General features: G+C 44.9%; 1 protein-coding gene across 1 annotated transcript; it reads left to right on the top strand.

The window, feature by feature from the left end:
* Positions 1 to 23,585: 23,585 nt before the first annotated feature.
* On the top strand, positions 23,586 to 52,668 carry Crebl2 (cAMP responsive element binding protein like 2). Its single transcript, XM_057787058.1, has 5 exons — positions 23,586 to 23,847; positions 42,439 to 42,636; positions 46,604 to 46,748; positions 47,744 to 47,780; positions 52,317 to 52,668. The coding sequence occupies exons 1-4, from the start codon at positions 23,833 to 23,835 to the stop codon at positions 47,755 to 47,757; spliced, it is 372 nt and encodes a 123-aa protein (XP_057643041.1). The 5' UTR covers positions 23,586 to 23,832; the 3' UTR covers positions 47,758 to 47,780; positions 52,317 to 52,668.
* Positions 52,669 to 60,948: the final 8,280 nt, after the last annotated feature.

The raw sequence follows: 60,948 nt of genomic DNA, 5'->3' as shown, positions 1-60,948 counted from the left end.
GCCATCTCTCCAGCCCTGGGAGGTTTATGTATGTATATCTCTTGATATATAAGTTAATAGTGCATTTTCCAATAGTCATAAAACCTGGAGAAGCCAAGAATTTCAGAAGTAGGAAGGAAGGGATTTCCTAATCTCTATACCACAAGGAAATCTGCTACGCACAAAAGGACAATTAAAATTTAAAATATTTATGATTATTTTATATAATGCAAGCAGCCTAACACTTAATTCTGAGTCCTGTTTCTTCATTCTTCATATCTAGTAAGAATGGCTAACATTTATCAAGGTCTTAAGATGCTGTGAAGACACTTTATAAACTTTAATCCTCACAACTGTCTTGATTTTAAAAGGAATTAAACACAAGGTCCCATTCATGCTAGGGACCAAATATTCAAATATTCTACCCTCAACTATTCCTTCAGCCCAAGAGTGACTGGTTTCTTGTTTGTTTGTTGTTTGTTTGAGACAAGTTCTCATGTGTCTCCAGGCTAGCCTATGGAGCCAAGGATGCCTTTTAACTTCTGATCCTCCTGCTTCTACCTCCCAAATGCTGAAATTATAGTCATGCACCGCCATCCCTAGTTTATGTAGTGCTGAGGATCGAAGCCTGAGTGCTTCTACCAACTGAGTAAACTCTACCAACCGAGCCATGTCACTAGCCTGAGTACTATATTACACGTCAAATTTCTTGCTTGATTTAGCTCCCATACCTAAGGTAGATTGAGTTTGTTTCTCACCAAGTTATTGTGACTCTAGAAGCCAAAAGTTCACTCACTCTTATGTCTTAGTCTAGGTCCCCTAGGAGAACCATGGGGCCATGATGTAGATGCAGAACTTATGAGTCATGGAGAGAAGGGAGGGAAGAAAGGCGAGTGGGAGGGAGGGAGAGTCTAGGATTGTCCTGCTGTGGTGAGAGCTCTTTCACACTAGTGGAAGATCCTACAGCTAACGTGTTCCTCATCCTCAGACACAGACTGGCCCTGCTGGCCCTGCAGACTCAGAGTAAAGCGGGCTTTAAGAATCATTCATAGGGGACTGGAGAATTGGCTCTGTGGTTAAGAGCACTTGTTCCGCTTCCAGAGGACCCAAGCACAGCTCCCAGCACCCACCTCCAGCACTCACAATTGCCTGTGTCCCTCCAGCTCCAAAGATTGAACACCTTCCCTGTCTTCCTGAGACACTTGCACACTTGTGGTATACAGACACACACATACACATAAATAATAACAATAAGTCTTAAGAAAACAAGAAAAGGCCAAGGAGATAGTTCTTCAGTTAAGAGCACTCAATATTCTTTTTTAATTAGTTTATTAATTCTGTGTCTTTCCAAATCATCTATCTTGATTGCACCCGTTTCCTGTTCCTTTACATCTGCCTTCTGCCCCTGCACCCCCTCCCCCAAATAAAGCAATATTCAAGAGAAAAAATAAAGGAAATAAAATGAGAAAAAAAATTTAAAAGGAAGGAATTAAAAATCTTGTCCTGGCTGGGTGGTGATGGTGCACGCCTTTAATCCCAGCACTCAGGAGGCAGAGGCAGGCAGATCTCTGTGAGTTTGAGGCCAGTCTGGTCTATAAGAGCTAGTTCCAAGACAGGCTCCAAAGCTACATACAGAGAAATCCTGTTCAAAAAACCAAAAAAAAAAATCTTGTCATGGAAGCAGCAGAAGAGAACTTAATACTCTTACAAAACACTGGGGTTCAATTCCCAGCACCCTTGTGTTGGCCCACGATCATTCATAACTCCATTTCCATGGTATCCAGAGCCATCTTTTGGCCTCCAAGGGCCCAGGCACAAATGCAGAACACTTACATACGTGTAGGCAAAACACCTATACACATAAAATAATAAATATTTTTTAAAGAAAAAAAATCATGGCCTTAGCAGGAAGCCATGACAAGTTTCAGAACATGCTAGGGGAGTACCCGCTCACTTGGGCTCCTCTCTAGACCGCATGTTTTCATTGCTGGCCCTTCAAGCAAACATGCGGAGATTGTCTTCAATAACAGCTGCCCTGCTAACCTAGTTCAAGATGCTCTAATCGCTGACCTGGACAATGGCATTCATTTACTGTCTCCTTACTGCCAGCCTCTGTTCCCTTAAAATGATCCCCTGACATGCTCCTGGGACCATCCCTTGTGATACAAAGCCCCAACTGTATGGGAACCAATTTCAGCACTGGATGGAGGCAGCTTCTTGTCACTCTAGTGATAGGTATGCTGATCCTCTAGTGGTCTACAGAGGATAAGAATCTTACAGTTTTCATGAACTAGATTAGTTTCAAGTTTGCTTTATGTTCCCTTGGGTAGGGCCACCATTACAAAATGTATATGTGGGCCCCGCTGGTTCCCACCCGTCATCCATCAGCTTAAAATGCTGTCAAGTATTTTTAGGCTAGACCCCAAGTATTTGATCCTGGTAACCAGAACCCCTAGGACCCAGCCACTCCCTACTTCTTCAGCATTACCTCTGACACCTACTCCTTGGCAGGTAACGATGAAAAACTACAGCACCGTTTCTGCAAGCCCGCGCTCATGCCCCTCCCTTTCCCTGAAATGCCATGGCGTCTTCTCCCTTTCCTCCGCCTTTGTGCCTATGTCAGTCTTGTTTTAGATTCAGCACGGCTGCCACCAACTTTCCAGAGTTCATACAGACCCCAGTCCACAGAAGGCTTAGTGCATTCCCTTGCCCGGTCCAGGCATGCAGCCAGGGAAGCCGTCATTTCTGAACAAGACCACAGCTCGCAGTCATACAAGTCCATCATAACCACTTAAAAACATCTTTTAAAGAATTGTTTCTGATATACAGACCCACCTGGAAATTGGAATCAGACAAAAATTTGAGAGCAGGGGGGTGGGAGGTAGAGGGGGGCTAAAGGGGGGTGGAGGAGAACTCGAGGGAATAGGATTGTTGAAATGGAGGAAGGACAGATATGAGAGCAAGGAAAGAGACATCTTGATTGAGGGAGCCATTATGGAGTTAGCAAAAAATATGGCTTTAGAAAAATGCCCAAGAACCCACAGGGATGAACCCAGCTGAGACCCTAAGCAATAGAGGAGAGGCTGTCTGAACTGACCTTACCCACCAGTCAGACTGATGATCATCTTAAATGTCACCATAGAACCTTCGTCCAACAACAGATGGGGAACAGAGGCAATGACCTACATCGAAGCACTGGACTGAACTCCCCAGATCCAGTTTAAGAGTGGAGGGAGTGAGAGTATGACCACGAAGGGGTCATCCACGGAGACAGTTTGCTTGAGCTAATGGGAGCTCACCAACTCCAACTGGACTGGGAGTGAATGAGCATGGGATCAACCAAGCCCCCTGAAGGGGGCTGACAGCTGGGGCAGACTGAGGGGCACTGATGGTGACACTGGGCTGTGTCTCTGCTGCATGCACCAGCTTCATGGGATCCTATTCTCTTTGGATGTAAACCTTGCTCAACCCAGAGGCAGTAGGGAGAGCCTTGGACTTTCCACAGGGCGGGGTGCATGGCACTCCCTTAGGGTTGGAGGGGGTGGGGGAAGGGTCTGTGGAGGGAGAGGGAAGGGACTGACTGGGAGGAGGGGAGGGAGTGGGAATTTGGATTTTAAGTAATAAAAAAAAGGAAAAAATTAAAATAAATAAATAAAAATACAAATCTTAAAAAAAAAGAAGAATTGTTTCTGGGTGTTTTGCCTGCTTGTGTGTCTGAGCACTGCTTGCATGCCTGGTGCCTGTAGAGGTCAGAAGGCATCAGATCCCCTGAAACTGTAATTACAAAACAATTGTGAGTTACACCTAAATCCCGGGACTCAAACCTGTGCCTTCTGGGGAAATGGCCTCCTCTTAACTGCTGAACCTTATCTCCGGTACATAACTATTTCTTTGGGGCAGTTTTTCCCTGTGTAGCCTGGATGATCAGGAACTTGGTATGTGCCGGGTAGTGGTGGCGGTGCACAATTTTAATCCCAGCGCTTGGGAGGCAGAGGCAGGCAGATCTCTGTGAGTTAGTGGCTGGCCTGGTCTACAGAGAGAAGTCTAGCACAGCCAGGGCTACACAGAGAAACCGTATCTTGACAAAAAACCATAAGGGGAGGGGGGCAATGGACTTGGTAAGTAAACAGGCTGAACTCAAAACCATAGCAACCTTCCTAGCTCTTCCACATGCTAGACGTAAAGGGCTGTGGCACCACGCCTGGCTCTGGACTTCTTGCTGTGTCTCATCATGAATCTAGCAGCTCCTCTTCCTCCACCTTTCCAGTGGTTAGCAGTTAAAATAAATAGCACTCACCTGGAGTAAGCTAAAAGAACTAAAGACAAGCGCATTTGCCTTAAGCCCGGAGATGGAGAGTTAGGAATCCGAAGCCCACGGGAAGCGTTCTCTCGGCAAGTTCCACCCAGAAGACTGAACCTTTAGCCTGATGTCTGGAGCGGTCCGCGGTGGGATGGATGAGGATGAGGAAGGACAGAGCTTGGCAACTAGCTCCTGGTCATTTCCTTCTGCTTTTAATCACTGTGAATTTTCTGTCTTTTCATCGCTGAGTTCACACGTTTCAGGAGGCTTCCAGAATGCCTGTGGACTTCAGTGAAGAGGCCAAGGCAGATGGTGGGTTCAGTCCATGACAAACCACACAAGGATTAGAATTTAGCCAAAGTGTCTACAGTTAATAAGGTTCTAAGTGTTTTCATTGGTACCTTTTGGCAAACCTCCCTTTCTCGCGAGGCTGAAAAATTACATCTTTGAATCACGTACACAGATGGGAGATAGTATAGAGTTTGAGAGAAACAGTGAACCAAGGTGGCCCGCGGAGCCCCGCAGCTGCTGGGGTTATGGAACGAGGACAACAAATGTCAGTCTTCACATCCGTATTAAACAGGCATCCTGCTGCCTGCTCTCGGGACCTTAGAGGACGCCCGGTGGTGGACAAGTCAACCCGAGAACATTGTCCAGTGGTTTGCAGCCGGTCATTTACTTTGAGGAAGCACAAGGACTTCTAATAACTGTGAACAAATCGGAAAAACAGGAATGGCTAAAAGACTCATTGGGAATGTTTACTCTGCAATATCGGGAATGGAAACAACAACCAAAATGGCGCGGGCCATTCTGAGTCATGAAATTGTCCTACTGGCCATTGTAACCCTGATCAAACAAGCATACAATTAAATTTTATATCAGCGCTTGAATATAGACCATCTGGAAATATAAACAAGAGGAGAATGATGAAAGGAAATCACTCCCATCAGATTTCAAAATATCTCCTAAAACCACACTAATTAAGACAGCTTTACAAGCAAAAGCAGACAGGGCATATCAATGGAAAGAAAGAGACAGTCCACAAATGAACCCACATACCAATAAAATGAGTTTATAATCAAAGGAACATTCCAGGGCTGCTGAGCAACTCAGCAGCACGACACTTGCCTAGTATGCACAGAGCACCAGGTTCAGTTCCCTGACTCTGCAATGAAACATTCCAGGTCAGTAGGAAAAATATTCACTGGTGTTGTTATGATAAAATTTTAAAATCAAAAGAATAACGAATCTATATTTTTCTCTTTGATAAAAAAATCAATCCCGGGGCAGGGCATGATGGGATATAGCCGTGATTCCACACTCAGAAGACTTGGCAAGAGGATTGCTACAACTTCAAGGCAACCTACGCTACATCAGGAGTTCAAGGCCAGCCTAAGATAAATAGGAAAACCATATCTCAAAAGAAATAAATAAATAGATAAATAAATAAATGCGGTGAAAAGACTTGAATATAAAAGTGAAATTATAATGTTATTGAAATAAAACAATGACTTTGTATATAGTCTTTGTGTATATATCTTGTCACAGAGAAAGATTTTTCTAATTACAACATAATAGTCAATAATCACAGAGGAATTGCTAATAAATATGATTTAAAAATAGAAATTTCTGAGTTGAAGATGTAGCTGAGTGGTAGAGTTGGCATGCTAGCCTAGTGTGCACAAAGGCCTGGGCTCCATCCTCAGTATCACAGAAAGCAGGCATGGTGGTGCAGGCACAGTGGCACAGGCATGGTGGCACAGTGGCTCAGGCCTGCAATGTAGCACACTTGGGAGGTATAGGCAAAAATACCACAAGCCAACTTCGGCTACATAGTGAGTTCAAAGCCAACCTGAGCTACTCAAGACCCCATCACAAAAAAAGAGTACCCCTCCACAACACATTGATAAGCGTGTGAGCACATGTACAAATTTTGGTGAGAGAATACCTATTTGTGATACATTCAGAGGAAAACAGCAGGCTACAGAGATGGCTCAGTTATTAAAAACCTTTGAGGGTTTTTTTTTTTTTTTTCTGAGACAAAGTCTCACTACGTAGCTCTGGCTGTTCTGTAACTCATTATGTAGACCAGGCTGGCCTCAAACTCAGAGATCCAGCTGCCTCTACCTCCCAAGTATTAGGATAAAAGGCATACACCACGATGCCTGGCTTACACTTAATGCTCTTGTTGAGGACCCAGGTACAATTCCCAGCACCTACATGGGAGCTGACAGTCCTCTGTAACTCCAGTCTAAGGGGAACTGATGCCCTCCTCTGACCACCGAGAGCACCAGGTACCACGGGGTATACTTTCATGCAAGCAAAACACTTACACACATACAATAATAAACTTAAATAAAGGAAAACAGCAAAGTTGCAGCATTGAGGTGTCTCTCTGTCTCTCTCTGTCTCTCTCTCTGTCTTTCTGTGTGTGTGTGTGTGTGTGTGCATGTGTGTGTGTGTGTGTGTGTGTGTAAGAGAGAGAGATCTTAAAAGTTCTTCCACTAGGACTCTATCTTACAAATTCACACAGGAACAGAGAGCTGTGTCATTAAAGTTCTCCATGTCTGTATTAATAAAACATAAGGTAAAACAAGAATTCTGAAAGCAAAAAGGGAAGATATGGTGTCCTACCCAACAGATACAGAATAGCATCTAATATATATTATTGACTAATAAAAAGTTAGAAGCAGCACATAGTGGGGTGTGCCGTTGCCTGTAACCCTAGTCTTTGGCAAGCAGATTTGGGGTATCAAAATCCCAAGGTCAGTCTGCCACATATGAATTTAAGGGCATCCTGGATATCCTGCTTTCACCGCCCCCCAGAAAATGAATTGAACATAGCTCAGTGATAGTGTGCTTTTGTCCAGCATGCACAAGGCCCTAGAGTTTACTTCCATCATAAAGACACAAACACACAGTTATTGTCACTTGTCAGGGACATTAAGGTAGTGTGGATTATAATTGGGGATAAAGGGAGAGCTAAGCAAGCATCTGAAAACAAGCTGGGCACTGTCGTGTAGCTATACTGGTCATCTGGGAAGATGTTTCAGTGGTTGCTTTGTTCCTCATTGCTCCAGTGTGACAGAAAGCGCCTGGCAGGGAAGTAAGTCACTGATCATAGGTGAGAGACTTAACATCAGAGTTCCTGCACAGGCATGGGTTATTGTAGCACTAATTCAAATTGGTCTTAATAATAAAAACTTGGAGTCAGCTATCGGGGGTCAAAGCTGAAGGATCAGAGAAGCAGAGCGGCCAGCCACTAGAGTTCTTACCTCTAGCAGTGCTCAGACCAAAGGAGCCATCCTATCCTCAGACCGTATCCTCAGACTGACTGCAAAGAGCTCCTGTTTCCTCCCGCCTTATATTCGTCTCTCTGCCCAGCCATATCCCTTCCTGTCTCCACCTCCTTAGTGCTAGGGTTTAAGGCATGTGACTCCCAAATACTGGGATTAAAGGTGTGAGCCACCACCGCTTGGCTCTGTTTCTCTTTTAGACTGTATCAATTTCATGTAGCCCAGAGATCCATCTGCCTCTGTCTCCCAAGGGCTGGGATTAAAGGTGTGTGCCACCACTGCCTGGCCTCTGTGACTAACTCCTCTAGTGTGGCTATCTCAACACTCTGGTCTTCAGGCAGGCTTTATTTGTTAGGTCATGAACAAAATGTCACCACAGGTTATAGAGCAGTTAATATACACCAGGCCCTTGCCCTGTAGTGTTTGTTTCTGTATGCTCTACCATCATATAAATGGTCTAACACAATAAAATTGCCTAAGTAAAACAAGGAACTGATTCCACCGTCACTCTCGTGTTCAAATCCTCAGTGGTCCCCAGCTGCCTTCAGATCAAGTCCAGTCTCCTAAGCGTGCAATTTAAAGTGCTCCATCACCTGTCACGTGTCTCCTGTCACGTGTCTCCTTGTTCACTCTTAGCTCTTGACTGTTCTTACCTCCCAGATACCCATGCTGCACCCAAACCCACCTGTCTGCACGCTCACCCTCGACTTCACGCCATTGTGCTTTGCCTGCTGAAAAAGCATGTGCTCCTTTTATAAGATCTGGCTTTCAAGAGACTTGCTGTGATTCCTCTCTATTTCATTTATACCTGTGTTATCCAACTTACCACGCTACCCTGCAGTTACTCATTAAATACTCATTTATAATATATAAGCAAACCTGTAAATCTTCACTACAGCTCCTTGAGGGTAGAGACCCGGTTTGGTGTTTAGCTTTCCTGGGGTGGGTGTATATGTGTATGTATGCTCCCTTCCTTCTTCTCTCCTCTCTTTTTAAATGTGATGTGTGTGTGTGTGTGTGTTGTGTCCAGTGCACATATGGAAAACGGCAAACAATTTGCGGGAGTCCGTTCTTTCCCTCTTGGAGGTCAGAGAGAGCCAACTTGGGTCACCAGGCTTGGCAGCAAGCACCTCTACTCCCTGAGCCATCTTGCCTGACCTGGAAGGATGTTTTTATAGTGTTGATGTTTCTGGATGCAGCGACACACTGGGCACAACCTGCACCTCTTGAATTCCTAGGCCCTGTAGAAGGGCCTCACTCTCCATGGCTTTGGCATTGAGATTCCTGTAGAGACTTGTTCCGTGTGGACTACACAGCTGGCACCAGCTTGCACAGGGGAGGGTTTACTTTCAGACACACCAGAGCACTGGCTATCTATCCATCATTCCAGTCTTGACAGGGAGCTCTTAGGCAAATGCCTGAACTTTCTTACTTCACATAGCAAGCATCTCTCCAAACAAGCTTGGATGGCAACTTGTTTTCTTTGGCAAAATGATTAATGGGGACAATTACTCATATGCCTGGTTGCATGACATCTCCAATAACATTGTCATTTTGTTTATGGAGTGCTGGGTAAAAATACCTGGGAATTTGCTACCAGTGGAGGGGCCACCTGTCTGCTAGAGACACTGCAAAGGAGAAGCTGGGGAGACAGCTCCCTTGAAAGGCACCCAGGAAAGTCTAATTCTGTCATCAGCCTCCCCCTAACTCCCCACAAATGACCTCTGAGCTTAGCAATAGCACCTGTGGAAACAAGAGAGCTGTCCTGGGCTGGCTGGTGACCCAGATACCCTGCAGGTATCCAGTGAAACTTCTCTCACGCCTGAGCATAAGGGAGTAGAGGAGCTGGGTGGGCAGGAGAGCCATAGTCCAAATTGAGGAATAGAAACAAGGGAAGTTGGTGGGGCAGAAACACGGGACATGACTGGAGAAGTAAACCAAGGGTAGCTAGTCCACACTTCCATCTTGTGTGGGACGGACCCACAGTGTGGCACAGACTAGGGCAAGGAGGTATGAGAAAGGGAGGTACCATCTGTCCTCTGGAAGCCATAACTGGGCAGGGAGGTGAGAAGCAGGCTGTTGGACCTCACCTGCGTGTGTAAGAACAGAGATCAACAAACTCCACACTTAAACGTTCTTATGCTAAGCTCGGTGCTGTGTTAGCGGACTTGCTGTCCCAATACTTAGGAGGTAGAAACAAAGAACCAGGAGTCTGAAGTCATCCTCAGATACATAACAGGTTCAAGGCCAGCTGGGACTTACATGAAACTCTGTTCCAAAAAGAAAAAAAAAATCCCATGTAGCATTATGAAATGAGTTCTATAACAGAACTAATTATACCAACCCTCAGTTCTGATAATACTACTAAACATGGGGATTATCTGAGCAACTAAAGAGCAAAAAGGAATAAAGCTTAGTGGCTATAGAAAGTACATGCTGTCCACAAGGTAGAGCACAGTGGTCACTTGTCCAAAAAGTTCTAGCAGAAAGTTCTGCTCTAGGAAAATACCAGGTCAGGCAGAAAGGTGGCTCAGCCAGTAAAACACTTGCCACAGAAAACTGACAACCTGAGTGTGACCCCCAGAACCCACATTAAGGTGGAAGAGATTCAACCCTATAACATTGCTGCCCTCCAATCTCCACATGCACACTGCGGCATCATGCGCACACACGCACTAATAACAAAATGATGATGATGATGATGGCCGTGATGATGTCAGGTCAGGTGTAAAACAGAGACTGGTGGGCCATGGTGGTGTGTGCCTTTAATCCCAGAACACAGGAGGCAGAAGCAGGTGGATCTCTGTGAGTTCAAGGCCAGCCTGGTCTACAGAGAGAGTTCCAGGACAGCCAGGGCTACACAGTCTCAAAAAAATGAAACAAAACAAAAACGAGAGAGAGAAATTATTCATCCCACTCAGATTAGAACAGAAGTAAAAAGAGGCGGAGGATGTAGCTCTGTTGGAAAGGCTTGCCTCGCGTGTGCAAGGCTCTTCTTAGCCCCCAGCATTACAAAAACAAAACAGACAAGCAAAACTGTGACTCGTCCGTCACACAAAGAGATGCAGCAGAGTGAGTTCGAGGCCAGCCTGGTCTACGAGAGCAAATTCCAGGACCGGCTCCAAAGCTACCGAGAAACAAAACCCTCCTCACCACTCCCCCTGGGTTCCCCTCATATTTTCTCCTCCTACCTTCATGCCCTGCTCTTTTTAGAGCCCACTGAACCAGCTAGTGCTGCCTGCACGCACATGATTGTGGAGCCATCCACTGGAGCATGGGTGACCTAACAATACACACACTCCTACAGAAACGTGACCACCCCGCCCCCCATCGACTGCACCCATCCATTGTCAGCAGTTCCTCAGCTATGGGAGAGCAGAACGAACTCCTCTCCCCTCCATGCTGGAATGCTGACTGACTTGATCTCACGCGAGGCTTGGCCTGTAAGCACAGCTGGTTTGAGTTCATGAGTACCATAGCCGCTGGGCGCTGCCCACTGCAAAAAAGTGGGCTGCACAGTACTGTAAAAACCGGTCAGTGGGGAGCAGGTTTTCAGGTCAGATCCAGATTAATTTCTCCATCTCCTGCAACCAAAGTGTGTTATATCTTCAGCACTAAGACCTTCCCACTAGAAAGACCTTTGCAAAACAATACCAGTCACCTTGGACAGGGAAGACTGAGTCTGGAAAAGCTGTCCACAGTGAGGAGAGAATTTAACATGGGCTGGATTACAAAGTAAGCATGAAAGGGTGCCATTTGAAACCGGTTTGAGATAATCTTGGAATGCATAGTTTGTAAAGGGCTGTTTCACATAGCAAGCAAAAGTAGTCGTTAGTGATTTGGATGACTTTCTTAACGACAGAAGCAAACCTGACACCTGAACAAGTTATACCGACACTTAGAGATGGTGCTAGCTAAAACACGATGCTCTCTAACAGAAGACTATTCATGGTGACAGACATTATGGGCTAAGCCAGAGGGGATGACTCACACTTACAATCAGACTCGGGAGTTTTACGTCAGTCTAGCCTGCACAGTGAGAACTTGCTCAAACAAACAAATAAATAAAAGTTGTGTATTAGAAAAGTGAGGTCCCAGGTAGCAATACAATTCCAAAGAGACAATACTAACGCAACAATTTTGGGGAATACTTGGAAGCCATGCTGCGCAGGTATCATTGAATCAACCAGAGAAGATAGATAGTAAATACCTTCAAATTTACGCAAGTATTTGGGGATATTCCTATAAATCAGAAGAATTTGAAGAATATATGCTATTTGAAGATATATACTAGCGTGGAAATATTTTTCAAATAGGGTCTCATGAAGTCAAGGCTGGCCAAGGCTAACCTTAAGCTCACCCTTCTGGCCGGTGCAGTTGTGGTAACATATCTGGTGATTTGTTTTTGCCATTATAGCCTTGAAATGGTTGCAGTCTTCCTGCTTGGGCTCCTGTGTGCTGGGCTTACAGGTCCATGCCCCCATACCCATCCCTAGCATGGAAATTTAATATAGACAAGAGAAACCTTTCTTTTAAGTTAAAGAAATGAAAAATATGCCTAAAGAAGAAATCTGTGGCTGAGGATCTAACCCAGGGGCAAATCACATGCTTGGTCAATTCAAGCCCTTGGTTGTGCCCACAAGAGAAAAACAAAACATGTAAGTACTGATGTGTGAATAATGCGTGGTCTCCAAGAGAAAAACCCAAATATTTGCACTGTTATGAAACGCTGCTAGAATCTGAGCTGGGATATATTATTGGAACGCAAATTCTTCTAAACGCTGCCTGTGGCCCTGTGAAATCATATTTATGGTCATAACTGTGTCTACAGGATCTCAGTAGTAAATTTTTTAAAGATTTTTTTAAAATTTAAATTCAGGTGTGTGTTTTTATGAACATATGTTATGTGTGCAATGCCTTCAGAGGCCAGCAGAGGGCATCAGGACCCCCCAGCTCTAGAGTCACAGGAGATTGTGAGCCCCTTGACCAGGGTGTTGGGGTGTTTTGTTGGGGTGTTTTGTTCGAGACGGTCTCCCTGTTAATCTCGGGTCTCACTCGGAGTCTCTGGTAGATCAGAATGTACTATTTGAACCAAGCTGGGCTGGTACTCACAGAGATCCCCCTGCCTCTGCCTCCTGAGTGTTAGGATTAAAGGTGTGCACCACCTCAATCAACTTTCATTGTTTTTGTTTGCTTGTTTGTTTTTGAGACACTGTCTCAGACCATAGCATCAACTAACTTCAAACTCTGGGTGATCCTCCTGCCTCAGACTTCCAAGTGCTGGAAGTCCAGGTGTGAGCTACCATACCAGACTCCAGAAGTACATTTTAATTTACATTTTTCCTCTCAAAAATGGAGGAGCTGAGCAGCGGCACGGCCCAATTAGTAAAGTGTTTGCCTAGCATTCATGAAGGCCGGGGTCAGTGTCCCTAGCACAACACAGCAGCCATGGTGGCACACACCTGTTATCCCATCACACAGGATGTTGAGGCAGGAGAATCACAAGTTCAAGCTCATCTTCAGCTACATAACGCATTCCAGGATAGCCTGGGGCTACATGAAACCCTGTCTCAAGAAAAGAAGGGAGGAGGGAGAAAGATCAAAGGCTGGAAGAGTTGGGGCTACCTCTTAAAAAAAAAGCCCTATGGGGGGATATGAAGAAATGGATCATCAATTAAGAACAAATACTGCTTTTCCCCTGAGTTCAGTTCCCTGAACCCATGCGCCAGAAAATTTTGAGTTGCTCAGATGATCTAGCACCTTCTTCTGGCCTCTGTGCACACAAACACAAGTAAAAGTTAAAAACAAGAACTAATTTAGGTTAGCATCTTCATCATCAACACACGTGACTACTTTCCCACCATTCCTCTCCCTCATTGGCTCCTCCATCTGGCTCCTCCCCTTGGGCTGTTCCCTTGTTCCCCATCTGCTTCCTGTGCTTCCTGTCCCACGTATCCAGGTGTTCTCTCATTTCTCCCTCACTAAAGATCTTTTTCTCACCTTTCATGATCCCCTTTCTAGTTGTTTCTTTTTTAATAAATCTTAAATTTTTAATTTTATTTTCATGTGTATGGGCATTTGCCTGCAATTGTGTCTGTCCACCACATACGCACAGGGCCTACAGAGGCCAGAAAAAGCCAGAAGGCGGCATTGGATCCCCTGGAACTGGACTCACAGACAGTTGTGAGCCACCACATGGGTAGTGGGAATTGAACCTGGGTCCTATGGAAGAGCCACTGGTGACTGTAATCTCTGAGCCATCTCTCCAGCACTCCCCTTTCCAGTTTTGTGATGTACTCAATTATAAACACACTCACACACACGCACGTGCACACACACACACAAATTTGCTTTCTACATATGAGGAAAAAAAGTGGTATTTTGTACCAGACTTCTTTTGGGCCACCAACCAGCTCCCAAATCATGGCACAGAGACCTATTAGTTACGAACGCTCAGGCTTCTCTTGTGCTTGTCCCACCAGCTCTTGTAACTTAACCTGTTATTCTTCACCTGTGTTTTGCCTCTGGGCCTTTTGCCTTCCTTTCCTTCTGTGTATCTTACTTTCACTGTGTCTGGCTGGTTGGTGGCAGCCTGTTTTCTGGCCCTGGGCGTGTCCCTCTCTTCTCCCTTATTCTCTCCCTTCTCTCTTGAGCCTAGATTTCTCCTCCTGCTTATTCTCTCTGCCCACCAGCCCTGCCTATCCCTCTACTGCCTAGCTATTGGCCATTCAGCCTTTTATTAGACCAATCAGGGGCCTTGTGCAGGCAAGGTGAACCAGATGCAACACATCTTTACATAATTAAACAAATGCAATGCAAACAAGTGAAACACATCTTTATATCATTAACAAAGGCAGCAGAAACAAATGTAACACACCTTCACATAGTTAAAGTCATAGTCACAGCATAAACAAAGGTAGCACATCTTTGCTCAGTTAAAATAATATTCAACAACAGTATTTGTTTGGCTCATTTAGCTTAACGTCATTTCCACTTGCATACGGTTTCCTGCAGATGCCATGGTTTCATTTAAACTCGTGGTTACATAAAATCCCATTGTGTGTATGTATCACATTTTCTTTACCCACCTGTCTGCTGGCAGGACTCTAGGCTGTTCCCACTTTCTTGGCTGTTGTAAGGAGTATGTCTATAAACATGGCTGCATGAGTATCTCTGTGGTACGGTGGCAGAGCCCCAACACATAAGCAACGTAGTAGCTCCTTTTTCAGTGTTTCAAGAAACTTCCGTACTGATTTCCACAGCGGTTGCCCACGTTAAAACTCCCACCACAGCGAATGGTGTTCTTCCACCAGCACTCCCTGGACAGCATGTGTGGTCATTGTTTTCTTGATGATGGACATTCTAACTGGGGGAGGCGGGCCTCTTCTAAAGTGAGAAGTGGCTTCTCTATCGCTCTCCCGAATCTTCCAGGAAGGAAGCACACTTCATTCTGAATTGCCAGGAGTCCTATTCCTTCACTTTTTAAATTCTGAGATCCAGAGCTGGAGAAATGGCTCAGAGGTTAAGAGCACTTGCTGCTCTTGCGGAGGACCCAGGTTCGTTCAGTTCTCAGCACCAACATGGTGACTCGGGTTCCAGGGAATCTAATGCCCTCTTCTGTCCTCCATGAGTACTGGGCATGCGTGTGATACACATACAAACGTGCAGAATAAATGCCCCTACACATAAAATAAATATTTTTTAAAGGTATAAGATCTGGCTGTCCCTTGTCGGATACCCCTTTACACTCGGTTATCCTCAGCAGCAGTGTGGCGGACAGCAGCTGCATTCTGGTTATCCTCAGCAGCGGTGTGGCGGACAGCAGCTGCATTCTGAAACAGCTGTGAACTGCGAACGAGGCTGCACTAGGCTTACACAGCTTCAGGTGTGAGTCCATGAGATAGAATGTGCCCCTTCTCCACACTCTGTGTCAGGCCCTCAGAGAATTGTGTCAGAAGGTACCTGATCACTTGTTCCTATTTCAGCAGTCTGCTATCCCCATCGTCATCCCAACAGGTATCCAGTTTCTGCTCACTGACTTCAAACCACTCTGACTCCATTGGAACTCTCAGATCCAACCCCTCTTCCAAACCATGTGTTCATCCTTTCTCTCTCACGTAAGCCTGTATTAAGGCAGGGAGATGATAAGGCGGGGAAAACACACTCGTGTTGTAGTGCACATGAGTAACAATGGTGACTGGTGAGCCTTCTCTTACAGAGTAGAAAGTTTTGAACAGTTGCTTGTTACCTAAATGTGTGGTCTGTTTCTTCAAATAAGGGCATGCTTTATTTTTTTTTTCTACTGGGTGGGGGATAATGGCTAATAAAAAACAGCAGTATTTCAAGTAGAAAGGGGGTAATCATAATCAGATGTTTCTCTCCCACCCGCCAGTTCCTGAATAAGCACTCAGAGACTTAATAGTACTTATAGATGTCCTGCCAATAGCTCAGACTTGTTACTCTCTAACTCTTACATTTTAAATCCTTTTTTTTTTTATTTTGGGGGAAGGGGGATACACATGTGCATTACTCTTGGCTTTTAAGTAGAGGGGGCTTGAACTCAGGGCCTCCAGCATGCTAGGCAAGCACTCTACCAATTGAGCTACACTCCCCCACTCTTACATTTTAAATCAATCCCTATTCCTTATTTACACTTTGCTATGCGGTGGTACCTTTATTAGCATAGCACGTTCATCTCCTGCTCCCTCTGCATCTGGCTGGCAACTCTTAACTCCACCCTTCTCCTTCCCAGCATCCTTAGTCTGGTCACCTCACCTATACTTCCTGCCTGGCTACTGGCCAATCAGTGTTTTATTAAACCAATTCGAGTGACGAATCTTTACAGTGTACATGAGGATTATTCCACAGCAGGTTGTATTGAAAATAGAGGTCATAAGTCGGGTACAGTGGCTCACTGAGGAGGCTGGCTCAAGAGCAATTGCCATGAACCAGTTTAAGGCAGAGAGGGCTAACAGCAAGACCTTCAATCTGAGGCAAAGCTTTAGCACAACGCTGAAAAGGAAGAGGTGAAAGAAGGTTTGGGTGGGGGAGGTTTTAGTTTTTTGAGCTTTGTTTTCTCTTCCTTGTTTCTATGCTGGTGGTTGGCTCTCAGTTTCCCTTTAGGTCAGCAGATTGTTTTAAATCTTCTGGGCTTTATTTTTTAGGGTTTTTAAAAACACATAGTATATTTATTTCTTGTTGGGGGGATAGATACGTGTGGAGGTCAGAGGTCAACGTCAGTTGTCTTCCTCACTGTACTAGGAGCATACCATTTTGGTTAGGCTGGTGACCCAGTGGGCCTCTGGATTCTGCCATTCCCTGCCTAACCACCTATACTGGCTAGTTTTATGTCAACTTGACATAAGTTAGAGTCACCAGGGAAAAGGGAGCCCCAAATGAGAAAAAGCCTCCATGAGATCAGCTGTAAGGCATTCTCTTTATTAGTGATCAACGGGGGAGGGTCCAACCCACTGTGGACAGTGCCAACCCTAGACTGGTGGTTCTGAGTTCTATAAGAAATCAGGCCAAGCTGGGCGTGGTGGTGCACTAGCCAGGCAGAAGCAACTGGATCTCTGTGAGTTCAAGGCCAGCCTGGTCTACAAACTGAGTTCCCAGAAGGAAAAACAAACAAAACGCCAAGCTGAGAAATCCATGAGGAACAAGCCAGTAAGCAGGACCTCCACGGCCTCTGAATCAGCCCTGCCTCCAGGTTCCTGTCCTGTGTGCCTCCTGTCCTCACTGTCTGTGGTGATGAGCTGTCAGATGGAACTGTGAGTGAAGCAATCCCTTTCCCCCATTTGCTTTGGCCACGGTGTTTCCGCACAGCAATAGTGACCCCAGCACACCAGCACTGGGGTAACAGACCCGCCCAGCTGTACCCGGCTTTTATATGGGTGCTGGGATCCAAACTCGGGCCCTATCGTGCTCGGCAAGCACTTTACCCACTGAGCCACCTCTCCAGCTGCTGTTTTGTTTTTTGAGCCACTCCTTTGTAGCCTTGACTGGCCTGGAACTAGCTCCGTAGACAATACTGGCCTGACCTCTGGGGCCAACCATGTGCTGGGATTATAAGTACATACTATTTTCTGTACCTTGCTTTTGTCACAGAATTTCAATATGTATTAACTCTCAAATGGGCCTTAAATTCATTATGTAGCCCAGGCTGACCTCAAATTTGTGGCAAACCTGCCTTAGCTTCCGGAGTGCTGGGATCACAGCGCAGAGGTGATAATACTCCCTGTTCTTGTCAGCCTCCCTGTCTCCCTCCCTCTCTCCCCCATCTCTTGCTTTCTCTCTTTCCTCCTATCCTTTTTGTTCTTTCTGAAAGCTAGAGGCCAAACTAGTTGCTCACTCTGAACGTGGTCCAGATCATGTAGTCAAGGCAGAGTTAAGTAGGTATGTATGTATGGAAATGTAGGCATATTTGTTCGAGTAGGCCAAAACGGGGCAAGGCATGTTGCCAAGCGTCTTTAGAACAGCAGCAAACCTTTGAGATGGAATATTTTAAAGCATTGTTGAAAATAAGCTAAACTTTTAGGAAACAGCAAACGCAGAGGAATACTTCTCTGTCAAGTAAATTGGGCGGGGAACCGCACACCAAACGAAACGTGACTAATACTTCAGCAGTGATTTCACCTCAAGCATTTCATGAATGTCACATGACCCACCCACTTCTCCTCCCGCACCTCCGAAGATTACCCTATCAGCAGCAATAACACCCTGTTGTTAGAGGGCCAGACTTGTATCTCAATAGCCACAGCATTCCCAAGTGGAGAATACTGCACTGTTCTCTTGTTCATGGTTTCTCTGATAAGGTTAATTTTTGTTCCCTTCGCCTCCTCGCTTAATCTCATTCCACCCCCTTCCTCTCCTCAATCAGAATTTTTTTTTCATTTTCCTTCTTTCCTTTCTCCTCTCTGTCATGGCTTGAACAATGTACAAATTCATTATGTAAACCACGAACATTTTAACATCTTAGCACACAGTACAGACTGTCCACTCTGTAAAGACAGGCCAGAGAAAGAGAAACCATGAACAGCCTTTCTGGATGGACCCTGGACACCCAAATCCATGATGCTCAGTAACACGGTTCCAAAGGTAGAACAGCGAAGGGCTCACTAGTAGAGCACAAACCTTGCTCCCCAAAGCCACGGGCCTGATGCCCAGCAACATAGGAAAAACACATCATGGAGTCAAGCAGGGGACACGTGCCTGAAATCCCAAACTCAGGAGACTGAGAAAACAAGCTGAGTACCAGCTCAGACTACATAGTGAGGTAGCCTGTCTAGAAAACAAACAACAAAACAAATTAAAAGCCTACTTACGGAATCTCACATTACGCAGACATTAACACAATGGATTTCATGGCCATATTTCTCTCTTTTGTGTTTTGGTTTATATTGTTTTGTTTTCTTTGACACAAGGTCTCTTATAGCCAGGGGCCTCAAATTCCATAGGTAGCTATAGCTGCCCTTGAACTCTTGATTCTCTTGCCTCTGCCTCCTGAATACTGGAATTATAGGCCTAGACCACCACCTGAGTTTATGCAGTGCTGGACTTGTGAAAATTGAACTCAGGGTTTTGTGCATGTAAAGCAAGCACTCTATCAGCTGAGATACACACACACACACACATCACAACGAGAGAGAGAGAGAGAGAGAGAGAGAGAGAGAGAGAATACACACACACAGTTCTTTGGTAGACCTCTTTAAAAAGAGTGATATTTCTAGATTGTATTCATACCAAATTTGCATTAATTTTTTTAAATCTTCAATGAAAGTTAGGAAACAGCTGAGTTATTTTTAATTTTTCAGTTAATGGAAAGAGTCTTTTTTGAGGCAAGGTCTCATGTAGCCCAGGCTAGCCTCAAACTGGCTATATCACTAAAGATGACTTTGAAATCCTGATTCTCCAGCCTGCACCTCTCAAGTGCTGGGATTAAAGGCATGCACAACCACACCCACACCCACAACCATTGTAGGGAGCCTCCTTTCCCTCACCTCACGGTAACAGCTGCTTCAGCAGATAGCTGAGCCTCAGAGAGAAGTATCATCCTGGCTGTGTTTAGACACCTGTGCTCTTTTAACCCAGCTGTACGAGAACCACCAAAGGCCAGGGGTAGACAGAAGGAAGGAGAGGGAAGGGAACGGAGAGCAGGCAGATGGAGGAAGGTGAGCACCTTTCTGTGCAACGCATCTCTGGAAAAGGTTCTGCAGCTGCAGCCAGACTCCAGGCATCCAGGCCCACAGTGCCTCTCTGTAGGGGTCCAGCAGGAGGTGAGGAAGGAAGGAAGGGGGAATGCGTGCTTTTCTTCCCCCAAAGGAATTGCATGTGTTCCATCTGAAGAGACACTGTAGGAAAACATTAACCTGGACTTGGTGGCATCTGCCTGTATCGCGAACTTGGGTGGTAGCAGCGGAAGGGCCTGATGGGAGCCATTCCTCCACCGAGGTTCCCTCTTCTTGACACAGACTGACAGCACATCCGTGTTTCCTCTCGTCTGTCAGTTTGGGTTCTGCTCAGCGAGTAGTTATCTGAGGCTGCGCCACAAGATTTCAGAATACTCCTTCATCAGACTTCCTTCCCTTCTCTTTTCCCTCTTCTTTCTTGTGGTGACGGAGGCAGAAGGCCTCTCAAATGCTGAGCTACATACTCATACATACATACATACCCTGTCACTGAGCTACATACGCAGCCCCAGATTTAGTTTATAAATTTTATTTTTCTTAAGCTTAAATATTTCCACACACACCCTTTGGTGCTGGGGATTGATCCCAGGACCTACCCAGACTAAGAACTGAGCTCTGCCTCCAGCCCCATGCCTGTAAAAAGTTAGCAGGTTTGAACCGAGGCAAGATTATCGCCACAAACTTTAGGCCACCCTAAACCACACAGTACTGACCCTGTCTTAACAAGTGGAAAGTTGAGTTTTAAATAAAATGAAAATTCACCTTTAATCCCAGCACTCGGGAGGCAGAGGCAGGCAGATCTCTGGGAGTTCGAGGCCAGCCTGGTCTACAGAGCTAGTTCCAGGACAGGCTCCAAAGCTACAGAGAAACCCTGTCTCGAAAAACCAAACCAAACCAAAAAAAAAAAAAAAAAAAAAGTGGAAAGTTGAGTTTTAAATAAAATAAAAATTCACCTTTAATCCCAGCACTCAGGCAGCAGAGGCAGGCAGATCGCTGTAAATTCAAGACTAGCCTGGTTTCTGCATATAGTGAGTTCCAGGACAGCCAGGCTATGTAATGAGACCCTGTCTCAAAACAAAACAAAATCCACATGAAATTTCTGTTCTGTACACTTCCCACAGCGCCATGCTAGAAGAGCTAGCACATCTGAGCAAGTCCGGCAGTTTGTGTGCCTGCTTTCCTGTCCAAGAACTTATACAGGAAATTTGTCCGTGGACTTGGGGACCTCCACACTTGATTCAGAAACCAGAGCTAGGCATGGTGGCACATCCCTGAAACCCCAGCACTTGGGAGGTAGAGTTGAGGGCCATCCTCGGCTATACGTGGAGGTCAAGGCTAGTCAGAGCCACAAGAGACCCTGTCTCACTCTTCCTTGCCTCCCTCAAAAGAAAAAAAAAAAAAAAGAAGGTAGGTGAAAGCTTATTTTAGTTTTAGTTTTTTTGTTTTTAACAAAAGCAGAGATGGAAATCCACCCTACACAAGGGGTGTGTTCGTGTGTGTGTGTGTGTGTGTGTGTGTATGTATAAATCAGAGGATAATTTGCAGAAATCAGTTCTCTCCTTCCATCATGTGAGTTTCCAGGGATCAAGCTCAGATCATCAGCCTTGGCAACAAGTGCCTTTACCCACTGAGCCACCTCTCTGGTCCCTACCCAGGGTCTTGCTCCCCTAATCATTAGAAAGGACAACACTAGCTGTCCCTTTCGTCACTAGGAGTGCCAGCTGGGGTGGACTGGCTGGGCCTGACCGCAATAGGGACAACCTGACAGACCTGTCTCTAATCTCAGGATCTTGGTATGAGGAACCACCATGGGAAAAATGGATCCTCTCTAGTTCTCCTAAATCTTCATACAGCTCTGACAAAGTCCATTCAGTCTTCTTGTTTTAACCCTAGTTTAGAGTTGCCAGCTGAAAGAGAGGCTGTCCACTTACATTCTATTTTACTGAAAATCAAGGAATTTTAAAAAAATTAAAAATTAAAAAATAAAAGTGTATCTTATGGAGGACTGGAGAGATGTCTCACCAGTTAAGAGCACTGGTCGCTCTTCCAGAAGACCCTTGGGTTCAATTCCCAGGCCCTACACAGTGGCCCACAAGCATCTGTAACTCCAGTTCCAAGTGTTCTGGCGCCCTCTTCTGACCTCTGTGGGCACTGCATGCAGAGACAGAAATGCATGTAAAACATCCATACACAGAAAATAAAATCTTAAAACCAACCGCCCCCCAATAAAACAACAAAAAAAATCAATATGTCTTATTATTCCAGGAATATTGGGAAATACCTTTTACACCAGCATTTGGGAGGCAAAGGCCGGAGAAATGCCACAAGTGTGAGGCCAGCCTATTCTACATATTAAGTTCTAGTCTCAGGGGAGGGAGGTTGCACAATCAGTAGAACATAAGTTCAGATCTCCAGAACCATGTAAAAAGCTGCCTCCCACACCTGTAACGCAGTGCCAGGAGGCAGAGATAAAGAGGATCGCTTCAGAGATCTCACTAGCCAGAGAGCCCTGTGACTCTGCGTCAAAACGTGGGTCAGGATGGAGGGCATCTGAGGTTAATCTCCGGCTTCTACACAAATGCACATACACATGCATGTGCACACACATGTGCATATGACACACACACAAATGTCTACATACAACACACACACAAGTAAAATACAATTGTAACTATACATCCTACATATTTACTACTAACTCCCGGCACGCCACCTCCGTTGAATTTCGGAAAGGGTGCTTTAGAGGCGATTGTAAAGAATGGGCTCAAGGCTTTTCGGAAGTATCAGATAAAAGTCACACTCTTTGGCCAGTTCTCAAGGCCCAGGAGAGGATGACAACTAACGAAGTGGCTCATTGAATCAAGAGATACGCTGGTGCTGTCTGCAAAACTTGACTGAAATGCTCAGAAACCACTGTAGCTTATTCACAGGTCCCTGCAGACGTCACCTAAATCAGTTCAGAATGTTTTCATCACTGCGAAAAGAAACCAGAATTCCTCTCCTTCCCTGGCATTCCTCAGTACCCAGCACTTGGCAGCTAATGGTTTCTGGACATTTCCTTATAAACTGAATCACACAACACGTGGCCTTTGGTGTCTGGCTTAATTCAAAGCTTAGCTTGTTCAAATAGTGAAGCGTCCCTATTTCTCTCTCCTTTAGGACAGGGGCTCACTACGTTTCCCTGGATGTCTTGGAACTCGCTGTCTCTGCCTCCTGAGTGCTGGGATGAAAAGCCGTTTGCCACCACGCCGCGCTGTTCTCGCTTTTTGAGTATTGAATCTTGCGAATGTGGGAACATCTGCGCACACGCTTTGGTGTGGTTGTGTGGCTTCGTTTCTTTGACTGTAAACCTAGAAGTGGTTAGACGGTAACTAACTACCCACTTGTTTCCCAAAGCAGCTGCTCCACGTTACCGTGGGCCAGCGCGAGAAGAGACAGCGTTTGCCCTAGCTTCCCAAAAGAGGGCCTGTTTCCAGTTCGGCCTCCGCAGGGCCACGAACGCTCTCCCTTCTCTGCAACGTCCCACCCGACTGCAACCAAAACATAGTTAAGACTAAAGCGTTGTAGGAAATAATTCCGTCTTGGTCCAGGCCCACCTCCAGAGCGCCCCTAGGCCGCAGCAAAACAGCTAAACTAGCAGAGGTTATCTGGACGTCGTAGTTCCCTTTCCAGTCGGGCCGCTCAGAGACTATGAGAAGAAAAACTACAACTCCCAGAATGCCGATGTGCTATGGCGGCCGAAGGGGCCAATTGGCCTGCAGAGCCCGCCCTCCCTCGGGTTGGGCGCCCAGCCAGCACGTCTGTAAACACGCCGGGGGCCTGTCATGGGGCGGGTAAAGGAGGCGGTGGCCGAGCGGGGAGGCGCCTGGGGCAGCCTCCTGGGTCCGCTGTGCCATTCCTGAACTGGTCCGGGTCCGCGTGACCGGGGCTTCAGGGAAGCGAACTGTTAGGCGAAGGAGGAGGCAGTCAGAGCCATATCCCCTTCATCCCCGGGGCGGGGGCCGGGCCTGGCCGGCTAAGGCGGGGGAGGGCCGGGAGGGCGCCGGGCCGGGCCGGCCTGACTGCCGAGATGGATGACAGCAAGGTAAGTCCTGGGCTGGCCGCCGCCGCCGCCGCCGCCTGCTTGTCGCCGCCCGTAGTCCCGCCGCCCAGCCTCAGTTCAGAAGTCCACGCGAGCAGTCACGAAACACCTGCCATAGATACCAGTGTGCCTCGGGCCCCTGGCACCCCGCCAGGACACCGGGGAGCACCGGGCTGCAGTTTTCTAGCAAGGGCCCTCGCCCTTGCAAAATTTTCACTCCCGGGGTAACCGTGTTTGCTAGGGGTTCCAAGGAGCGCAAGCTCTGACCTGCAGGTCAAAATAAGTGAAGAAACTACCGTGCTTTTTTTTCTTTTTGCCCTGTCTTGCCCCCTCCCAGCGTTTTCCAGTTGGGAGAGATTAATTAGTGCATCCTGAACTCGACATAATCACCCTTGATGGTTTTCCCTCCTTCCCTCAGCCTCGCTTACTCAATGCCCCATTCATATAATCAGTTCACCCTCCCACCCCGCAACCCGAGCTATTTTCCTGCCGTTGGTTGGAACAGTGCTAGCTCCTCTTGCTTTCTGGCCAGAGCCTGTAATCTAATCTCTAGAAATCGTCTCTAAGAAAAACAGTATTTTTTCCCCTTTTTAATTCAGCGTAGTGTCCCATCTCTAGCTATGTTTTAGTCTCTAGCGCACTTTTATGACTATAAACTAGCGCGCATTGTGGGTGAACTAGTAGATTTATGGCTCTACCGTCTCATATTACTCTTGCTTCACATTTTGTGAAGATAGGAGTGGTCAGAGCGTCCCTTATTAATGTTTTACGATGTCTGGGAGTTGGGACTTTTAAGAAATCAAACTTTTAAATATGTCTCTCTTTGTGGAGCCAGGTCTTGTGGAGCCCAGGCTAGCCCAAAACTCTCAGTAGCTGAGGATGATCTTCAGCTGGTCCCCCTGCCTCTTCCAAGGGCAGGGACGTCCAGTTGGAACCTCATGCCTGGCATACATTTTGTCAATATTTAAAGCTTTCTTCCTTATGCTTTTGGAAGTATAATTTTTCTATTCCTTGGGAGAGTGTAGTACTAATAATAAAAACCCAAAGGCAGATATTGAGGTTCATCCTGAAGATCAGAAAAGCAAAACAGCCAGCCACTGGCTCTTACCTCTACCTCAGACCAGAATGGTGATCCTGCCTCCACGAATCCTCAGACTGAGACTGAGCCTGGGACCTGCCTCCTCTCGTCTTATATCCTCTCTAGTGCTGGGATTAAAGGTATGCACCACTACCACCCAGCTTCTATGGACAACTAGTGTGGCTACTGGGATTAAAAGTATGTGCCACCCCTGCCTTATCTGTAAGGCTGACCAGTGTGGCTGTTTTACTGTCTGGTCTTCAGGCAAGCTTTATTTATTAAAATAAAAATGAAATATCACTACAAGAGAGTTTTCCCTCTAGGTCCCTTTATATATTTGATATATAATATCATATATATCAACAAAATTCTATTAAATTTTTTGTTTCGCATACCCTCAGATAGGTGGGGGAAGTCCAGTTATCTTGACTGATTGTTCTTCATTGATGCTTCCCTGTTATGTGGAAGGCTCTGAGAAGAGTGATAGACCGGAGAGCCCAGCACTGTAATCTGCCTGCTGGACACACTTAGGAGAACCAATGGCTTATGAAATAGCAAACCCCTCCTCCGACAGGAAGTGGTATTTTCAAAATAGAAAGGGGGAGTTCTGAAAGTTTTCCAGAAAACATGTTCCAGTCTTTGCTATCTTGATCTTTCAGTGTTGGTTCTGAAATGGAGTCTGTAGACTATATCCATTATCTTTCCCAGAAAATAATCTCAAGGTGCTGAAAGAGTGTAATATTCATCTTTCTCAGCTGGAGTCTTTCACAGGATGTAATTTCCAGTTATTTTTTTTCCAGACCTTTGAAATATTTAACAGCTTTCTTAAGGTCTCCAATAATTTCAAAAGTACATATGGATTTTTACTTACTTTACAAAAACAATCACATACAGTTTTTTTGTTTGTTTATTTTTAAAAAGAGTGTTTGCTTTTAAAAAGAGTCTTCTTGTAGCCCCGGTAGCCCACGTTGACCTCCCAATTTTCTGTGAAGTCAAGGACAACCTTGAACTTCTGATCCTCCTCTGTCGGCCTCTCATGCACTGGGACTGCAGGCTTGTGCTCCCATACCTGTGTGTGTGGTGGGGGTTGAACCCATGACTTTGTGCGTGCTAGGCAAGTGCTCTACCAACTAAGTTACATCCCCAACTCCGTAGAGGTTATTTCTGAAACTAGTACATGACAGTGGGGTTAGGGGTAATTTTATTTAAACATAAAATTTTATTTAGAACTGTAACTTAAATTGCTAGGTAATAGTGATTGTTTGAAACAGTAACACTGAGATTACCTGATGTACTCAGGTTTCAGGTTTCGTTAACTATTGTGCCCCAGGTATGTTCACCAGCCCGTGCAGACATACTGTTGCAGCTGGAGGGAAAAGATCATAAGCTAGAATCTGTCTGCAAGATTGAGCACCTAAGAAGGAGGGCTTGGGAAAGCGCTGAGCAATATAATTAAGTATTGATTTCCTAGAGTCCTGTTGGGTTAGTTAGGAAGGAAAAACTAGCTAGGTTGCTGGAGCTCTCTGAACTTCCCTAGTCTTTTAAATGAGACCAGACCCTGTCTTGGAGGCTTGGTCAGGCAGGGTTGAGATGGTGCACTGAGTGGCTAGTACTAGCCAGGCTCCAAAGCTACAGAGAAACCCTGTCTCGAAAAACCAAAAAAAAAAAAAAAAAAAAAAAAAAAAAAAAAAAAAAAAGATAGTACTGATTCTCACACACAGTCAGTACCAGCAAACACGAACTTAACATGTTACCAAGCAGAGACATCTGTGGGTTCTGACTCCCTGGTCTAGTGATTGCTAAGAGACATTTGTAGCCATGTTCCTACTTATGCTAGATAGTGCCCCTAACTATACCGCAGACAGGACAAGAGCGGCATGATGGGACACACAATGAACTTGAACTCTGTCCTTACATTGGGTGATAAAGGTCACTCTCTCCAAGGCTTCCTGTGCATCTTCCACAAGGAAGAAGTATTTTCTTGAAAGTCTTTTTCTGATCTACAGTCTTGAAAGAAAATAGAGATACCTTATTTTAAATCACAGAAGGGTCTTTTGTGTTTTAATGTTTACTGAATGAATAAGTGGAAATCTTCTAAATCAGATGTGTTCTTGCCAGTCTGAAGGCCTCTACAGAGTGTTGCCCAGTCCAATAGCATAGGACATCTTTGTTGAAGGAGTAGGTCAGCTACTGGCCACAATGTTAATATGGGCCACTGTTTTCCTTCCTTCTGTCTGCCCTGTGCTACACACTGTTTTATAGAGACATGAAGTTTCTCACTTTCTAACCTTTTGTACATATCAAGGGCCTCATTGATAGTAATTCTAAATAGGTGGCGGTAAGGAGATTTAACTTCAAAACAAAACCCTGGCATTCAAATCCTGAAATTCTCTCCGTTGCCCCTTAGTCATCCTCTGCCACATTGGAGCCATCTTCCTTGGAGTGTCCCATAAGCCAGCAATCTGTTCCTCTTCCCAGCCCCCTCCAGCAACACTTCCCACAGCACCATGCTAGAAGAGCTAACATATCTGAACAAGTCCGGCAGTTTGTGTGCCTGCTTTCCTGTCCAAGAACTTATACAGGAAATTTGTCCGTGGACTTGGGGACCTCCACACTTGATTCAGAAACCAGAGCTAGGCATGGTGGCACATCCCTGAAACCCCAGCACTTGGGAGGTAGAGTTGAGGGCCATCCTCGGCTATATCTGGAGGCCAAGGCTAGTCAGAGCCACAAGAGACCCTGTCTCACTCTTCCTTGCCTCCCTCAAAAGAAAAAACAGAAGGTAGGTGAAAGCTTATTTAAGATGTTTTACTCTTTAAGGGCTTCAGAAACAGTTTGCTTATTTGTTCATTAATTTATCAAGTACTCGTCCACCTAATATGTACCTGTTGTAGGCAGTAGAGACAGAGATTAGTAAGCCCTTGTGCTGTTCTAAAGAAGCTTTCACTGCTGTGGGTGATGCCAACAGCTAGAAAAGTAACTACAGCCATGAGATGAAGATGAGGTGACGGTCGGCATGGTGCTGCACACCTGTGATCTCCTCACCCAGGCAAGCAGAGGTGCAAGACTGCTGGCTGTCCAGGCACGGTAGCACAGCCGTCGAGCTCAGGCAGAGGCAGGAGGATCTACGTGGCAAGTTCCAGGCCAGCTATGGCTATGTAATGACACCCTTTCTCAAATAAAGAAGTTCAAGGTTATTGTCAGTTTGAGGCTGGGCCTGGGAACACATGAAACCCTGCCTCAACGAAAGAAAAAATATATACACCCACAAGCTGTTTCAGCGGAGTGATGATAGGGCAGACTAACAATGTCCACAGTGGAAGAAACAGATGGCAGAGAAGCACACACACTAAGTATAGACCATTGTATGCAGTCAGGCATTGCTAAGGGCCACACAGTGTTTGCACAGTTCTGCTTAGCTCCAGGGACAAGCAGAAAAGTTGTGTGCGGCCCCAGGGTAGACCTGAGGTGCAAAGGGGGGTGTGGGAGTTAACTCTTGGTTTAGAGATGCCTTTGTTTCCTTCTTTCTCCTGATAGAAGCTGGCAGAAAAGTTAGCAACAGGAAGACATGGTTACACTCTGCTTTCTGAAACCCTTGTTTAAAAAAAAAATTCTAAGCCACACATAGGGAAGTCCCTCAGAGCCCCAGAGAGAGACTCTTCTGTCATTTCTTGAAGATGGAGAAGGACAGTGGCTAGGACACAGCTGTCTCCTTTAACCCCAGGCAGCACCGCTGTGCTGTGTTTCCAAGGGAACGGTGAAGCAAGGTCCTTTCTCTCTTGATTGAGGCTGTGACACCACTTCTTTTAACAACAAGTTGCCTTAAAAATGAGCATTATAGTCAGAAATGCAATTCTAGCACTTGGTAAGCTGAGGCAGAAGGACTGTTGTGAATTCAATTCAAGGCTCTTCTGAGCTACAGACTGAATTTAGATCAGCCTGGGCAATCTCAAAATACAAACAACCAAAGCCACTAGAGAATCTGAATATAAGTAAATGCATAAAAGATGGCAAAATAGAGTCTTACATTTGGTCAAAGTGGATATTGAGCATAGGAATACATTTCTGCCACTTTCTGCAAGCCACCTGAGGTGACCTATGAAATAGTTTATTGTTCTCTTGACCCCGAAATCTTACAAAATCATGCAGACCGACAGGCTCAAATCTAGAGGCTGGAGAGATGGCTCAAGTGGTTAAGAGCACTGGTTGCTCATCCAGAGCACCTGGCTTCAATTTCTAACTCCCAAAGGCTGAATCATACCCATCTGTAACTCCAGTTCCAGGATCCAGTGCCTCTCCTGGCTTCCAAGGGCATCAGGCACTCATGTGATACACAGACTTATATGTAGGCAAAATATCCATACTCATAAAAAATAATTAAAACAAAAATTTTTAAAGGTTCAGGTCTTCACATTTACTGTAAGATCACCTGTGAAACTACTCAGGCTGTCAAAGATTTGCATATCTGAAAAGCCACCAAGTAGCTGAAAGATGTCACTCTACAGAAGCAGTGTGTGCACTTTGGTAGTTGTGCCCAGGCTACACACTAAGACTGGACACAGGGTCAGTGTCCTAAGAAGAGTGCTGAATTTTTATTGTACATGGTTAAAGAACAGAGAGCAATGCTGAACTTTAGGGTTTAGATATAGAGTCTCTGGTCACTGAACACAAAGCACCCAAGATGTGTCATTAACCCACGAAAGAGGTCCTCCTGCCCCGCCGCACTGAGGTGATCCTCACTGAAAATGAACAAGTTGTTCCAAAGCCAGAAGAGAAGACATTTTTGAAGAAACCAAAGAAAGAAAAACTTTTGGCATGGGAACAAATTCAGCATAAAAATATGCAAGTAAAAGTTCTTTTTAAAGGATTGGATTTCCCCTCTGTAACTGAAAAAGACAAGGATAGAGGTGTTCGTGTGAAGGGCGCAGGGAGCTCCTCACTCAAGGCTGAGTTGACAGTGCTTTCTCATGAACCCCTGGTTTAACTAAGAAAAGAAAACACATTTGTCCTCTTTTTTTCCAAAAGACGGGACATAAAATACTGTAAGAGTCTTTGGAATCAGATAAGGGTTTCTTATTTTGAGAAGCCCCAGAAGTTCCTATAGAACACACGACTAAATCACGTTCTGGCTTCTGCAGACGTTAGAACTGTCCCCTGATATCCATAATAACCTCGGGCTTTGCAGACTGCTTTCTTTCTGTCTCTCTTGGCTGAATCTTAATTCTTGACTCATTTACTTATTTATTTATTCATTTATTTATGTATTCTTGAGACAAGGTTTCTCTATGTAACAGCCCTGGCTGTCCTGGAACTCTCTTTGTAGACCAAGCAGGCCTTGAAACTCACAGAGATCCGCCTGCCTCTGCCTCCCGAGTGCTGGGATTAAAGGCGTGGGTCACCACTGCCCGGCTGTTGCTTTGCTTTAATCAGAGCTTTATTGGAAGATAGTTCATGGATCATAAAATCACATACAAATTGCCGGGTGGTGGTGGCGCACACCTTTAATCCCAGTACTCGGGAGGCAGAGGCAGGCGGATCTCTGTGAGTTCAAGACCAGCCTGGTCTACAAGAGCTAGTTCCAGGACAGGCTCCAAAACCACAGAGAAACCCTGTCTCGAAAAAACCAAAAAAAAAAAAAAAAATCACATACAAATTCTATGATTTGCTTTCTAGTACATTCACAGTGGTTGAATGACAACCACTACTAATTCCATTATATTTCTATCTTATGAGCAAACCAAAGCACCCATATAAGGCAGTGTCATTCAGTAACAAAGAGAAACATGAAGCTATGAAAGGTTCCATGGAGTTAACACTCCCAGAGCCTTAAACATGAATTACTAAGCAAGAGAAGCAATTTGAAAAGTCTGCATTCTGAGTACTCTAACTGTGTGACAGTCTGGAAAAGGCAGAACCGTGGAGAAAGGAGATCAGTGGTCCCAGGGCTTGAGAGAGAAGAGGAGATGGGTCAGAGGATATTACGGGGAGGACACTGCTCTGTGTGACACTGCATTGCCAGGCAGCGGTCCTGTGCTTTTGTCAAAACAGACATGCACAAAAGCTTGAACTCAAACATGGACTCCGGTCCGTAGGCCAGCATTAGCTCACCCGTGTTAGCTGGTGTCCCATCCTATTGCAAGATGCTACGAGTGCCGTCCCATCCTTTTCATTGGGCACTGTGCTGTTGTCTCACCTCGATATCGTCTTTAAAGCACAAACTTTTTGATTTGATGAAATTCAGCGAGTAATGTTTTTGGCTGCTTTGTGTTTGTGATATCACAACTAAGAAACTATCACCCAGTGAAAAGTCATGGAGAGTTTGATAACTTTCGTTTTTTTTGTTTGGTTAGTTTTTTTGTTTTTGGTTTTTTTGAGACAAGGTTTCTCTATAGCTTTGGAACCTGTCCTGGAACTAGCTCTTGTAGACCAGGCTGGCCTCGAACTCACAGAGATCCGCCTGCCTCTGCCTCCCGAGTGCTGGGATTAAAGGTGTGTACCACCACTGCCCGGCTAGTTATTATGATTAGCCCTTTGTTTTTTAATTAAATTTTATTACGTTGTTTATTTGTGTGCGTGTTTCTGGCTGTCTGTGTGCTCATGCACAAAAATTAATTGTAAGGGTCAGCAAGATGGTTTAGAAGGCCAACACAATTCTTTTTCCTGTGGCTACCCAGGCTGTCCTAGAACTCTATTAGTATGGCTGTTCTTTCTCCTTTACCTGTTTTGGTGTCAGCTGGGTATGGTGGTGCATGGGTTTAGTCCCGAGGCTTAGGAGGCAGAGGCAGAGGGATCTTTGAGTTTGAGGACAGTCAGATCTCCATATCAGGTTCCAGACCAGCAAGCATTATATAATGAGAATCTTTGTCTCAAAACAACAACAATGATGATGATAATAATAAATTATTTTGGTATCTTTGGAAGTTAGAAATTAAACTCAGGGCCTTACATTTTCTAAAATGTACCTGTGCTAAAGTCTGAGCTGCACCCACCAGTAAACAGAGACTACTCGTTCATTTCCCATCTCCCAGACCCAAATAATCACACAGAAACTGTATTAATTACAACACTGGCCAATAGCTTAGTCATATTTCTAGCTAGCTCTTACATATTAAATTAACCCATTGCTATTATTTTATGTTTTACCACCAAACTTGTGGTAACCTCTTTTTTTTTTTTTTTGAGATAGGGTTTCTCTGTGGCTTTGGAGCCTGTCCTGGAACTAGCTCTGTAGACCAGGCTGGTCTCGAACTCACAGATATCTGCCTACCTCTGCCTTCCGAGTGCTGGGAGTAAAGGCGTGCGCCACCATCGCCCAACTTGTGGTTACCTCTTGCTTCTTGGGCAGTTACATGGTGTTGCCTTGCCTTGACTCCGCCTACTTTCTCTCTATAGCTCAGTTTGAATTTCCCACCTGGCTTCACTCTGCTAAGCCATTGCCCGAAACAGCTTTATTCATTACCCAATAAAAGCAACACATATACAGAAGGACAGCCCACATCACCTACCTGTGCTTTCTGGAAATTAGCTGACCATGAATGTGAGTATTTATTTCCAGATTCCTAGTTGTTTTTCATTGATAAAGTTGGATTTTCTTTTTATTTATTTTATTTTTAAAACAAGTTGTAGGCTGATGAGATGGCCCAGTGGGTAAAAACACTTGCCACCACACCGACTAAGACCAATTTCTAGAACTCTCATGGTAGAAAGAAAGAACCAGGTCCTACAAGTTGTCCTCGAACTTTCACATATGTGCTGCAGTGCATGCACATCCGCACACATAAACAAACAGATAATACACGTAAAGAGAAAGAAACCAGCCACAGCAGCCATTTTCCCATAGCTCACCAAAATAACAAATGTAAAGGGACAGGAGGGGCAATCGCTGTCTGCTCAGTGCCCTTTTAGGAAATGTGGAGGTGTTTCATTGGCCATATCCATGCCAGTCTACAGGAAGGGTGGTATTGTAGACATCAAGGGGAAAAGGAAAGTCCTCATAAGTAAAAAAGGCAACACCGGAAGAGTCTATGACGTCACCCAGCATGCCGTGGGCATCATTTGTAAACAAGCAAGTTATAAGGGCAAGACTCTCACCAAGAGAATTAATGTGCAGACTGAGCACACCAAGCACTCTGAGAGCAGAGACAGCATCCTGAAGCGGGTGAAGGGAAATGATCAGAAGGAAAGGGAAGTCAAAGAGATGGGCACCTGGGTTCAGCTGAAGCACCAACCTGCTCCTCCCAGAGAAGCACACTTTGTAAGGACTAACAGGAGGGAGCCTGAGCTGCTGGAGCTCACTCCATATGAATTCAGGGCCTAATGTACATTTTTTTAAAAAAGTAGAAGACTGGACTGTTTAAAAAAGAAAAAAAGAAACAGATTGCTGCTTTAGCACACTGGAGAGAGCAGTGGATATGGCAGTAATGGAGTTGGTTGCCCATCAATTTGCTTGCTTGCCTTTTTTTTTTAGATTTACTTATTTTATGTGTATGGGTGTTGTTTGCCTGCATGTGCGTCTGTACACCATGTGCATGCAGTGTCTGAGGAGACCAGAGAGGAGATTGTATCTCCTGGAACTAGAGTGGCTCACATGCTATGAGCTGTTACGTAGGTTTAGGAATCAAACCTGGGTCCTCTGGAAGAAGCACAGTGCTCATACCCACTGTGCTCTATCTGCAGCCCTAGAATTGCTTATTTTCATTTTCAGATTTTCCTTGATAGTGAATAGAGTAGCAATACAATGGCTCTTTGTATGTAGAGCTTGTGACCGGTGGCCTTGCTATACTCTTCCCTTTACGCTTGATAGTGTTTGTGTGGATCCTTTGGGATTTTCAGCATTTAAGATCATGTTTCTACAGACAGTCAATTTGACTTTTCCATTCTCTATCTGAATTGCCTTCTGTTTTGTTTTCTTTCCTGTTGACTAAGAGTGATGCGAGAAGACACGATCCTTGTCTCGCTTCTGATCTTTGGCAGAAAGCAGTTGGTCTTTCCTCAGCAACTCTGATGCTGTGGGTGTTTTGTGGATGATCTTTATCAGGTTGAGAAAGTTCCTCCTCTATTTGCTATATAGTTTTATCAAATAAAGGCTTCGGACTTTTTTGAGTTACACATTAGTGTCTGAGAGGAGCATAAGGAGGTAGCAGCTGCTGGAGGATGCTGTCCTTTGGCCCAATTGCTATCAATTAGGGATCTCTTCTGAGGCTTGAGTGAGATGAGGGAGTTCAGATAAGTGACACCATGTGGCTGCTTTGAACGCCTCTAAAGGAGCTAATGAATTTGTCAAGAATGAAAAGAAGAGCTGTCAAGGAGTCAAGAGAAATAAAAAAAGGCCCAGCACTAGGGCTCCTACCAAACCCAAGGACTGCTCCAGCCCTGCAGCTGGAGGGGCCATTAAGGCATCAAGCAAAGAGGACTGACGGGGATAAGACTGAAGACGTGCAAGCAACAGCACAGGGTCTTCGTCCAACTCAGCATCTGGCTGTGGCTAGGGCCTGCGCAGGGGCTCAGGAGTCCCCAGTGTGACCCACAGCTACTCTGTCTGGCTTCTAGACCTTCTTAGTTCCCACACATGACAGGCACTTCTCCCCTGAATCCAAACCACCTGAAAGAGGACACGGCAGAGCCCTCCCTAAACCCACCAGAGTGTACACTGGGAGACTCAGCAGGAATGTGACCAAGGCTCACACTGTGGAGATGTATTCCTCCAGTGGGAAAATCAAAATGATTGCTGTGCCTATAGAAAGTGTTTATCCTTATCTTTCCTGAGGCTACACATATGTAGAATTGGAGAATCCAGGTGAAGCTGGAGAGATGTTGGAACACACGGGTGGAGGACAGACTGGTGGCCAGGGCATCACGGCTACTGCTGTTTGCCTCCTTGATCTTAGCCACCCCCTTGGCAATTCAGCCCTACAGGAGAAAGGCTGCCACTGCCTCGCGTGTGTAGCTCATCCCAGGGACAACGAGAAGGCTCTGCTCCTCTAGGCTCAGATGCCCTTTGTGCCACGTATTGATCTCCCAGTCACCAGCATCACAGCAGCGGGAGGTGAGCAGGGCTGCTGAAGTGCCCTGGTGCTACTTCACTTCTCTGACCAAAGAATTGGTGTGGAAGGGTCCCTCTGCTGAGAGGGCTCCTCTGTCTGCAGAGGTACTTTGAGTGTGTGGTTGTATCGCATAGTCAACTAGAAAACATTGTGTAACTTTCCATCATTTTGGATAAGGCTGTGTTTGTACTTTATATGAAGGAAGTGAATAAGTATAATTAGAATGAAAATTGAATCATGAAAAAAGAACTTGAATATCTATGTAGGAATTTTGGTTGGGGGTTGTTTATTTGACATTGTGTCTTCATGTAGCCCAGGATACCCTGATTGTCTCTCTCTCTCTCTCTCTCTCTCTCAATATAATGTTTTATAAAAGATTTCCAGATGTTAAACTGATCTTCATTCTTAGGGTAAATCCCTCTTGGTCAAGGGATAGAGTCGTCCTTTTATGTTACTGAATTTAGTCTTATGGGTTTGGTTTTCTGTTTTGTTGTTTGTTTGGGACTCATTGTGTTTGTCAGTGTGCATGTGTATGTGCATATGTGTGTCAGTGTGTGTGTGCATGTCTATGTGTGTACATGTGTGTGCAGCTGCATATGTCAGTATCCTCTTCTGTGAGTCTCCATCTTTCCTTGAGGCAGGGTCTCTATGAATCAGGGTTAGGGTTCTCTCTGAGCCTGGGATTTGTATTTCCTTGACCAGGTTTTCAACTGGCCAGCACCAGTGATTTTCCTTTCTGCCTGCCTTAGAACTAGGGTTTATTGGCCTATACTAAATGCCTTGCTTGGGACATGGGTGCCGGGATTTAAACTTTGACCCTAGTGATTATGCAGCAAGCACCCTTAACCTTTGAGTTATTTTTCCAGCTCCCCCTTACTTTTTGTGAGATTGAGGCTCATGTAGCCCAGGCTGACCTAATACTCAATATATAGATAAGGATGATCTTGAATTTCTAATCCTCCTGCCTATACCTCCCAAATGCTGGGATTGTAAGGCATGTGCTCGCATGTCCAGTTTATGTGGCGCTGGGAGTTGAACCCAGTTTTTATGCTAGATAAGTACTCTGCCAGCTGAACATTCTCAGCCCCTTGTTCTTGTTTTGGAGCCTGGCCTTGAACATGTGATCCTTCTGCCTGAGCTTCCTGAATCCTAGGATTACCATCCCTGGTTCCTTCTAGTGTCAGCCTCATTGGAATTGGAAACTGTTTTTTCCTCTTAGATTTCTTGAGAGGGTTTACGAAGGGTTAGTGTTAATTCTTTGGTTTTGTGTTTGAGGCAGGGTCTCATGTAGCCCAGAAAGGCTTTGAACTCTGACTCTGAACAATACCTTCTAAGTGCTCAGGATATAAACATGGGCCAGGCCCAGCCTAAATGTTAATTATTTAAATGTTGGTATAATTTACTAGTGAAGTCACCTGAAACTGGCTTTTCCCTGATTTTTTATAACTAATTCAGACTACTTGCTAGAGATCTACCGTCCACACTCTGGTCTTGAGCCTGCTTTGCTGCCTTGCTAAGGGTTCCCCCTGCATGTTTGTTGGCTCTAATTTTCTGCTTTCTAGCTTCTGAAGACGGAAAGTTGGGTTATTGATTTTAAAACTTGATTTAATGTTGGGGTAGGATGTCCTCTGAGCAGCTCATCAGTCACGTGACATAGATCTGGTTTCTGTTTTTCATTTCGTTCCTCTTAAAGTTTTTAAATTTCCTTATAATCACAATATAGTCTGTTTTCTCAAAATAGTTTTCTAATTTCTCAGTCTTCTTTGATTATTAATAAATATTTTTATCACATTAAATATTTATTACTGTGTACTCAGAATTATGGTATTATACCATTTAGTTTCTAAAAGTTATGACATTTTAATTTTAGTCTAACTTTAAAGAGGAAAAAAATGTTTTGTTTTGTTTTGTTTTTTGAGACAGGATTTCTCTGTGTAGCCCTGTCTTAAAACTCACTCTGTAGACCAGGCTGGCTTTGAACACAGAGTTCTGCCTGCTTCTGTCTCCCAAGTTCTGGGATTAAAGGCGTGCACCACCATACTCGGCTAAGGAGATGTTATTAACAGGTAGTTAACAGACATAGGTCTGGAAATCCCAGCACGCAGGAAGCAAAGGCAGGAGGATCACTTAGGATGTGAGGCTAGTCTGGACTATATAGCTGTCCTAATTAGCCAAAAAGAGAAAGAAACCAAGTCAATACTCTTTAAAAAATATTATTTTTAAGATTTTGTGCGTGTGTACCCATGTGTGTGCAGAGGCCCACAGAGGCCAGAGGCTTGGAACCCCTGGAGCTGCAGTAGCAGTAGCTGTGAGATGCCTGGAGTGGGTTCTGTGCTAGAGCAGTGCATGCTGCTAACCACTGAGCCATCCCCCATCAACACCTGAATGGCTTGTGACATACATAGTTCAGGTGTCAGGCAACTGATGGTGTCAAATATTTATATGTCACTCTGGTTTTGTAAACTGCTATGGTATGTGATACTTTACAAAGCTTGAGATTACTTACAACAGTCCTCAGATACTAACAACTCACTAGTTCACTGGTGCACTTCAGTACCAGACTGTGCTTGCTACAGAAAGCAAAAACTAAGCTGGAGAAGTGGTGGTTATATGCCCTTAAGTCTAATTGTATTGATAACATAAAGCACAGAACCTCCCAGTTAATTTACTCTGCCTGTCAGCTTTAAGAAAGGAGCACCTGGGGTTGGAAAGATGACTTAGAAGTTAAGAGCACTGGCTGCTCTTCCAGAGGACTCAGGTTTGATTCTCAGCATTCACAACTGCTTCTAACTCCAATTCCAAAGGGACCCAATACCCTCTTCTAGTCTTCACAGGCATCAGGCACATAAGTGCTGCACAGATATACATGCAAGCAAGATGCCCATACATACAAAAATAAACGGAATACAGTAGCTGCATATTTTGCTATGAAAGTGAAATAGATACTTATGATTGGCGTGATGGATTTGCTGGATTTATTCAGAACTCAAAGAGGACTGCTGTGCACTCTGTTCTCGTTCTGCCAGAGATGGCTGGTCTCAAAGGCAGCCATCCCTGAATGAACTAGAGCATCACTGTGATTGCTGACTCACCTGCATGGTACCATAGAATAGACTGCCTTTTTTTTTTTTAAAGAATTATTATTGTAGTGGATATGAGAAAAGAGAGACCAAGAGTGCACACATGTGATATGACATGCATGTGGAGGCCAGAAATCAACTTTTTAGGAGTTGATTTTCTCCTTCTATCCCACCATGGCATCCAGGAATTAAACTTAGGTTGTCAAGTTTATGCAACTAGCCCCTTTACTCTGTGTCATCTAGTTCATTCATTTGGAGATAGGGTCTCACTATGAAGGAAGCCCAGGCTGCCCTCAAATTCCTGAGCTTCTTGCTTAGTTACCTGCGCACTGAGATTATAGACACATGCTATGTCCCTCCTCTCCGTGTATATGTCTACGTCTGTGTCTGTCTGTGTCTATCTTTTCAGACAGGGTCACATTCTGTAGCTAAGGTTGATCGTGAACTCAAAGCAGTCCTCCTGCCTCAGCCTCCTGAATACAGCATGTTCCACCATGTATGACATGCATTATGTATTGCCTGTGCATGTTGGACAAGTCTGTACCTCTGTGCTTCATCAGACCTGGCCCTTTATATTGCTTTCTAAGAACTACAGCAATCCACAAATTTAATGCAGGATGGTTTTAAAATATTATGAAATATAAACATATAAAATTTCATAAGGCTTAGGTCACTGAGGCCATTCTGCAATTACTAACAAATATTTGGCCCTGGAAAGCGTTCTGGTTGTACTGGAATATAAACATCATGGTACAGACCAGAAAAACTTTCAAAGACCAATTTTGGAGAAGTTGAAAGTTACCAGAGAAAAGTAACTGGCTTTTAGTTGTTTTTATTTTTATTTATTTATTTATTAGTTTTTTGAGATAGGGTTTCTCTGTGGCTTTGAAGCCTGTCCTGGAACTATCTCTGTAGACCAGGCTGGTCTTGAACTCACAGAGATCTGCCTGCCTCTGCCTCCCAAGTGCTGGGATTAAAGGCGTGTGCCACCATCGCCCAGCTTTAGTTTTTTTTTTAATATTTGTGTTTTGCATACAAGTGTGTATGTGTATCAAGTGCATACAGTGCCCACATCAGCCATAAGAGGGCATTGGATCACCAGGGACTAGAGTTACAGGTGGCTATAAGCCCCCATGTGTGTGCTGGGAATTGAACCCTGATCCTAGAAGGATAACCAGTGCTCTTAACTGCTGAACCATTACTCCAGTCCATGGTAGCTTTAATATGGTAGTGGAAATGGCACTATTTTCCCACAGCTATGAAGTAGCCTGTCTCCTTTCAAAGCTATCCTGTGAGATACTAGAGGCATAGAAGTGGAATTTGATAAAGGTATAAAACTGGCCTATTTGTTTTTAAAGTATGGAGGGTGTTTGTTTTGTTTTTAGGGCTAATGCTCTGGGTTGAAACTCCAGAGCCAATAAGGGTTTGTTTGTTTTTGTCTGTGTTTTGTTTTGTTGTCTGTTTGGTTTTTGTTTTGTTTTGATTCAAGATCACCATGCAGCTTGGCATAGTTCACAGAAGTTCACCTACCTCTCCCTAGAGTAACCTGGGATTAAAGGTGTGTGCTGGAACACTGGCCTTAGTTTGTTACAAATGTAAACATCATATTTAGTGGTCCGATTTTTCCAGTGTGCTTGGCATTGTTTGTCTGTGATACTGTTAATAGTCTCAGATAAGCGAGTATTGCCCTTTAGTTTTCTTGCCTTGCAGGTTTTACATTTATGGCAGTGATTAACTGCTGGTGTTACATTTCACACCTTCTCTTTTAGAACTGCCTTAAAAGCATTCAGGACATAAACGTGCGTTCTTGAGAGAACTGTGTGGGTGGAGGTGAGGATGGAACCCAGGGCTTTATACAAGGTTGGATTCTACCGTTGAGCCCCACTGTCACTGGACTCCAGGCTTTCTCTGAGGGTGGTTTTCAGGAAAACGGGCATCAGTCTTGTAAGATAAAGAGACGGACAGGCCAATGGTGGAGAATGGAGAGCGCTCTAAAGTAGTGAGGCTTGCAGAACTCTGTCCCAGCTGGCCTTCCCCGAGACAGGCGTGAAGACTGCATTGCTACAGAGTGGCTTGCTTTCAGAACTCAACAGCGGGGAAGCTTACATTTCTGTGCCAGTCTCCTAATAATTGTACCAACGCAGAGTAAGTGCAGATCTGGCGTGTGAGTCTGTGGCACCCGTGGACAGGCTGGGACACTGACTTATAGAGACTTCCGAAAATTTTAGGGTCTTTCTGATTTTCTTCCTGTGGACCCAATACGTTTGAAGAAGGAGCTTATAGCTAAGTTGCCTGGGATACATATTAATTTATATCTACATATGATTTAATGTAGGCATTATATATTTTATCTAATTGTAAATTTAAAAATCTTTAAAATAAAAAGTGAGCAAGTAGACAAGCACAGGTCGTCCAGTAGCAGCTTCCAATGACTTAGCCCTGCAAATGGGCCCTGCAGCCTAGGGCCCAGGCCTTGCCACCATGACCACTACCCCAATATCCGCAGCGTGCAGGCTCTAAAACATGGCAGCCATCCCTTCTGGTGGCTCTCTCCTGGTTACCCATGACCTGTATCTGTGAGCCTGGGGGGTACACCGTGCCTGTTATAATTTATTTAAAAATGCCCAAAGAGAAGTCATGCAATACAACAGGGATCACATGGGAGGTTTATTGATAGGGGAGAAAAGGGGGCAGAGAGCAATTCCTGGGGACAAGAATGGCAGAAGGGGGGTGGGGAGGTGGGCAAGGCCTTTTTAAAAGAGAAGGTGGCAAATGTGCACAGAGGGTGCTCTTAGTGGCTGCAATTGATGATGTATCCTGTCAGGACTCCAAGGGCAGGCCATTACAGATGCCTGAATACTAACATTGCCCCTCCACCAGGGTCTTCCCAAAGACAACCCTGACCACTAGTAGACCAGCCTTTTTGGCAAGCCAATCCTCCCATCCGTGGCCACAGTATTAGCGTTTCCTGAGCACTGGACAGAAGCATCCACCCCCCCCACACACACACACCCCACCTCCAGAATCTGATCACCTGCGGCCTGGCTCCTGAAACCATGAAGAAGCAGCCTGTTCTCTGGCCAGGCCAACAGTAGGGCCCTGTCAGGATGGGGCAGAACCTGGCAGAACCACCAGCCAAACCAAAGCATCAGTGGTGCTAGGCCTGAGCCCCACTCACCCATCCCACCCTGAAAACTAGGCAGGCTGCTACAAGCAAAGGCACTGAACACAGCACTGAGATTTTCTTACCCCATAACTGTGCCTTGCACCAAGCAAAGAATATAGTCCCAGCAGCTATCCTAAAAAAAAAAAAAAAAAAAAAAAAAAAAAAAAAAAAATTAAATAAATAAATAAAATAAATAAAAATAAAACTTGAAAATAGACATGAGATAAAACCTGTTCGTAGTCATACCCAGCGAAGAAGTCCTCGTACGTAACTTTCTTACGTTGAAGTCGTGAAAACCTGGGGCTGGAGAGATTGCTCCGTGGTTAAAGGCACTTGTTCTTTCAGATGATTTCTAGTGCCCACATGGCCACGCACAACTGTCTGCACCTCCAGTCCCAAGAGATCCAGTGCCCTCAGCACTATACAGACTGTGCAGGCAAACACCCATACACAGGAAACTTTAAAAGACATCATGATAAACCTAGTATTTTTATTTTTTAAATTAAATATTTTATTTTTTTTATTTTCTGTGTATAAATGTATTACCTGCATACTTGGTGACAGAGGATGCCAGAAGAGGGTGTCAGATCCCCTGATCTTGGAGTTACAGATGGTTGTAAGCCACCGTGTGGGTGCTGGAAATCAAACCTGAGTTCTCCGCAAGAGCAGCAAATGTTCTTAACCTCTAAACCGTCTCTCCAGCCCCAGATTTTGAATGTTTTTACTTAATTTAATGTAATTTTCTCAAGGCAATAAATATGACTGAGATGGCTCCCTTACTAAGAGCAAGCACTGCATTCAGAGCCCAGCATTTGTGTAGACCGTTTACGGAACTCCTGTAGGGACCCAGTGCCCTTTTCTGGTCTCCATAGGTGACTGCTCTCACATGCACAAACCTATACACACACAATTTAAAAACATAAAAATAAAAAAGTCAAAAATAACCATCCTCATATAGCTTATAGAATTTCTTGCTGAGCTACTAAACCTTATTGTTATTGAAGAACTAGTAGAAGCTTGCATTACACCTTACCTCACATTCATGACATCAAAAGTATGAACAAAGTGAGGACCCAGAAAGGTTATGAGACAGGATTATTCTTTCTTGGCTCTGTAGGTTCACTTCCTACTATTTATACACACTCTCTTTGCTCATAGGCAACCACAGTTGCTTTTTTCTTAAGAAAACTAAAAGGGAAAAACGATGTCTCCTCTCTCTCTCTGCAGGTGGTTGGAGGCAAAGTGAAGAAGCCTGGGAAACGAGGACGGAAGCCAGCCAAAATCGACCTGAAAGCGAAGCTGGAGCGGAGCCGGCAGAGTGCCAGAGAGTGCCGGGCCAGGAAGAAGCTGAGATACCAGTACCTGGAGGAGCTGGTGTCCAGTCGGGAGAGAGCTATCTGTGCACTGCGGGAGGAACTGGAAATGGTAAAGTCCGTCAGCAACAGGACAAACACCCCTGACTCGACTGTCACTGAAGGCAGGAGTCAGACCAGTCCTTACCTGTCCAGTTGGCAAACACTGAAAAGAATGTTAGTCTTTTTTCCACATTGTAGACAAGAAGGCATTTTCTTTTAATACAGTACTTGTGGGAACAGTAAGAAATTGTTTATGATAGAAAAACCATGGGGACTGGAGAGATGGCTCAGTGGTTAAGAGCACTGGCTGCTCTTCCAGAGGTCCTGAGTACAATCCCAGCAACCACATGGTGGCTCACAGCCCTCTATGATGGGATCCAATGCCCTCTCCTCATGTGTAGGCATACATGCAGACAAAGTATATTATATATAAATTATATGTGTATATATATTATAATATATCATAAATTGTATAAACCTTCAAAAGAAAACAAGAGAAAGGTGTTTTGCCACTAAGACTAATGGTCTTCGCAATCCCCCAAACTGCCTGCAAGGTTCTGACTTCCACACGCATGCTCAAGGCACTGCAGTGAGTGTGGCGAAAGTTAGAAAGAATGGGCATGCAGCTTAGCTGGTAGAGTGCTTATCTAGCATGCATGGGGCTCTGGGTTTGATGCCAGCACGGCAGGAGATGGGTGTGATGACACAAGCCTGTATTCCCAGCACTGGGCAGATGGAGGCAGGAAGAGCAGAAGTTCAAAGTGTCAGAGTTCAATGTATTGCTAAGTGGGAAAAGCCACATAACCATCATGATTCTCATGGGAGGCTGCCATTTGTGTTCCCATGAATCCATCACTTTACATTCCGAGCTTTATCTATGAACTCGGGGATGAGGTAACAGGTGCGAGCAGAGATGGTACTACCGTAACTGTTCCAAAGCTGGATTCTCAGGAAGCAGTGAAGCTGAGCATGTACATGCCCAGAATCCTAGCACTGGGGGCTAGAGACAGGAGGATCAGGAGTTCAAGGCCAGCCTCTGGACTCCATGAGACTATGTCTAAAAATAAAATCTGCGGGGCTGAGGGGATGACTGAATAGAGTGCCTGAGGGCAGATTCTCAGGACCTCTTGAAGCTGGGTGTATGCTAGAGCACATTCATAATCCCTGTGCTCCTTTGCAAGATGGAGGACAGAAACACTAGACTCCCAAAGCTCATGGCCGATGCAGCAACAAATGACAGATGACCCCTGTCTCGAGGTGGAAGAGGAGGACTGACATCCAAGACTCTTATATGACTTCCATACATGCAACTGATAGAAACCCAGGAATTTAAGAAGAGGGAAGGGTCAAGATGACCCAGTGAGTAAAGTGCTTAGCACACAAGCCTATTAGCCTGATTAGTCTGAACCTCAAACCCACATAAAGATGGAAGACGAGAACCGACTCACAGAACTTTCCTCTGACCTCCGCATAAATGCTGTGGCCTGTGAGCTCATACACAATAATAATAAATAAAATTCTGAAGGGGGCAACAAAGAGATGACTGGGTAAACCACTTGCCATGCAAGCAAGAAGACCTGAGTTCAGTCCCCAGAATTCACATAGCAGTTACAGTAGCACACACTTGTCATCCCCTACTGGGGCAGGGGAGACAGAGGGTCCCTGGGGTGGGGTGGCCAGCAGTCTAGTGAGCTCCTGGGTCAGGGAAACATTGTCTCAAAAAATAAGGGGGCAGTGATTCAGGAAGACACCCAACATCAACTGAACTTGCAAACAGCGACACACACACGCGCACACACATGTATGCACACACACACGGACACTCACACCTATGCACAAAAGCAAAGAAGTAATAAGGGCATTGAGAGAGGAAGGTAATATGCTCCAGATGGATACTAATCAGTTTTTTTGTGATATATCACTATTGATTTTTTATACAATTCTTATTGATATTTATTGAGCTCTACATTTTTCTCTGCTCCCCTCCCTGCTTCTCCCCTCCCTCTTCAGCCCTCCCCCAAGGTCCCCATGCTCCCAATTTACTCCAGAGATCTTGTCTTTTTCTACTTTCTACTTCCCATGTAGATTAGATCTATGTAAGTTTCTCTTAGTGTCCGCATTGTTATCTAAGTTCTCTGGGATTGTGGTTTGTAGGCTGGCTTTCTTTGCTTTATGTTTAAAAACCACCTATGAGTGAGTACATTTGATAATTGTCTTTCTGTGTCTGGGTTACCTCACTCAAAATAATGTTTTCTAGCTCCATTCATTTGCCTGCAAAATTCAAGCTGTCATTATTTTTTTTCGGCTGTGTAGTACTCCATTGTGTAAATGTACCACATTTTTCTTATCCATTCTTCGATCAAGGGACATTTAGGTTGTTTCCAGGTTCTGGCTATAACAAACAAAGCTTCTATGAACATAGTTGAGCACATGTCCTTGTGACACAATTGAGCATCCTTTGGCTATATACCCCAAAGTGGTATTACTGGGTCTTGAGGAAGGCTGTTTCCTAATTTTCTGAGAAATCGCCACACTGACACCCAAAGGGGTTATACCAGCTTGCATTCCCACAAGCAATGCAGAAGTGTTCCCTTTACCCCACAACCTCTCCAGCATAAGTTATCATCAGTGTTTTTGATCTTGGCCATTCTTACAGGTGTAAGATGGAATCTCAGAGTTGTTTTGATTTGGATTTCTCTGATGATTAAGGATGTTGAACATTTCCTTAAGTGTCTTTCAGCCATTTTAGATTCCTATTTTAAGAGTTCTCTGTTTAGATCTGTACTCCATTTTTTTATTGGATTATGTGATCTTTTGGTGTCCAATTTCTTGAGTTCTTTGTATATTTTGGAGATCAGACCTCTGTCTGATATGGGGTTAGTGAAGATCTTTTCCCGTTCTGGAGGCTGTCGTTTTGTCTTGTTGACCATGTCCTTTGCTTTACAGAAGCTTTTCAGTTTCAGGAGGTCCCATTTATTGTTTCTCTCAGTGTCTGTGCTGCTGGTGTGATATTTAGGAAATGGTCTCCTGTGCCAGTGCATTCAAGTGTACTTCCCACTTTCTCTTCTATAAGGTTCAGTGTGGCTGGCTTTATGTTGAGGTCTTTTTGATCCATTTGGACTTGAGTTTTGTTCATAGTGATAGATATGAGTCTATTTTCATTTTTATACATGTTGATATCCAGTTATGCCAGTGCCACTTGTTAAATATGCTTTCTTTTTTCCATTTGATATTTTTTGCTTCTTTGTCAAAAATCAGGTGTTCGAAGATGTGTAGATTGATATCCGGGTCTTTTATTCGGTTCTATTGGTCCTCCTGTCTGTTCTTATGCCAATACCAGGCTGTTTTCAGTACTATAGCTCTGTAGTAGAGTTTGAAGTCAGGGATTGTGATGCTTCCAAAAGTTCTTTTATTGCCCAGGATTGTTTTGGCTATCCTGGGTTTTTTGCTTTTCCAAATGAAGTTGAGTACCGTTCTTTCGAGGTCTTTGAAGAATTTTGCTGGGATTTTGATGGGCATTGCATTGAAATCACTATTGATTTTTATGATGAATTTGATCTGTTATATGTCATTATTATTTTGACTTGATTTGCTTCACTTTGTATACTTCCAAAAGTTGATAGTGTACACTGTGGTAGAATGTGTGTGTGTTCTCATACATGTAATAGTAGTGCACACAACTACTACTGGTAGTTGATAGTGTACACTGTGGTAGAATGTGTGTGTGTTCTCATACATGTAATAGTGCACACAACTACTACTGGTAGTTCATAGTGTACACTGTGGTAGAATGTGTGTGTGTTCTCATACATGTAATAGTGCATACAACTACTACTAGTAGTTGTTCAGTGAATATTTACTAGAAAAGACTCCCCACACCCAGTCCTGGGTATCAGATCCAAGGCCTCTTGCATGCTAGCACATGCCTAGCAGTGAGCTACAGCCGAGCCCTCAGGCGAGCTCTTGTGTTTAGGATTTCCACATATGCTGCCTGAATTCTGACTTAACGTTTGACTTAACTGTTTTAAATATTTCAGTACAAGCAATGGTGCATGGCAATGGACCAAGGAAAAATTCCTTCTGAAATAAGGGCCCTTCTCACTGGAGAGGAGCAGAGCAAGTCTCAGCAGAGCTCAAGCAGGCATCCCAAAGCTGGGAAGACAGATGCTAACACCAATTTGTGTGAGTACCGTTTACCGGAGCATTCCTGTTAAACAAGCATCCCAAGGTAGAGTGTGTGACTTGAAGTAAAGGGAAGTGCTGCTGTCCTTTTTAAATGCTAGTCAGTGTTGTGGTGGAGGATCCTAAACCCTGAAGTGAGAGCCAGCTGGAGGCTGGCTGTGTGCACAGCTGCTCTGCCATCACTTAGGGAAACCACAAGTTGGAGGCCAGTGTGGGCTTCCTAGGAAGACCCCATGTCAAAAGACAGACCTGGCAGCCAGCTGAGGACTGTGTGGTGACAGCCCGTGATTTAAAGTGGCCCTGAGCGTGGTGGGAATGCCACTTTCTCTTACTTTGCTATCACTCACAGCTTTAACTCAGACATTACTCCAGCAGAGCGCTAAAGAACTCTAGTCTTAGGTGGCTGTGGTTTAGCAGCAGCTGTGGTAGGAATTAGCGTGCTCTAGGGCAGTGGGTCTCAGCCTTCCTAATGGCGTGACTCTGATATAGTTCCTCGTGCTGTGTGACCCTAATCATAGAATTATCTTCATTGCTACTTCAGAACTGTGATTTTGCTACTGTCATGAGTTGTAAGCCAGGCGGTGGTGGCGCACACCTTTAATTCAGCACTTGGGAGGCAGAGGCAGGCGGATCTCTGAGCTTGTGGCCAACCTAGTCACAGAGCAAGTCCAGGACAGCCAAGGCTACACAGAGAAACTCTGTCTTGAAACAAAACAAGAAGCAAAAACTCAAAAACAAAAGTAAAACTATTAATCATAATGTAAATATATTTGGAGCTAGATGTTTCTTAAAGGAGCCTTGACCCACAGGTTGAAAGCCATTGCTCTAGGCTCAATTCAGTCCTAGGGCAAAAACCAAAACAGGGAAATGAGAGAAATAGCAGAGTGGCTGGGTGAGGTCCTGGGTCTCTCGAGTGCAATTTTAGAAGCTGTTCTCACAAGTCCAGGCTCTGGCTACCATAAGTTGTAACAGAGAGTGTTTCTCTTCTTTTGTAGTGCTGGGGAATTGAACCGGTGGCTTCAGAAATGCTAGGTAAGTTCTTTACATGCTCAGCCCAGGGTTGTTTTATTTTTGTTGAGGTGAAATTCGTATAACATGAAATGAACAACTTCAAAAAAATCTGTCATTTTAAAGTGACAGTGTGGGCTGGAGAGATGGCTCAAGAACACTGGCTGTTCTTCTGAAGGACCCAGGTTCTATTCCCAGCAACCATAGGGCTCACAACCATCTGTAATGAGATTGAGTGCCCTCTTCTGGCATGCAAACATACATGCAGGCAGGATAAATCTTTAAAAAAATAAGTAAGCTGACAATGCAGGCCTTTAGTGTATTTGCAGGATTCATAACTGTCATCTCTAACTACAAATGTGTGATCACCCTAAACAGCCCTTTGCAGCCATGGACCTGAGGTCCCAATGGATGAATCCATCTATAAATATGTTGTATAAATGGGATCATTTAGTATCTTCTGCATCTGACTTCATTAACCTAGCCTGATCTTTCCATGGTTGACTCATGTTATTCCATATATCAGAACTTCATTCTTTATGATCCATCATTTTATAGATGCACATACCACGGTTGTTCATCCATCTGTCCATTGGTAGGCTTTTGTTTCTACCTGCTGGCTTTTGGGATACTGTCAACATTGCTCCTGTGAGCATGTGTATACAAGTATTTGTGTATGGGCCTGACCTAGTTTGTTTTGGGTCGGGGTGCTTCAGCTCACTGTGTAGCTGAGGAGAACCTGAGCCCCGGTCCTCCTGCCTACCCCTCCCTCGCAGTGCTGGGGCTCCAGGTGTGCGCCACCACAGCTCGCTTAGCTCTTTTGAATATGCACCTGGGCTTAGACTGCTGGCCATATGGACTTCTGTTTAACTTTCTAAAGAACCGCCAGACTCTTCTCTGATGGCCAAAGTATGTCAGTTTCTACTGGCAGTGCTTTCTCTACATCTCATCAATGCTTCTTATCTTATTTTGTGAGAGATGAGATCTCATTGTGTTGCCTGGGGCTGATTGAATCCCAGGAATCAAGTAATACTTCTGCCTCAGCCTTTCTGGTAGCCAGGTTTACAGGCATGTGCCATTGTGACAGCCCTATTTTGGGTTTTGTTTTAATTTTAATTAATTAATTGATTGATTGATTGATTTTTTTTTTCAAGACATGATTTCTCTCTGTTGCCCTGGCTGTCCTGGAACTCACTCTGTAGACCAGGCTGGCCTCAAAGTCAAATTCACCTGCCTCTGCCTCCTGAGTGCTGGGATTATTGTTTTATTTTATTTTATTTTTTTTATTTATTTATTTATTTATTTATTTTAAAGACAGGATTTTTGCTGTGTTACCCAAAATGGACTAGAACTCATGTTTACCATGCTTGCTTTAAACTTCCTGCCATCTTTCTGCCTGTCTCCTCTCCCAGGTGACAAGGTTACATACATGTCTGTGCCACCATTCCCAGTGCTCAGTTTTTTTAAACTACAGCTCTCCTAGTGAGCATGAAGTAGTGTATCATTGTGTTTATCACTGTGTGTGTGTGATGGTGTGAATGTGCACAGAGCATGCGTGGAGATCGGAGGACAATTTTGTGGAGTCTGTTCTCTCCTTCTGCCTTTATGTCAGAAGGGAATCAGGTCACCAGGGTTGTAGAGAAAGCATTTTTAACCACTGAGTCATCTCACTGTCCCCTCATTGTGCATTTCCTTAATGAATATTGATTCTGTGTTTTGTTCTTGTGTTCTTTTGTTCTTTGTTCCTGGCCATTTGTATATGCTTTCTAGAAACATGTTTAAGTTTGCCAGCGTTAGAGTTTTGTTTTGTTGTTGAAGCTTTTTTGTGCTGTCTTGTTTGTGGGTTTTTTTTTTTTTTTTTTTTTTTTTTGAGTCAGGGTCTCACTATCCAGCCCAAGGTGGCTGGAACAGAGTGATAATTCAGTGATCCTCCTTCTTAGCTTCCTGTGAGCTAGGATGTGGATGTGTCTTCATGCCCTGCTGTGGAGTTTTAGGAGTTCCCTCTTGCTCTGGCCACCAGGCATGCGGTTGGTGTGTGGTTTGCAGGCTTCTCTCCTGCTCAGTCAGCTGTGCTTTCACTCTCTGAATAATATCCTTGGACACACAAAGATTTAGCTCAGTTGAAGTTTAGTTAGCTTCTTTTATCTTCCATTGCTCATGTTTTTGGCATTATATCAAAAGATTCCATTCTCAAATCTAGGCTGTGAAATTTTACCCATTTCATCTAAGAATGTTACAGAGCCTTTGGGGGACATAACGAACTCAGTTTCCTCTATAGCACGACAGAGAGGTTCACACAACATGGCAGCTCATGGCCTGCACGTGCTAATTGGTTGAAGAGAGTGAGGATTTCAGAATGATGTCAAGGGTTCAGGTGTAATCTGTACCCAGAAGGTGGAGGAGGAAGATGTCAAGCACTTACTTCTTTGTCTTTTTTGTTTGGGAGGGCTTGAAATGGTTATAAGTAAACACTGCTACACTGGGGCCAGTGAGCGCTGGCAGGAGTGTTAGAAGTTCAAGACCATCCTTAGCTGCTCACTGAATTTGAGGCCAGTCTAGGCTACATGAGACCCAATCTCAAAACAAGTTATAAAATTAAAGGAATTGGGTTTTTGATAACTTTTACTAAATAACATTGGACCTTAATTTAAATTAAACTAGTTAAAATAACCAAATTAACTAATTTTCTATATAGTCACAATCTTTAAAAAGTCTCACTAGCTGAACATGTGACTCACACTTACCATCTGATCCCTCAGGAGACTGAAACAAAAAAATTCCTGTGATTTTGAGGTCAGCCTGGGCTACTGTCTGAGTTCCTTTCCTGTTGCTATGATAAAATAGTCTGACAAGAACAACTGGAAAGCAGGATTATAGGTGGACTTTCTCTATGTTCCAGCAGCCGCTCCCAAATGGCCACTCTGAGACTTCTTATTAATTACAAATGCTTGGCCAATAGCTCAGGCTTATTACTAAGTAGCACTTACAACTTAAATTAACCCATTTCTATTCATCAATTGCTGCCCCAAGGCTTTTGGCTTTTACCTTTTTGCATGTCCTACTTCCTTTCTGTCTGGCTGGCTACTCCTCTGACTCTGCCCTCCTTCTTCCCAGCATTCTCCTGCCCCGAGAATCCTGCCTAGCCATTGGCCAATCAGCTTCTTATCAACAGTGAGAGTAACACATTTTCACAGTGTACAGAAGAATTATTCCACAGCAGTCCATTTTATCTTGCACTTCAAAGTACAGTCCATCATGGTGCGGAAGTCACAGAAGTAGGAGCTTGTGAAGCTGCCCACATCACATCTCCAGTAAGAAGCAGAGAATAAGGGAAGCATGAAGTTACTGCTTGGTTCTCTTTGGTCACATACGTAGAAGGAGCTGTGGGCTGCATTCCTGCTGCCCGGCTCACGGCCACCTGGCTAGCTTATGCCCCAAAATAACAACACACAAATTGTATTCTTTTAAACACTGCCTGGCCCATTATATCTAGCCTCTTCTTGGCTAACTCTCACATCTCGACTAACCCATTTCTAATAATCTGTGTAGCACCACAAGGCAGTAGCTTACTGGGAAGGATTCTAGCCTACATCCATCTTGGGCCGGAGCTTCATCGCATCTGCTCAGAGAGGAGAGGCATGGCAATTGCCTCACTTCCCTTCTTCCCAACATTCTGTTCTGTCTATCCCACCTACCTAATTTTCTGACCTATCAGGCCAAGCAGTTTTCTTTATTGATTAACCAATGAAACAATAGATTGACAAATGACCTTCCCACATCACACATATGCAGTCCAGAGTTCTCCTCCTCAGACATGGTGCCACCTATAGTTAAGATGGCTCTTTACATATCAATTAGTGGAACAAAGTAATCGCCACAAGCTGATTCTAGAGTCTGTCAATCTAACCATCATAGCTACATAGTTCCAGGCCATCCTGTGATGGAGTAAGGTCTTGTCTCATAACAAGTCACACAGTAACAACATCATCAACAGAAGCCTTCCTGTATATATTAACCTGAAGAAAAAGTCAAGAATTTTGGCTGGGTGTAGTGGTGTACACCTGTAATCCCATTTCTTGACAAGAGGGGTTCAAGGTCATTGTCTGCTCCATAGAGTGTTCGAGACATGCCTGGGCTATCCATACCATCTCAAAAACTAGGGGCTGCTTATGATGGGCTGAGAAGATGGCTCAGTGAGTAAAGTTCTTTCCATGAGAGCATGAAGACCCGAGTGTGAGTCCCAGAATCATGAATCCAGGTGCCGTAGTGTGGTCTGCGATCCCAGCACTTCTATAGCCGGATGGGAAGTGGGGATGGGAGAACCTCTGGATGTTCACTGGGTGGCAGTTCTGGTGTGCACAAACAACAACAAAGAGACCCTGCCTCAAACATGGTGTTAGGTGAAGACTGGACATGCGGTTGTCCTCTGAGCTTCACATGTGTGTCCCAGCACTCACACACAACGTAAATGAATAAATAAATGCATGAGTTTAAAAGCTGATTTATCAAACTTCATTGACTAGAAACATTCTTATGTTGGTGAATTTGTTTTCTCTCCAGGGTGAAGATCATCTAAAATGCAGTCATTGATCAAAGCCAATGGTCTCTAGTGTCTATGGAGGACAAATGGGCAGGACTTTGCTTCTTGGCTCCATGTACTGCTTACTGCTCAGTAGGCATTTCTGTAAATCTGAAGTTTCTACCAAAATGTGTGATCATACATCACGAAGGCCTTTGCTTTAATTTTCAACACTTAGATTTGCCAACATTCAGACCTGCTCTGTATTGCTCTCCATGTTGGTCAAGTTATGATGCCTGAAACCACAGAAATGGAGGAGGGGATGAAAAGCGCATATTTGCACCTTAGCCATGTGGCTCTTTTGGTTAATTTATATTTTCCCTATGTAATTCATGTGTTTGTATGTGTGCTTGTCACTTTTCTTCGTGTCTTTAATCGCCCTACGAAAAGAAACCAAATAGGCTGTTTGTTTTCTGTGGGTCTCAGCATTTACGGACCCAATGTTACTCCTTTATATTTACTTGAGTGATGTTCGATTGTCTGTGAGCCATTCCAGCATAAGCTGTGAGTATCTATTAGCAGATATATACAGTTCTATTTTTATAATCCACAGTGATATGCCTGTTTTAAAGAATGTATGTAAGAAGCCCACCAAGAAAGCCCGCAGACAGCCCCTTTCTGCTGTTTCCGTAGACTGTGTTTATGAACGTTGGCTAGGGCCAACTCCGTTCTTGGAGAAGAACTAGCCATGTTTTCTTTGCAGGTGAAAGTAACTTTTCAGTAGCATTCGTTATGGTAACCTGCAGTGTGCGTGTGCACTTGTGTTTCTGCTGTATGTCCCCCATGTACATGGGGTAGACAAAAGTGAATGTTCATACATGTTTGCTTGTGTACTCAACTAAGGCATAGTTTGGTATTTTTTTTTTTCTTTGAAGAACGCAGAATGAAACTAGCTGCTGAGACTGAGTATCTGCCTTCCTGTGTAGAGCGCAAGCCACACTGCTGGTGATGCTAATGGCTTTTGTGGTTGGCAGAACACTCAGTCTCCCCTGATGTGAGTGCCCTTATGAATGTGTTGAGCCAGAAGGAAGCCCACTGTGTGCTTGTGCCCTTGTGTGGTGGGGCATCCTGAGCTGTACCCTGCATTGTAGCTTGGGTATGTGGCATGGCAGGTGGCTCTGTATGGTTCCCATCACAGCTGCATTTCCATGCCATGGAGTGATGATTGAGAGGCAGAGCTCATGGTAGGGCACTGCGAGATGACCTCTGCTTCACTCTTGTTCAGTTCAGTCAGGTGGTGTTCTCTGTTGCTGCTAAATTACAATTGTTCCTCACTCTGATGAGGCAGGAACTTGGCTTCCAAACAAGAAGTGTTTGCTAAAGACTGGCGGTTGATGAGGCGGTTATCAGTCTTCAGGCGTGTCGTCTTTCCACATTGTGACTTGAAGCCTGGGAACCGAGTGTTTACAGTTTTGTGCCAGGACACATTCCTAGCTGTTCTGAGGCCTGCGTGGCCTGCACACCATGGTTCAGACATGGCTGGCAGGTTTTCTGTGAGGTGGAACATGAGATGGATCTCTTGGCAGGCAGGCATTTAAACAGATGCCTTCCCTTAGCTCGAGATCCCTTGATCTCAAGCTTCAGACTTAGATCCCATGTTAGGGGTGTATGACCACCAACAGACCACTAGCCCAGCTTGCTGGGGTTCTCTGAGTTTAAGAAAAACGGGCATTTAAGGATGTTTAATGTCTTCTTAGGACCATAAATGCAGACAAAGGATTGTTGATATTCGGGCCCTTAAGAACTTAAGTGCTTTAAATACAGTGTTCAGACTGTGCTGGCCTGTTTCTGCCAGCCGGTCCACTCAGTCATGTGTTTTCACTGCAGAACAGCCCATGACTTTATGTTGCTTTGTTCAGTACCTTTTGAATTCTCTAGAAATGTTATTTGAAAGCAAACATTCCAGGATGAATGTCTGCGCTGTGCTTGAAGACTCTGCAGGTTCTAACTGCAACCACAGGGTCACCCCAAAGAGGTGGGCTTGGAGCGAAAGCTGATCGCACTTTGAGTCTGTTCGTGTGCCTGTATCACTCTAGTGTTTTGAACTGGTCAGACCAAGAGAATGGCCCTTGGTGTTTGAAGGGGAAGTGTCTGTTGATTGCTCTGGGACCTGTGCCGGCCCTTCTTCCTCAGAAGCCTGGGATCCAGTCACTGGTCCTGATTCCAACAGCTGGAGCATCTCTATGTCCATTTCCATCCAGGGACGCTGTGTGCTGGCTGCACATCCTTCCCAGAGGACAGCAGGCTGGGAGGACGGAGCTCTAGGCCATCATCCAGGGCAGGAAGAGGCCATGTGCCTCAGCCAACAGAGCCTGTCTCCTTTTTCTTTTTATCTCAGAGAGTAAGGAGAAAGTATATTTGTGAATTCACACCAAGCTATCATTTTAGAATCCACTTCCCACAGATTGGAGCAACTGGTGCAATATGGAATTGATATGGTCTGGTCAACTTTTAGGCTGTAGCTGAAGTTCTTAATTTGTTTTCTATCTTATCTAAAATACTTTGTGATACCTGAATCAGAGCAGAGCCTTATAGCAGCCATCCTGTCACTGTTTGCCGTGGGCAGTGCTTAGCATCACCATCTAGGATTTATCATCTTTGACCTGCGATGGCTTTGCTTTGGCTGCTTCTATAAAAAATACAGATTAAACTGGGCTTCACTTTTAGTTAAAGGCAAGTAAAATTAACAAAAATAAATATATTTCACATAAATCAGCTGCATGTTGTTACAAATATTAAAATACATATTTTGTTTTTTAAAGATGAGAGATAATTAAACCACATGGTATTTGGGGGCAATGAAGGATGTTTTTCTCAGAAGAGCATTGTACAATTATATTTTTTATGATAAATAAAGTATATTCACCGAAGTCATGTCAGTTGCCTGTTTCACACTGCTGTACACCTGGAGCAGTTAAAAGAGAAAAGGAGGACTGAGGTCATCAAGATGGTGCATCAGGCAAAGGCACCTGCTGCCAAGCCCAACTGTCTGAGTGTAGCCCCCACAGGTGGAAAAGAGAACTGACCCTGCGACTGCACTCATGTGTGGTTGAGACTGCTTACTGCTCCTGCAGAAGACCCAGGTTCAGCTCCCAGCACCCACATGGTGGCTCACACAGCCTGTAATTACAGTTCCAGGGACTCTGACGGGCTCCTGCACATAGGTGGTGCACAGACACACACTAAGGCAAGCATGCATACACGTAATTCTCTTTTATTTAAAGGGGACTAGGCAGGTGCTCAGTCCACTTTCTGAGTAACTTAGAATTATCTAATCAGCCGGACTCCTCATCTTCCACACAGACTCACTTTCAAGAGGTCGCTGGTGTGATAAGTTGGTCATTGTAGTCATTTTATTGTTGCTGTGACACATGCCTGATCAAGAGTTCATTTTGTCCCATGGTGTAAAGTTCAGTCCAACCTAGGATGGGCATCGCAGTAGGATTGTGAGGCCACTAGTCACTGCCTGTGCAGTAAGGAAGCAGGGTTGATGATGTCAATGCACGTGCAGTAAGGAAGCAGGGGTGATGATGTCACTGCACGTGCAGTAAGGAAGCAGGGGTGATGATGTCACTGCACGTGCAGTAAGGAAGCAGGGGTGATGATGTCACTGCACGTGCAGTAAGGAAGCAGGGGTGATGATGTCACGGCACGTGCAGTCAGGAAGCAGGGATGATGATGTCACGGCACGTGCAGTCAGGAAGCAGGGGTGATGATGTCATGGCACGTGTAGTCAGGAAGCAGGGGTGATGATGTCACTGCACGTGCAGTAAGGAAGCAGGCAGGGTTGATGATGTTACTGCTCCTGCAGTCAGGAAGCAGGGGTGATGATGTCACTGCAGATGAGCTTGTTTTCCTTTTATCCTAAGTTGGGTCCCAGGACAGTGGATAGTGCTGTCTCCATGCAGGGCGGGTGCTCCCTCCTCAGTTAACTTCCGGAAATGCCCTCGTGGACACACTCAGACGTATTTCCTGGGTGATTAAATCCATCAAATTGACAAGATTAACCACGGTATAAAAACCTGCTTGTCAATAGCACAGGACTAGGCCGGCAGGGAGGCTCAGCGGGTAAAGCACCTGCTGCAATGCTTGACAGCCCGAGTTGACCCCTGGAGCCCACACAGTGTGGGAGAGCCTTCTCCCCTGCCAAACTGCCCTTTGATTACAACCTGTATACACACTAAACAAATGTGGAAAAATATCCACAGTATGTACAGATTTAAGTTATCAAAAATAAAAATGTCTAATGAGCATAAATCAAAATGTAACATTAGCCTATTCCCAAGTTATATTGCTATGCTTACCCTTTGAATTGATATAATTGGACACTCTTTGTGGCAATAATAGCCTTCAATTAATTAGGTTCATTTTAAGAACCACTGAGGTCCCAGCTGGTGATATTTCGGTCTGATTATCTACATACAGTGATTTTTAGGCGGCTAAATAACAGGATTTTGTTGTTGTTTTTTCCATTTCACCATTTTCCTTAATGACAAGTGGTCATTGATCCAAGTCTGGACTGTCACGTAAAGGTGTACTAATGTGTGCAGCGAAGCAGAGGCACAGTTACGGTGGCCGATGGGTCTGAACTCTGGCTCACGTTCCTCTTTAATAAGCCTTGTAGAAGAAAGCCGCCTGCCATCCGCTCATTGAGTCCTGGGTCTCCCAGAATTATCCCAATCAGCTCACTTTTTTAAATTCCTCAACTCACTAGGGGTGCCCTTTTGAAAAGTGTGCAAAATCATGGCATGTCACAGATGACTTTAGCCCAGTTACATGTATCTCTTATACTCCATGTTCAGTGATGTCCATTAGGTGCTCAGCGAGGTGGGTGTGTCTTCCCTCTAAGTGACATCAGTGATGTCCATTAGGTGCTCAGCGAGGTGGATGTGTCCTCCCTCTCAGGACATCAGTGACATCCGTGTGGTGCTCAGTGGGGTGGGTGTGTCCTCTCTCAGGGAGTCAGAGAATGCTACAGACCCTGGACAGTCAGTCTCCAGTGTACCACTGAAAATGGCCAAATGGGGGCCTAGAACAGCCCAGCTCAGCATCCTAGACCCAAAAGTGTACATTCAAAGAAGAAGTGGGCTCAGATTCCTTGTCCGGACACATAGTGTTAAGATTCAGAAGCTGCTGAAGCCCCACCCGCTCGAGAACCCCGAGGCAGAAGCTGGGCCGAATTTCTTTTTCTTTTCTTTATTTAAATAAGGTCTCACTCTGTAGCCCTGGCTGGTCTGGAACACGCTCTGTAAGTCAGGCTGTCCGTGAACTCACGGAAATCCACCTGCCTCTGCCTACTGAGTGCTGGGATTAAAGGCCTGCGCCACTACACCAGCTAAATTCTAAAGTTCTGGGGTCTCCACAGACTCAACTAAATTACTTAATGTATTTGACACAGAGTCCCCAAACACTGTGGGGCTGGGCTGGCCTGGGCTAGCCTGGATTGGGCAGTGCTGTGTCTGATAGACCATTTTGATTGGCAAAGATCTGACAGGAAAATCTCAGGCCAGGCCTGCCTCCCTCAACACCACTTCCTGGCAAGCACTTGTAAGACCCCGAGACAGGCGACAGTAACATCGAATGGAGTCTAAAGGCCAAGACAGCTCAGAATCAAATATGGCAAAAAAAAAAACTACACCAAGACCACACCAAAACCACCCTTTTCAGAACCACAGGAGAGAAAATACAAGGTCTGTGACAACAGACAGGAAACGACCCTCACTAAACCTGTCTGGCCCCTTTCAGCTGAAGGTGGAAGGATCATCCTGAGCTACATAGCAAGTTTGGGGCCAACCTGGGCTACATGTGATATGGGATTCTCCTCTGTATGCTGTGAATATGTCTTATTACCATTGGTTAATAAAGAAGCTCTTTGGCCTACGGCAGGGCGGAATGGAGCTAGGTGGGGAAAACCAAACCAGATGCTGGGAGAAGAAGGCAGAGTCAGAGAGATACCATGTAGCTGCCCAAGGAGAAAGACACCGAAACCTTACCAGTAGGCCACAGCCTTGTGGTGATACATAGATTAATAGAAATGGATTAATTTAAGATGTAAGAGTTAGTTAATAAGTCTGGGCTAGTAGGCCAAACACTGTTGTAATTAATATAGTTTTGTGTGATTATTCAGATCTGGGTGACTGGGAAACCAGTGCACGGTCTCCATTTGCATACATGAAATGCCAACTCAAAAATCAAAAAGATAAGTGCAAAATGAGTTTTGGGCAAGTCAGGGATCTGTATCGAGAGACCCTACCAGAAAACTGCATTTGAAACTGTAGCATCCAGGCCCCAGCAACCACACAGGAAGAAAAGTTAACATCAAAAAGCCAAAAGCCAAAAGTTGGTCAGGCCATGAAGGCTGGGTTCTGTGAGGGCTAAGAGACACAAGCTGGGAATGCCTCTCACCTTGTTAGGGTATCTCCCATCTTTTTACTAATACAGGACAAGAAAAAATATTAAAAAGCCCACGTGAATGTCAACTTTTTAACTAGAAAGACCAAGAATTCATAGCATGGAAAAGAAAAATGTTTTCGAAAACTTTGAAACCTCTTCCTGGAGTGGAGCATCATGAAAGGGCCTTGAGTACAAATAAGTTACAGGCTAATTCGAGAAAGACATCGCAGCTAGGGCATGGGGCGCGGCGGGCAGAGTGCTTGTCTAGCAGACGCCAGCTCAGATGGTCCCTGACGCCACTCCGACAGCGTGGATGCCCGCAGTCCTAGTTCTCAGGAGGTGGAAGTGGAGAATCAGCAAAGTCACCAGAGCGGAGTTCAGAAGACTACACACTCCCCAACAGGAGAAAGGAGACGAGAGGGAGAGGGGCACACCCAACAAAATGGGGCTCAGCAGACGGACTTAAACAGGGGGGTAGGTAGCTATAGTAGACTCGAAGCACGGAGGAAGGAAGGTTGCCATCAGGTCTTTGCCAATCCCTCGGCACCTTCTTTTCTCGCTGAATCTAGAGACCACTACTTTCTGGCCATCAAGTTCCAGGGATCCTCCTGCTGCCCTCCCCAGTGCCGGGTTTAGAGACAGGAAACCCACAGCCAGGTTGTAATGGCTAAGCTAAAAGAACGGTAAGTTACCTTCATTGCAGGGCCACAGAAAAAGTTCCTTAGAGGGGCATTAGTCTTCTGTCTGTAGCTTCTGTGAGTAAACAGATGCAAGGCCCTATGGACTGCGCATGCTCCAAACCGGATCATGTCCTCAGACCTCCAGTCCCGCCTCCTCAGCCTGAAGCAGGACGTGCACTGGTCACTGGTCACCCGGCAGAACTAAAACCCCACATCCTTCAAGTCTGAAGTGAATCCAAATTCTGTAAACTCTACCGCATAACTCGGAGCTGGTGGAGAGCCGGTAAGGATCAGTGATGCAATACCTTTGTTTTGATTTGGTTGTTTCCCAAACAGGATCTCCTGTAGCCAATCCTGGCCTTCAATTCCTGATTCTCCTGTCTCCCCCTTTCAAATGCTGGGATTACAGGTGTGGAACCCAGTGATGATTAGTGTGGTCAGTTTGACGAATCTAGGATTGCCCGGGAGATGGGTCTCTGGGCGTGTCCATGTGGGGGATCATCATGATCTTGACGGCTTTATTTAAGGTGGGAAAACCTGCCCACTACAGTGGTACAGTTCCTTCCGTAGAGGATCCCGGGCTGAATCAAGGACTAGGCAAGGGTCTCCCGGTTCCCTCTCTGCCTCCCTTCTTCACCCTGCTTCTTTCTTGGCTGCTGAGATGTGATCAGCTCCTTCGAGTCCGCTTCCATGAACTGGGAACTAAAACACACCTTTTCCCCTGGAGTTACTTTTGTCAGAGTCCCACATCACCAGGAAAAGAAACTAAGAAAGACACGTGCGTAGATGCTTTCATGAAGCAGGCTTTCTCGGTACCCAGACTTTCCTTGAGCTCCAGATCTCCCTCTTGCCTTTCAAGGGCTGGAATTGTAAACGTATGCCATCACACCTGGCCTGAAGCAATAATTTAATTTTTTTGTATTTATTTAGAAGTGTGTGTGTGTGTGTGTGTGTACACATGCCACAGCATGCATACAGGACTGAGCTCAAGCTGTGGAATCTGTTTTCTCCTCCCACCTTGTAGGTTTAGAGAGCAAACTCAGGTCCCAGGCTTGATGCCAGGCACCTTTAACTTCTAAATCATCTCACTGGACCCCAAAACAGTATATAAAAAAAAGGCTTCTGAGAAAGAATATATAACACTCTTGAAGTGGCCACATTTGGAAAAAGTCCAGAGCTGCCCAGTTTGTAGCAGATCAAAAGTATAGAGAGGGTCTGCGGTCGATGAGATGGCTCTAAAGTGAATTCAGTCCACACTAAGTGTAACTATTTAACCCTGCACATGTGCACCCACTCAGGGGGAACTAGAGCTCAGGGCAAGCTATGGAGTCTGCACGTTCTCTGGACCAAATTATGAAAGCCTCAGAAAAGGGATGGGACATAGCTCAGCTTTGCAGAGTGCTTACCCAGCTTGCACAAAGTCCTGGGTTTGATGCCCAGCAATGAAGAATAAAAAAACAGGTGTGATGGCGCATGCCTGTAATCCCAGAACTGCGGGTGGGGGTGGGAGGGTGTGGAGTAAGGGCAAGAGGATCGGAGC

This window comes from Chionomys nivalis, chromosome 1 (genome assembly GCF_950005125.1).
Source record: "Chionomys nivalis chromosome 1, mChiNiv1.1, whole genome shotgun sequence".
Lineage (NCBI taxonomy): Eukaryota > Metazoa > Chordata > Mammalia > Rodentia > Cricetidae > Chionomys > Chionomys nivalis.
The sequence above is the reverse complement of the archived record's forward strand: the minus strand, read 5'-3'. Positions and strand labels throughout refer to the sequence as shown.

Bases quoted from the DNA above. Each gene is read 5' to 3' on its own strand.
- Crebl2 (XM_057787058.1), top strand. The intron at 42,637-46,603 runs GTAAAGTCCGTC...TAAATATTTCAG, and splicing joins TGCGGGAGGAACTGGAAATG to TACAAGCAATGGTGCATGGC.